Source organism: Rutidosis leptorrhynchoides, chromosome 7 (genome assembly GCF_046630445.1).
Source record: "Rutidosis leptorrhynchoides isolate AG116_Rl617_1_P2 chromosome 7, CSIRO_AGI_Rlap_v1, whole genome shotgun sequence".
Classification (NCBI taxonomy): domain Eukaryota; kingdom Viridiplantae; phylum Streptophyta; class Magnoliopsida; order Asterales; family Asteraceae; genus Rutidosis; species Rutidosis leptorrhynchoides.
Genome location: NC_092339.1, coordinates 55286225 through 55358313, shown reverse-complemented (window position 1 = coordinate 55358313; position 72089 = coordinate 55286225). Strand labels below are relative to the sequence as shown.

The window sequence follows — 72089 nt, the reverse complement described above, 5'->3', positions numbered from 1 at the left end:
ATCATATTATCTTTATAATATTAAATGAACCCTATAAATTTTATTACTTAATATATATAAAAGTATATTTTATTATATAAATATAATATAAAATTTTATTTATTAATAAATAAATTATATTATTTACTCTAATAAATCTTTTAAAAATATTTAAAAATATAAAACGACGATATTTAAACTATATATTAATCATGTATAGATTTTTGGAAATTATTTTGAGTCAAATTTACTTTTGTTGACTTTTGCATATTAGTCTCGAGCATTAGGATTGTGGTACACTATGACTTGAACTAATTTGTTAGACAAATATTGACCAACACATAAATATATATAATTAATTTAGGTTCGTGAATCCGAGGCCAACCTTGCACTTGTTCAATGACGTTATATGTATTTTTACTACGAAATACAGTATGGTGAGTTTCATTTACCTTTTTACCCTTAATATTTTTGGGACTGAGAATACATGCGCTTTTATAAATGTTTGACGAAATAGACACAAGTAATTGAAACTACATTCTATGGTTGAATTATCGAAATCGAATATGCCCCTTTTTATTAAAGTCTGGTAATCTAAGAATTAGGGAACAGACACCCTAATTGACGCGAATCCTAAAGATAGATCTATTGGGCCTAACAAACCCCATCCAAAGTACTGGATGCTTTAGTACTTCGAAATTTATATCATGTCCGAAGGAGGATCCCGGAATGATAGGGGATATTCTTATATGTATCTAGTTAATGTCGATTACCAGGTGTTCACCATATGAATGATTATTTTTGTCTCTATGCATGGGACGTATATTTATGAGAACTGGAAATGAAATTCTTGTGGTCTATTAAAATGATGGAAATAAATGATTATGATAAACTAATGAACTCACCAACCTTTTGGTTGACACTTTAAAGCATGTTTATTCTCAGGTGTTAAAGAAATCTTCCGCTGTGCATTGGCTCATTTTAAAGATATTACTTGGAGTCTTTCATAGCATATTTCGAAGAACGTTGCATTCGAGTCATTGAGTTCATCAAAGATTATTATTAAATCAATTTATAGTGGATAGTGGATATTATGAAATGGTATGCATGCCTGTCAATTTTTGATATAAAGAAAGATTGTCTTTTAAAAACGAATGCAATGTTTGTAAAATGTATCATATAGAGGTCAAATACCTCGCAATGTAATCAACTATTGTGAATCGTTTATAATGTATATGAACGGGTCCTTTCATTAACCCCTTCCCACACTTAAGATCTTGCAATGCCCTCATTTGCAAGAAATCAGTAACAATTTAAATTATTGAGGGTGATTAGCGTAGAAATGATTAAATTTTACCAAAGTTTCCAAATATATTGTTGTTTGTGTTGAATGATAAATGGTGCACATCATTTGTTCATTCCGTCTTGTTGTTATTTCACATATATTTTGCATCTTGTCGTCAAAATTAGTTGCTTTTGCTGAACTTAATGCCAGTCTTTGAAAATACGTTGTTTTACCCTGTTGTGTACATAAGATAAACTGCAAACATATATACATATTTTTGAAGTTTGGTATATTACCCCACATTCAAACATTATTAAAATCTAATAATAAAAGTTAGAAAATTATAAAAACTATTACAATATTAACATAAGTATTAAATGTATCAACATTACCAATTATAAAATAAATAAAACTAAGTAGACTAGGGATGACACTGATACCAGTAGGGGTTCCATGCATAACCGTATGTGTTATAGAATGCTTCGGCTGGGTTATACGTAGGATACGGTGGTTGCATCTCTATAGACCAGGGAGGAAATACGGGCGATGGAGTAGGAATATAGTTTCTACCTACATGTTGGCAATGAGCTATGATTTGGTTTTGATGAACTTGCCAATCTTCAAATGCTCTATGTCTAGCATTTTCATACTCTTGTGAAGCTATAAACCTTTGCATTTCTGTCATTTCATTTCCCCCTCCCACATTACCTGGCTGTTGGTTTCTCTCAACCTGTGGATGTCTACCATTATATCGTACTGCGGCGTTATTTCGCCTCTTCAAAACCTTCGCACCATGGTATACATTTAAACCTATTGTATCGCGGGGTTCTGGTTCTTCGACTAATAATCCCCCCCCCGACTTATATCCACATTGAGATACTCAGCAATTAATGTAATAAATATACCACCTCCTATTATGCTATGCGGTCTCATCCCCCTAACCATAGCTGATAAATAATAACCCACACAATAAGGTATACTTACAGCGCTTTGTGGGTCTCGAATACACATGTGGTAAAACAAATCCTGTTCATTTACCTTTTCCTTATTCTTACCTCGTTGTGTAATCGAATTGGCTAAAAACCTATGAATTACTCTTAACTCTGCTCTATCTATATCCAAATAAGAGTAATTTCCCCCTTTAAATCGGTGATGGCTAGTCATTTGACTCCATACACCATGCGTATCAAAATTTTCATCAATTTTCCTACCGTTCAATATCAACCCTCTACAATCGGCAGATGCTAACTCCTCAGGCGTATATATACGTAAGGCCTGAGCCATGTCTAGTAGAGACATGTGGCGCATCGAACCTCCTAACAAAAATCTAATAAAAGATCGATCGGTTAAACTAGCTACCCGATCATTTATTTCTATACTACACAATAATTCTTCACACCATACTTTATATATAGGTCTACGCATGTTGAATAAACGTACCCAATCGTTAAAAGTAGAATTACCATACCTCTGTGTAAGTAATTCTCTAATTGGCCCGGCTAATTCTACAGCTTCTAACGGTGCCCATTCTATTACCCTAGGTACTTCAACAGCTTTAGAATGAAGAGTATGCAAGCCCCTTTGGTATTTTGGATAATCTATCCAACGTCTGTCAAATCTCAAGTTCGGGTGCAAATATTCCAAGTGCATATCTGAAAATGTCATAACTGGATGAGGTATATCTTGTTTATAATAGCTATCAACATCCTGTTGTTCCGCATTCTCAGGAGGAGCATTGCGAGCTTGGGATGAAGATTCACCCCTTTCAGTCTGCAAAACACATCAAACACAATTTTTGTGCATCCAAATATGCATTAGTGTCAGCAAAATCATCAATCAAAATAATTACAATGACATGTCCAAACTCATTTTCATATTTTTATCAAATCTACACTTTTTCAAATAAGCATATACGAAAATGTTCGCCAAGTTCATAAGCATTCAACTCAAATAACATGTCAAAATAATCATTACTAGCAATTAAACAAGTTTCAAATGACATTATCTCTCAAAAATCAAATTCATGAATTTTAGACTTGAAAAAGTTCACTTTAATTCTCAAAAATCATGTTTAGGCTCAAAGTTTGGATCATTTAACTACCTAAACATGTTACACTACTTAATTTAGCAATAATTCATGACAAAAATCGGCCATAACCTGTTTATATCAAAAAGCCCCAAATTTGCTCAAGAACACAAACCCTAGATTACTCAAAATTTGAAGTTTAAGGCTTCTAATCATGTTAAATAGCATCAATCTGGGTTATACAAGCATAATACATAAACAATTCAAGCATAATTACACTAAAAAGCATCAAAATCGAATTGGGTATAAAATTGCTCAAGAACACTAATTTTCGGATTAAATGGTGTTTAGGTGTAGAAATTTACCATTTTTCTTGAGTAATTCCTTGATAGCATCCTTCTCAACATGATTTTAGTAAAAGATTTGATGAAAAACGGCTAAAAATTACGAAATTGAGAGTGTTTTTTCGTTTGTTTTCGCAGTAAAATGAGTTGTGGGTGTGTGCAACTGAGCTGTTCGGCCCTTTTTAATTTTTTTCAGTAATTTTGGTCCTCCGCGACTTGCGGTGTTTGACCCTTACAAACTCCGCGAGTCGCGGTGTTTTTTTTTTTTTTTTTTTTTTTTTTTTTTTTTTTTGTAAAAACCTTATCTTATAAAACAATTAATTAATTAATTTTAAAATTTTGTTTTCCTTGTTATTTAGGACGAGGTCGTTTCGGAACGATGTCCTAGTCCGTCCTTCGACAAAATTTTAAAATTTGTCTTTTTGTAGCGATTGTTTTAAAAGCTAAGATTTTTGGGGTTTTTAATGTTTTTGGCATACTTTAATTCAATAAGATTAAAAATAATGATAATAAAAGTTCTCGTCCCTCCCTCGGGTAAAGCAATTTCGGTTCAAAGACCTAGTCTTCAACTTACGACGAATTTTAAAAATCATATTTTTAACTTAGCAAAATAAAGTAAATTTTTGTTTTTAAATTCACACCAAACTTAAATTTAAAATGCATAAAATTAAAAATTCACACCAAACTTAATTAAAAATTCATATTATAAATTCACACCAAACTTATATTATATTTTTGTTTTTATACATACAAACTTATATTAAAAAGATTAATTTTTCAAATATTTACAATTTTAAATATATTGATTTAAAAAGTTTACAATAATTTTTTTTAATACTAATTTATTAATTTTAAAAACATGGTAAAAATAAAATTAAAAATCTTTTTGGTCTTTTATCCCACTTTAATCAATCAAATATTATCAAAAATATGCGCCCCTCTTTTCGGTAAAGTAATTTCGGTTCCATGACCTAATTTAACTCATGACGAATTTTTGAAATATTTTGGGTTGATTGATTAAAGATATTTATACCTTAAGAATAAACGTTAAATTTCGCAGTGATGTAATAAATTTTTGTATGATATCAATAATTTCGGTCGCCAAACCTAATTTTATTCAATACCAATTTAATAGTTTATAGCGAACAAATTAGCGTTTATTATCAAAAGGTTAAAAATAAAAATAAAAATAAAAATAAAAATAAAAATAAAAACTGTACAGACTTACCTGTGAGATAGTATTCTTAGTGATATGATATATCCCATTCATAAGATAGTCGGTTTAATTGATTTTCCATGGCTACATAGGCGTAACCTCGAGCATTCAGTATTTTTTCTTCTAAACATATGAACGGTCCGTCTCTACATAAAGTAACAAATTCAGTGTTTGAATAGGTTTGATTATTTGAACATTTACCTCCATGTGACCATTTTCCGCATTTGTGACATCTTTCTAGGTGTCGTGCTCTTCTTTTCGCTGCGGATTTTGATTTTCCTTTACCAAATTGTAACTTATTATCTACGCATCTGGATTCTTTTCTTACTCCGTCCAATCTTTCTTTGATTACTGATACTATTTTACTCGGAAGTGTGTCATTATTAGGTTTAGTGATCAAAGCGTGTAGCATTAGACCATGGTTTAGTTCACAGGAAGTCTTTATTTCGTAAAAACCTAAAAAAAATAAAAATTCAGAATGGGGGGAGAAGACTAGTTCTTTAGGGTCTGCTAGGGAAAGACCATTCGGGTTCCATTTTCGAGAACTACACGAAAACAGAAAATCTAACTCTAACAGAAATACATAAAATCCTTAAAAGACTTGATTCTCCCCACACTTAGTTAGCTGTGGTATCGAAATTGTGATTAACTTCGTTGTCGACTTCCATCGGACTATCTATGTAATGTTTAACTCTGTGACCATTAACTTTAAATTCAATTCCATTTGAATTTATTAATTCTATCATTCCGTATGGGAAAACTCTTTTGACTATGAATGGTCCAGACCATCTTGATTTTAATTTTCCAGGAAATAGCTTGAGTCGTGAATTGAAAAGAAGAACTCTGTCTCCTTCTTTCAGTTCTTTTAAACTTCTGATTCTTTTATCATACTATTTCTTCATTCTTTCTTTATAGATTAACGAATTTTCGTATGCTTCATGTCTTAATTCTTCTAATTCGTTTAGTTGACTTAACCGTAGACGTCCAGCTTCATGTAAATCAAGATTACATGTCTTCAAAGCCCAAAATGCTTTATGTTCAATTTTTACTGGAAGATGACATGCTTTTCCATAAATGAGTCTAAAAGGTGTGGTTCCAATTGGAGTTTTGTAGGCAGTTCTAAAAGCCCAGAGTGCATCCTCCAACTTAATGGACCATTCCTTCGGATTTGATCCTACGGTTTTTTCTAGAATACGTTTTAAAGCTCGGTTGGTATTTTCAACTTGTCCACTTGTTTGTGGATGATATACGGTGGAGATTTTATGAGTTACTCCATATCTTTTAAGAACTTTCTCAAGTTGATTATTAAAGAAATGAGTTCCCCGATCACTTATTAAAGCTTTCGGTGTTCCAAACCTTGCAAAAAGACGTTTTAAAAAAGTTGACTACAACTCGTGCATCGTTAGTTGGGAGAGCTTGTGCTTCCGCCCATTTAGATACATAATCAATGGCTACGAGAATATAGAGATTATTATGAGATTTTGGAAATGGACCCATAAAGTCAATACCCCAAATGTCAAATACTTCACATACTTGAATGACATTTTGTGGCATTTCATCACGTTGACTTATTTTTCCGGCCCTTTGACAAGCATCACAAGATTTGCAAAGAAGGTGTGCATCTTTGTAAATTGTAGGCCAATAGAATCCAGCATCATAAACTTTTCTTGCTGTTAGTTGAGGCCCATAGTGCCCTCCTGTTGGTCCTGTGTGACAATGATTTAAAATTTTACTGGCTTCATCTCCGAATACACATCGGCGTATTATTCCATCTGGACAACTTTTAAACAGATGTGGATCTTCCCAGAAATAGTGTTTTATATCACTGAAGAATTTCTTTCGTTTTTGGTACGATAATCCTTTTTCAAGGAATCCACATACTAAGTAGTTTGCATAGTCTGCAAACCATGGAATTTCATTATAATCTATCTTCAATAGATATTCATCAGGAAAGTTGTCGTGTATGGCCGATTCATTTAGAACTTCTAATTCGGGATTTTCAAGACGAGAAAGATGATCAGCGGCGAGATTTTCTGCTCCTCTTTTATCTCGGATTTCAATATCGAACAATTGTAAGAGTAAGATCCAACGGATTAATCTTGGTTTGGCATCTTGTTTCGAAAATAGGTATCTAAGAGCAGAATGGTCGGTATAGACCACCGTTTTTGCTAGAACGAGATATGAACGAAATTTGTCAAAAGCAAAGACAATAGCAAGGAGTTCTTTTTCAGTAGTTGTGTAATTCGTTTGTGCTCCTTGTAACGTTTTACTAGCATAATATATAGGTTGAAATCGTTTTTCAATCCTTTGTCCTAAAACGGCTCCCATTGCAAAATCACTTGCATCGCACATAAGTTCAAATGGTAGATTCCAATTTGGTGTTATCATGATCAGCGCATTAGTGAGTTTCTCTTTAAGAATATTAAAAGATTTGATGCATTCATCTGAAAAGATGAATGGAGCATCTTTTTCTAGGAGTTTATTCATAGGAGTGGCAATTTTAGAAAAATCTTTTATGAAACATCGGTAAAAACCGGCATGCCCTAGAAAACTACTAACTCCTCTAACATTGGTGGGATGTGGATGTTTAGCAATTACATCTACTTTAGCTCTATCCACTTCAATTCCTTCCTTTGAAATTTTATGACCAAGAACGATGCCTTCTTTAACCATGAAATGGCATTTCTCCCAATTCAGTACTAGATTTGATTGTTCGCATCTAATAAGCATTCGTTCTAGATTAACTAGACATAATTCAAAAGTATCACCGAAGACTGAAAAGTCATCCATGAAAATTTTCATGCATTCTTCTATCATGTCGTGAAAAATCACCATCATGCACCTTTGAAAGATTGCAGGGGCATTGCAAAGTCCAAATGGCATGCGTTTGTAAGCAAAAGTACCATAAGGGCACGTGAATGTGGTTTTCTCTTGATCTTCGGGTGCTATTGGAATTTGAAAATATCCTGAAAAACCATCAAGAAAACAATAGTAACTATTTCCGGCTAATCTTTCCAACATTTGATCAATAAAAGGTAAGGGAAAGTGATCTTTTCTGGTGGCGCCATTTAATTTTCTATAATAAATACATACACGCCATCATGTTACAGTCCTAGTAGGAATAAGCTCATTTTTCTCATTTGTAATGACAGTTATGCCACCGTTCTTAGGCACGCATTGAACTGGGCTTACCCATGGACTACCAGAAATTGGATAAATTAAACCTGCATCTAGCAGTTTAATTATTTCTTTTTTAACAACATCTTGCATATTAGGATTTAGTCTTCGTTGCCATTGCACATACGTTTTATGACCTTCTTCCATAAGGATTTTATGTGTGCAATACGAAGGACTTATTCCTTTAATATCATGAATCTTCCATGCAATAGCTGGTTTATGAGCTTTCAACACAGAAATGAGTTGTGATTTTTCATTTTCAGTAAGAGAAGACGATATTATTACAGGTAATTCAGATTCACCATGTAAATAAGCGTATTCCAAATGGTTTGGAAGTGGCTTTAACTCTAATGTCGGTGGTTCTTCTATCGATGATTTATATCGATATCTGTCTTCTTCTTTTAGCATTTGAATTTCTTCTGTTGTTGTTTCATATCCATTAGCTATTAGTGTAGCTAACATTTCAGCTTCATCAATTGGTTCAGTTCCTTCTCCTAAAGAACATTCTCCTGTTCCTTGTAATTCTGGAAATTCTTCTAACAATTCTGCAAGTGAATCTATAATTTGAATATAATAACATGTATCATCTGCAGATTGCGGTTGTTGCATTACTCTATCAACTGAAAAGGTAACACTCTCGTCCTCTATACTTAGGGTCAATTTTTTACCAAACACGTCTATCATTGCTTTAGCCGTGTTTAAGAATGGTTTTCCTAATATGAGAGGAACTTGAGAATCTTCTTCCATGTCCAGAACAACAAAATCTACTGGAAATACTAAAGTACTAACTTTAACTAGCATGTTCTCCATTATCCCTCTAGGATATTTTATTGATCGATCGGCTAGTTGTATACTTATTCTTGTTGGTTTCAATTCTCCAAGGTCTAGTTTAGTGTATAGTGAATACGGCATTAAATTTATACTAGCACCTAAGTCTGCCAATGCTTCTATTGAACTAAGACTATCCAGAAAACATGGAATTGTGAAACTTCCTGGATCAGATAATTTTTCTGGTATCTTATTCAACAGTACTGCAGAACAATTAGCATTCATAGTAACAGCCGAGAGTTCTTCCATTTTCTTTCTATTGAAATCACATCAATGAAAGGAAGATTTACATTTATTTGTTTAAACATATCCAAGAATTTGGATTGCTCGGCTTCAAGTTTTTCTTTTTTCATTTTACTTGGGTAAGGAAGTGGTGGTTGGTATGGTTTAACATAAGGTTTAGCCTTAACTATGTTATCTTCAATAACCTTTTCAACTACCGGTTCTGTTTCCTTATCTTGTTCAGGTTGTGGTTCTTGTGGAGTAGGAATAGCTTCATCAGAAGTTACAGGTATTTCAGGTGGTTTAAGTGTTGTACCACTTCTTGTGGTAATGGCTTTAGCTGTTTCATTCCGGGGGTTAGCATTTGTATCACTAGGTAAACTTCCCGGTTTTCTTTCACCTATTAACCTTGCTAGGTTACTTACTTCTTGTTCCAAATTTTGAATAGAAGCTTGTTGATTTCTAAATGCTTGAGCATTTTGTTCATTAGTTTGTTTCTGAGATGTGAAAAACTGCGTTTGAGTTTCAACTAGCTTTGTCATCATATCTTCTAAATTCGGCTTTTTATCATCGGGTTGTGGTGGTTTGTTTTGAAAATTAGGTCTTTGCTGGTTGTAAGTATTATTGGATACTTGTTGATTGCTAGGACCTTGTTGGTTGTTGTATGGAATATTTCGATTATAATTCTGGTTTTGATTGTAGATCGGTCTTGGCGGTTGATAATTATTCTGATAATTATTTCCAGGCCTTTGGTTTAGATATGAAACATTCTCTCTTTGTTCCATTGTTAGTTCAATACTGAGACAATCTTTTGTCAAATGTGGTCCTCTACACTGCTCACAACTAATTCGTATTGAGTGGATATCTTTAGTCATCTTTTCCATTCGTCTCTCGACAACATCTATCTTTGCAGAAATGGAATCTAAGTCATGGCTAGAATCGGCTCTAGCTGCTTTAGATGATCTAACGATATCTTTTTCTTGGTGCCACTCATGTGAGTGGGAAGCAGTGTTATCAATAATTTTGTAAGCATCAGTTTCGGTTTTCTTCATAATAGAACCACCAGCTGCTATATCGATGTCTTTCCTTGTAGTGATGTCGCATCCTTGGTAGAATATTTGTACTATTTGACAGGTGTCTAAACCATGTTGCGGACATCCTCTTAACAACTTTCCAAATCTTGTACATGCCTCATATAGAGTTTCATTCGGTTTCTGTGTGAACGTAACAATTTCTCCTTGAAGTCTTACGGCTTTAGATGCAGGAAAGAATTGTTTAAGAAATTTTTCAACTAAAACGTTCCATGTATCAATCGCCCCTTCAGGTAACGATTCCAACCAATCTTTGGCTTCTCCTTTTAAAGTCCAGGGAAATAACATGAGATATATCTGTTCATCCTCAACTTCTCTTATTTTAAATAGTGTGCAGATCCTATTAAAGGTACGAAGATGTTCGTTTGGATCTTCCTTCGGCGCACCACTAAATTGGCATTGATTAGTCACCATATGTAGAGTTTGTCCTTTGATTTCATAATCTGGCGCATTAATGTCTGGATGAGTAATTGCGTGACTTTGACCAGTACGTTTAGCTCTCATTCGGTCTTCCATACTTAAAGGTTCCAGATTCTCCATAATTGAATTTGTTGAATCGAAATCACTAGAGGATTCTGATTTAATGGTTCGTTCCTCAACAATCTCTGTTTGAATGATTGGTGGTTCCGGAGGAAAAATTAATGGTTCAGGATCTATGAATTGTCCCTGAATATTCTCCGGATTCTCAATTGTGAGGTCGGTTCAAAAATTGGATTATCGGAAATTTGAACTGGAGTACTTGGTCGACTGGATGATGATTCTAAAGAAAAATCAACGGCGGTAATATTTGCTAGATGTCTTGATCTAGTTACAGGTGGTGAACGTACAAAAGGTGGTGAACGTCTTGCTCGGTGCATTCACTGAATATCCTATTAGTTTTTAAAAGGAAAGAAAAATTATATGAGTTATCCAATTAATAGACTTTTCTGATTTTGTCCACGTTTCGAATAGCCAAAAGATGCAGCAAAGGGGCAGGATTCATTTGGTCTCAATATAATTGAGGACTGTTTGGCTCCAATAACCCGGTCCACGTACAAATTCAACTATTACTACGAACCAGAAAATTTTGATGTCTATCAATTTAACCACTTAAAATAAATTTTCGTAATTTTAAGAAATTTAGATAAGAAGTAGAGAAAATTCTAAGTCCTAAAAACTAGAATAGCGAGAAATAAGAAAGAAAAAGAGCGCGTCGAAAAAGAAAAGGGTTGAAAAATAAAAGGCGTCGAAAAATAAGAAATAATAAAAAAAATAACTTATAGAACTTAAAAACACTCGACTAACCCAACCTTATTACTATCACTAACTTAAAATTATAATCGCAAATTGAGATTACTGATTGGAGTGATAATTGATACATAGGTAAAAGGCGTCGAAAAATAAAAATAAGAAAGTAGCGCGTTGAAACTTAAAAAGGCACTAAAAACTAAAAATTAAAAGTTGCTTATAAAAATATTAAAGCTTACAAGTAAAACTATATCCCAAATGACAATATCTTAAAAAGGAACTAAAACTTAAAAAGGCGTCGCAAAATTCTAAAGCACCTAAATCTTAGTCTAAAGAAAAAGCACTTAAGGGGTTTTACGGCAAAGCCTAAAAATCTAGAAATAAAAATAACTATGGCAAAAACTATGTTTTAAAACTAAAAATGAGCGAAAAATACAAATATTATGCTAAAACAAATAAAAAGGGATAAAATATAAAAATATACTAAAAGTTGTAAAAAGTACAATTTTTATAAAAATATTATTTTTATATTATTTATTTTATAAAACTATTAATTTTATAAACTAATTACACTAATTTAACTAAAAATACAAAATAAAAATAAAAACTAAATTATATAATAAAAATACCCTAATTAGGGTTTAATTTAAATAATAATAATAAAAACCCGTAATAAATGCAGGATTAGGGTTCTGTGTAACCCGTGTCAGACAGCTCCAAGAGTCGCAGTGTTTCCAGTTAAAAACCCCCGCAAGTCGCGGGGTTTGTATTTTCAAACGTGTACCAGGCTAAAATCGTTCGGTTTCTGTTTTTTATTTATATTTTTATATATATATATATTTTTTTTTATTTTTCTATTTTTAATTTAATTAAAATATTTATATAATTTAAATAAAACTTATCTTTAAAAACTAAGATAGAAATAAAATACTTTATAACAATCTAAAAAAAATAGATTTATATATATTTATATTTTTTTCGGTTTTTTAATTTTTTTTATATTTTAAATAAACACAAAATATTTAAATAAAACTTATATTTTTTATATTAAATAAAAATAAAAAAACTTTATAAAACTTAAATATTTAACAAACTCTTAAAAATATTTATATTTATATTTTTCTTTTTATATTTTTGAATATTTAAAACGTATTTTTACAAAAGCGTATTTTTTTATATTAGTAAACTAAAAATAATTTTTTTTTTATATATTAGCGTTGCGCTTCTGGCTTTTAAGCTAGATGTTCCCCGGTAGCGGCGCCAAAAATACTTGATGTTATGCGAGGTGTATATAAAATAGCTTAAATTTTACTAGGAAATACTATTAAATACGATACAATTTTACACAAGATATTTATTTATTTATTGAATGGATATACTTAAACATTGCTACAACACTTATAGGCAGTATACCTAATCGTACAGTAGTGTAGTTTTTAGTAAGTACGGTTCGTTCCACAGGGAAAAAAAATCTTTAAACAAAGCTTAACGCTATATTAGTTTTATTTTATAAAAATACAAATATATATATAAGTAATATTATTATTATAAAGGGGGATTTTTACCGTTTAATGACCAATTTGTCGATTTTAAAAATTTTAGTCGCAGTTAAAACCTGATGTAAAATAATAAAAATAAATATAACTTAATTTAAAGCGTAAAGTAAATAACAATAATGAAATTGCGATAAATAAAAGTGAGATAAAATAAAATTGCGATAATTAAAAAGTACGATAATTAAAAGTGCAATTAAATACAATAACAATAAATAAAAGTGCGATAATTAGAAGTGCAATTAAATATAAAATAAAGGAAATTAAATATGAAATAAAATAATTATGCTTATTTAAACTTCCGTAATCATGATGTTTGATGTGTTGATTTTAGTTTTATGCCCATGGGTTAATTGTCCTTTGTCCTGGATTATTTAATATGTCCGTCTGGTTTTTGTCCATAACAGTCCATCAGTCATAAATATAAAGTGCGAGTATCCTCGTCAAATTATCCTTATACCCGAAGTTAAATATTCCAACTAATTGGGGACTTAAACTGTAACAAGATTTTAATACTTTGTTTAATAATTACACCAGGTTATCGACTGCGTGTAACCCAAGGTTTTAATACTTTGTTAACAATTATGCCAAGTGTCTTTGTACATAATTTCACCCCTGTTTTAATAATTCTAGTGGTTATTAATCCATTCCCTTGTCCGGTTAAATGAACGATTATTCGTACATATAAATATCCCACCCATCGTGTCCGATTGAGTGTATAAGGTTATTTATAGAGACGTCCAATTGTAAATCTTTATAAAAAAATTAACAAACTATCATTTAGTTAAACAAATATAAAGCCCATTAATAGCCCATAGTCTAATTTCCACAAGTGTCGTTCTTTTGTCCAAACCCCAATTATGGTACAAAGCCCAATTACCCAATTTTAGTAATTAGCCCAACATCATGATTACTTCGTTTTAAATAAGCATAATAATAACTTAGCTACGAGACATTAAATTAAAAAGGTTGAACATAACTTACAATGATTAAAAATAGCGTTGCGTTACACGGACAGAATTTCGACTTACACCCTTACAACATTCGCTAACATACCCTTATTATTAGGATTAAAATTAAAATTAAAATTAAAATTAAAATTAAAATTAAAATTAAAATTAAAATTAAAATATAAATATAAATATTTACGTATAGATATAGAGAGGGTGGATATATGATATTTTTTTACGTCGAACTGCGCTGGCTTTTATAGGAATTTTCGTCTAGGGGAACTCCGCGACTCGCGGCATTTTTTTCCTTCAAACTCCGCGAGTCGCGGAGTTTGTTTTTACAGCTCACCCAGCTTTGGCTCTTTGTTTGCCGACGATTTTTAAATATATTATAATATATATATTAATTTTAAGAATTAATTATATATTATATTATATTCATGTACATAGTTGACTTGTAATTTTTAGTCCGTTGCGTCGAGCGTTGAGAGTTGACTCTGGTCCCGGTCCCGGATTTTCGAACGTCCTTGCGTACAATTTAATATCTTGTACTTTGCGTTTTGAATCTTGTACTCTTGTAATTTCGAGACATTTCTTATCAATAATTGGAACCTCTTTGATTGTCTTTTGTTCTTTTGAGCTTTTTGGTCGTTTGCGTCTTCAATTCGTCGAATCTGCCTTTTGTCTTCACCTTTTATTATTTAAACGAATATCACTTGTAAATAGGACAATTGCAACTAAAAGCTTGTCTTTCTTGAGGAATAATGCTATGAAATATATGTTCGTTTTTAGCATTATCAATCGTATATGAAAAACAATCATCCATAATAAATCATGAATATTATCCCAAATTAACTTAAATAGCAAATTAAAAACAAATTCAAACAAACATGTTTTATTAACATAAACATGTAATTATTCAAACAAAAAAACTTGAAAAAAAAAATTATTGAGATAAGCCATGCTTGTTCCTCTCAACCATGAGCTTCATCCTTTATAGCATCAATCAATGAAAATAAATGCTGCATTGTTTCCATCATTTTGACCTTCCAAAATACCTCCTCCATGAATACCTTCAAAACTATACATTAATAAGTGTAATTAGTATTAGTTAAACTCTATCATCTAAGACTATGAAATTTAATGATTTAATTAGATAGAAACTTTCTTACGCTTGTGTGTAGTCCACAATAGAATCGATACCAGCATTTATGAATAGACGGGAACCCCAAGGGTGGTTGGAAACAAAAGGAGCACCTAAAAGTTTAAAGATTTAATATAATTTTTTTCGTGAAAAATAAAAAAAAAGGAAAAAAAAAGAATTCTGTACCAGAATGTTAAAATCAATTTATTACCTTGCCATTGTTTAATGAACACATTGTTTAGCAAACACACTAATGGAACACCATCGTTGACATGATTTGTAGCATACTCATGTAGTTGTAGTGCGAGCTTAGACCATATTGTTCCTCTTATCCTATTTCCCCTGTTTATATAGATATTTATAAACAATTTTTTTCATATTAGTTTTTTGGTTCGAGTATTCATTAATCATGAATCTAAAAAATCTAAAAGATATGAAAAATGGATAATGTAGTTGTATGAATTATAATAAAACAAACTCTAAATCTTCGAGCGTAAAGGTAATCGACTGCAAAACATGTCCATAAACATGATTGACGCGCATTCGCCATAGTTCAACCAGTCGTCCAACAACATCTACATATAAACAAATATGTTATCATTAAAATTTTTGATATATATCTAAATGATATAATGATGTTTCATGACATTTATGAGGTTAAATTAGAAAGACATACCAAAAGCAATTCTTGGATGTAGTACATTGTTGTTGATGTCAGTGTAACTAACTGGATGGTAACCGTCATTAGGTAGATGAAATCCAAGATATGGCAGTAGTTGGGTATGATGCAGGAAGCGGATCATCCACAATGTATTGATAAGCTTACAATGATCTTGGTAAGGAACCAAGCTAAAGCCATCAATTTGCAAAAAATGACCTTCAACTAACATATTTTCGAACAATGCTATTAAGCTCATTTCAACGAATGCAATCATTTTGTCTCCCTGCCAAAATGTAGATTATGATCATCAAACTAATTTTGTTTATAATGACTTAAAGTTAATTTAAGAAAAGAAAACAATTGGATGTCCAATTAATATAATTTTGTTACAAATTACGTGTTGATCAATCAGAATAACTTCCATAGGTCCTAAAGTGTTAGGATTCCTGTAGTTGAATTTTCGAGAGATTGCAAAAACCTGCACTCGAACACGAGGATTAGCCATGTCAGGATGTAGCTCATTCAAGTTATTGAAGACTACATCAGCGTCCATTATACAAAGATTTGTATTGTGTTTTTAATTGAAAGGGAGAGTGAATGAAAAACAATTAAGAAATTCGGGTATTTATAATCAAGGTTGGATCTATTTTTAATAAAAATTTGATTATATTTTTGATCACTGTAATCAATTTTCCTTATTTAATCAAGAGAAATAAATAAAGAATAATCTATTTTTATCTGAAATGCTAAGAGATTTTCAACCCATATCAATGCTTATTTTCAAATTAGCTGGCAATTTCATATTTTATGGAATAGTAACTAGTTACTATATTCCTAACTTGATTTTGGTTTGCTACATTTATTTACTTCGTAAAATTTATGGCATCATAAAAAATGGAAAATGATGTAAAGTACTGGGCATAACTCATCCGCCTACTTATATGTAAATTTAGTGAATGTTTGGATGCGCGTTAAAAAAGCACTTACTTTGACATAAGAAAAAATAATCAAATAATTTAGATGCTTAAAGCTATGTATTCTAACACACGTTTTACATGTTGCTCAATAGCTGCTTTTCTCTAAGAAATTTGAAGATACTTACTAATACATATGGCTTAATAAATAATTAAACACTATTTTGCTTAATAAATGCACTATACATATACAATAACCAAATAGAGGGGTTCAAATATATTACGAAGTATGTAGTATAATTTCGTGATTTTCACTACTACAAAAAACGGCTTTCCAAACCGGTTTTTAGGGGCTTTCAAACCGGTTTTATAACCTGTTTGTATTCATAGGGGTTTGCAAAGTCTAGACCGGTTTTAAAACAGGTTTGCAAACCCAACCTTCCAAACCCGTTTTCAACTAAAAACATGTTTGCAAACCTAACCTTCCAAACCTGTTTTTTTACATAAAACCGGTTTGATTTCTCTTTTTATTATTATTATTATTATTATTATTATTAATTTTTTTTTGATGCTTACAGTCCAGATCTCTTCATACTAATTTAGAAATTGGTTTGCAACTAATTATGTTGGATAATTATGTGACTACTTTCATGTAATCTAATTCAATTTGCAACTAATTATGTCACATAATGCTCCATATGCAAACAATTCTTCTCAAGAAAAAAAAAAAACTCTTTTTTTCACTTCAAACTTGCTGCTGATGATAGTCTTCAGTTAATGATATATTCCCATTACGATTATCGATTTCAAACTTGCATAATGGATATGTTGCATTAATCTTCAACCACCTGGTCAACGTATTTTGTATAGTCTTCCGTTGATGATATAAATCAATTGACCATTAATTTGCATTTCAATAAAAAATAAAAAACAAGAAGAGATTATATTATAAGGTGAATGAAAAGTTGAAGGTGAGGAGTGGAAGGAGAATAGGAGATGGTGAGGAGTGGAAGGAGATGGTGGAAGGAGGGAAAATATAAAGTTTTGAATTTTTGCTTGATTTTTCGGTACCCACTCAAAAAAAAAAAGAGGAAAAATAAGACCGGTTTTATAAAAAAAAACAGGTTTGGAAAGTCCAAACCTGTTTTCTTAAAAAACCGGTTTCAAAAATGTACTTTTTAAACCGGTTTTTCAGAAAAACCGGTCTCCAATTTCCTTTTTTTTTAAACCGGTTTGCAATTTTTTTTGGAACCGGTTTTTTGCTCTTTTTTTAAAAACAGGTTTGGAAAAAGGGTTTGTATTCTCATTTTTGTAGTAGTGTTTCTTTACAATTATCTATATCTAGATTACTCAAAGATGATCCGTACGAAACTATACTAAAGAGAAGTGCTAATTGTGACCCAATTTTGGGTCAGACTTGAATAAGGGTATAAAATGAATATTAATAAAGTTAAAAATAGTTTAGAGAATTAATCAACTCTTAATATGAAGAAAACAACTGATCGAACCAACCTTAAGTTTTACTATTTATCAATCTGTAAAACATGTAAATAAATGACATACCAAATGACAGAATACATACTTACGAACAAATTTGTTTAAATACGCCTCAAAACTTCCTTGTAAACAACATTCTTTGTTGTGTTTGAATCATTTCCATCCTCGTCCAAGATGACGACCTTCAAGCCCTTCTTTGTAGTTACACGAGATACAGCAACATACAACTGTCCATGTGTGAATACGGGCTTCCGTAAATATAACCCAACATTTGCAAGTGATTGACCCTGACTCTTATTAATAGTCATTGAAAAGCATACGGATACTGGAAATTGGCGTCGTCTAAACTTAACTGCAATTTTCTTATCGCTAGGTTCAACGATCATTCGTGGTATGTATGTAAGGTTACCAAATGAGTGGCCAGTAATTATCCTTGTTTCAATGGTATGTTCTGCCAACCTCTCCACCTGTAGTCGTGTACCATTACACAAACCTTTAGACTGGTCGATATTTCGAAGTAACATTATTGGTACACCGACTTTCAAAGCAAGTCTATGGTTAGGAACACCTGGAACCTTAAGACCATTCAAGGTCTCAGGAGAATATAATTGTTGAGTGAAAATGTCATCGTCCTCATCAGGTGACAAACTGTCAGAACTATAGTAAACCCTTTCTTCACCAGATAAAGTCGATAAGATACGATCGTTTATAGAGTCCACTTCTTCATTTGTTGTTGCAAGAATTGCCCTATCTTCAAAAAACTTGGGATTCACTAAATTTTCAAGAAGGGAAGGATATGTGGAATTAACCATCGTTTCAACCGGGTTTGAATCTGTTTTAAGTAAAACGTCATCAGGAAACTCTACGTCTGCTTCACCGTCATTTGGATCGTTAATCTTACCCTCACCAATTTTTAATATCCAATCTGCAAATTCAGCAATCTCTTTCCTATCAGAATTATTGGTATCACACCTAAGACGCATGTTTTTAGTCAATTTTAAGACTTCACATTTTGGCCATAAGTATGAAGAATGCAAGGATGCTTGAACGATTTCCGACCTTGTTCCTCTTTGTATCACAGGTAGAATTTGACGGAAATCACCACCAAACACAACTACCTTCCCACCAAATGGCTGTGAACTCTTATAAGATTTGATGATGTCCCTCATGGTACGATCAAAAGCTTCGAAACAATGCTTGTGCATCATTGGTGCTTCGTCCCAAATGATTAATTTAGCATGGTTCAATAGCGCTGCCAATTCACTCTCCGGTTTTATTGAACAATATGAATCCTCAAGCACGTTTATCGGAATTGCGAACCTTGAATGTGCCATTCTACCTCCACTTAAAAGTAACGCAGCAATTCCGCTTGATGCGACATTGATAACTATTTCTCCACGTGATCTTATTGCGGCTGCAAGAGTTTTCCAAACAAAAGTTTTACCGGTACCACCATAACCGTATAAAAAAAATAGTCGTGATTCATCGTTATCAATGGAAGCAATAATTGTGTCATATGCTAACTTTTGTTCAGATGTCATGGTCGAAAGATATGTTTGATGTTCTTCTCGAAGATTGTCAATGTTATAATCCAATTCATCTTGAATTAACATGTTGCAAGACCTTTGTATAAACTGATAATCGGGGAATGGCATGTTAGGGATGTTTTTTAAAGATGATCCTGATCTGTTTAACTGCTTCTCGATCCGTGCAAGAGCTATGTTGTGCAATACATGTTTCATGGTCTCTGGATCTGCAAAAAAAAAAAAAAAAAAAAAAAAAAACTAAAAATGTTAATAATTTTTTAAGGTACCATTTATATGATAATTTAAATTGTTTGTTCGTTTATAGTTGAATTACATAGACGTATAATTTATTTCAATCGGGTATAACAAATGTAAATTTCAGTGTTTTAGCATAGTTTTTTATATAAATTAATTATTAAGTAAAAGTACGTTAAAAATTCCAGTTAAAATTAAAAAGAGTTACCATTGGATCTAAGACGATCTGGGCATTCGTGTTTTAGGTCGTCTGATAGCAAGTCACAGGTTTCTTTCCACACACGTTCAGGGCATGAAATACTATCAGATGTTATCAATGACACAAATAGGTCTCTACATTGTTCACCACAAGCCCATTGATGAACTTCTTTAATCGACGCAATGTACTCTTTATCGTCAGTTAACAGGCCCATAGCATAGCATGCGTCCTTGTAACTATCGTATACAATTCCATTGACGGTGAGTATGTCTTCAAAACATGTTGGACCTCTAACTTTATTTAGAAATATACGAAGATAGTAAGTCTCACCAGATTTAGGAGGAACAAAATGAATCCGACCGACAGTTCTTTGACGTGTTCTGATAGTCCACTTCCTTTTTTTTACATTCCATACGTAATGACATGGGAATTCAACGTAAGTATACTGTCTTGCTTCAGAATGTTAACTATTATAGTTCATCCATTCTAAGAATTGTGAAGCTCCAACAGATGGCTTTGAAAGTACTGAATCCATGTCATCATGAGCATCGAATAAAATTGGTTCCTGGTTTGGCAAATTGTAATGACCCGCACTTTTTCGATCGTTCTATACTTATAAGATTAATATTTACATAAATTAAACCTTACCAACATGATAAGCAATCCAAATTGTTGAGATTTATGTTTTCAAAAAGAGTTTTACACAACGTTTGACCGTCTAGTTTGACCGATGATATCACGAACTATATAACATATGATAATTATACGTTTGTGTGTATATATGTATATATACATATTTAACATGACCTAAGGATGTTTTAATATCTCATTTTGTATTAATAACAATAAGTTATAAGTATATTTTGAAACTACTAACTTAAGTTTTCAAAACGATAACCATACGTAACGTTATTTGACATAAATACTTATAACATATAATGTTTATACATATATCGTATAAGTAATGTATTTAATCACTTTTAAGGACTTAAATACATAAAACCATATAAGTGTATTCACAAAAGATAGCTATATTTGAATTCTCATTCCATTTTTCACAAGATTTCTATACGTATATCTACGGTATATGTACCGTATCATACCTAGCTTCTATATGTATTTACTATTGGTATATACACATCAAATCACCACCTAACCAGCCCTTGTTCATGCCTTATGTATAAGGTAATTGGTATTTGGAAGTTTGTTGACTAATTACATAAAATAACAAACTTGAAAATCTTGTTTTGTCCTCCCCATTCACGTTTTTAAGTACCATGGGGATATCCTCATTTTGATTCATTTTAACTTCCATTTTCTTAGCTAAAACACACAAACTTTTAAGAGCATTAACCTCCATAATCATTCAGCAAGAAACCATGAAGATCTAGCCATAGAAACAAGCTTTAATCACCATAAGAAAACCCTTACAAAAAAACACTTCAAGAATCCTTCCAAGAACACAAACTTACTTCCAATCTTTCATCCAATTCCATCACCCTTTTGGTTCTAGGTCTTTACTCCTCTTTTACAGCAACCTTGTCCAAGGAACTTGAGGTAGTAACTATGTTCATAACCTTATTTGATTCATATATATATAGCTATCTTATTTTGTGGTATAAAATTTTAACAACAAGAATATAGTTTGAATGTTTTCAAACTTGTTTGCAAACTAAATAGATCCTTCTAACTTAACTTTTAAAATACTTCAAGACATGTAATATATCATAAATATATGCTAATTTAACAAGGTATAACTTGGTTTTTCAAAGAACACCTTAAAAACTGTTTTTACGACGTCGGAGTGCAACCGGGGGCGGTTTTGGGTTGGATAATTAAAAACTATTTTGAACCTTGAATTGGAGGTTTATTTTCTAGAAAAATGATATTTACTATGAATATGATAACACATAAAAATTTCATGATTTAACTCAAAGTATAAGTATTTTTAGAAAAATAATCATTTAATATTGTTTATATGATGGAAAATGATTAACTTCATAAGTTTCACCAAAGTTTGACCTATGACCTGTGATTTTGAATACAAACTAAGGTATTTAAAGTTTATATTCTTAAAGAGGGACTCGATCCAAGGAAGTGGCAAGTTGAACCAACGAAAATGGAGTTGTAACGAAGAAACTATGACCAAAACAAGATCGGATATCTAAAACTAGTTTAGCCACGAAAATAATTGGAGAAAAATTAAATGAATCACATCTTTCTAAAATAACATGATATTTTATATATATGTACTCATAATTTAATTTTATATATTTCAGGACCACCCGTAAACAATACGAGAAGATTAATCATAAGATCCCATGATTGTACGTAACACGTCATTTGACAACACCGGTACTTTATGTACGCAACACGTCATTTGACAACACCGGTACCGTGTGTCAAGATTAATCACGACCAATACAAATATGATGGGGTTTTATTTATTTCAATGGGGGTTTTATTTATTAAACACCTAAATATGAACCATTAAAATTGAATTACTAACATCGGACTGCTAACTACGGACTAAGAAATTATTAAAACTATTAAAAGTATAATAAGTATATATATGTGACGATTGTTTAAAATGGAAATATATTGATAAACTATATATGGATAGGTTCGTGATATCAACCGGAGACCAAGTCAAAATATATATATCTTCAAGGCAAAAGTGAGTATATAGTCCCACTTTTAAACTCTAAGTATTTCGGGATGAGAATACATGTATTTTATGTTTTACGATATGGATACAAGTAACTGAAAAATATATTCTACGTTGAGTTGTACCACTGGCATACTTCCCTGTAGCTTGGTAACTATTCTTTACAGCGGTATTGTAAACGCGAATCCTGTTGATAGATCTATCGGGCCTGACAACCCCAACCGGACTGGACGACCAGTATTCAACGGTTGCACAGTACTTCGTTTCGTGACTACACTTGGTACGGTGTAGTAAGATTTCATAATAAAGGGAATATGCGACGTGATTAAATGTTAAGTATGGTTACCAAGTGCTCAACCACTTAGAATATTTTTATTAAAATGTTTATATATGAAATCTTGTGGTCTATATATATATATATTGCTGCCGGCATTAAACCTATATCTCACCAACTTTATGTTGACGTTTTAAGCATGTTTATTCTCAGGTGATAACTAAAAGCTTCCGCTGCAACATGTTGAATTTAAGCAAGATCTTGAGTATGCATATTTGTGTCAAAAATAAAACTGCATATCCGAGGAATTGTAATGTAAAATATGCTAGAAATCATATTGTTATCATCACATGTAAAGTTTGTAAGTCTAAGATTATCACTAAACGATAATCATCTTTTTATTGTCTAAATCTTGCATTAAAATAAGAGTTATGGTTTGTAATGTAAAATAAATGCAGTTGTTCTTTTAAAAATGTCGCATATAGAGGTCAATACCTCGCGATGAAATCATACGTTATCTAACTCGTTCTTATGGTAAAGGACGGGTTATGACAAGTGGTATCAGAGCGGTGGTCTTAGCGAACCAGGTTTGCATTAGTGTGTCTAACCGATAAGTCGTTAGGATACATTAGTAAGTCTGGACTTTGACCGGGTCTGATTTAAAAACCATTGCTTATCATTGTTGGTTAAAATTTCTATGTAAATATTATGTAGTACTAATGGTTTAGTTGTTGTGTGATAGATGTCGGGCTCAAAACTTATTATCACATTCAGCGACTCCGAATCAGAATCTTCAGATGGTGTTTCAGTCATTAACCTATCCGATGACGAAAATAATATCTTTGGGGAAGACTCACAAATTCCGGATGAACCAACAATAAAGAACCCGGAAAGTGAACCCGAGGAGGAAAGTGAACCCGAGGAAGAAATACAAGAAATTACGAAAGACAAGTTCGAACTAGGAAAGAAACGAAAGGCTAATGAATTAGAAAATTCAAATCCTGAGTTTAGTAAGGATGATGTGGCACCAACTCCACTAGACACTACCACCCCTATTCCCGCTATTCCTATTCGTTCTATCCCGGCATCCAGTTCTTCAGTCCCATAGCCAAAATATAGGCAGACAGCTAGGATAAGCGTTAGGCGATTCATTGAACCTAAACGTCCTAGAAAATAGACCAAACGATGCGCTGCCGTATTAAACCATGGGATCATATAATGTTTTGTATAATATTATTAGTGTGGTTTGCTTAATGTTCGATGTAAGATAAGCATATGTAAAATAGTGAAGTATGAAATGCAATAATTTTCCATGGTTAAGTATTATTTAGATTGTAGTAATTGGTTCTGTACTAAGCTATTAAGTATGAACATTAACGGGTAGGTACTACCCTAGATATAATTATAAAATGCTAATAAGAAGAAAAGGCTTTTATAATAATACCTGGTTCATATTGTTAACAAGCTATAATGTACTATAAATACACACTACATCTATAATATTCCATGTGAATAATTATTTTCTTTCATTAGGAAATGGCGCGATTGAATCGAATGACGGAACAAGAAGTCGAGGAATTCATCAACCAGCGAGTGAACGACAGAATGTTATGGGTCGAAGCTGCAAGAGCTGCTACAGTTAACCCAAATCCTCGTGTAGGATGTACCTACAAGACTTTTCAAGCTTGCAAGCCCTCATCATTCAGTGGAACGGAAGGACCGATCGGTTTAACCCGGTGGATAGAAAAGATGGAGACTGTGTTTAAAATCAGTGGTTGTGTTGAAAAGGACATGACCAAGTATGCATCGTGCACTTTACAAGATAGTGCACTCACGTGGTGGAAAAATTACGTGAAGGCTGTAGGAGGAGATGTAGCTTATGATACCCCATGGGAAGAATTCAAAATAATGTTAATCAACGAGTATTGTCCAAGGAACGAGGTTAGGAAGTTGGAAGATGAATTATGAAGCCTGAAGGTTGTTGGTACTGAAATCACCAACTACAATCAGCGATTCATGGAATTAGTTTTGCTATGTCTTGAATTGGTTCCAACCGAAGAACGGAAGATTGAAATGTACAAAGATGGTTTGCCCAAAAAGGTCAAGGCAAATGTTACAGCATCGAAACCTAAGACAATTCATGAAGCTATAACCATGGCAAACGAGCTAATGGATCAGGTCATCATGGATAAGAAAGTATCCAATACTGATGTGAAGGTATCAGGTAACAAAAGAAAGTGGAATGGAAATTATGATCGAGGTAACCAACAACAATCTTTTAAGAAACAAGAAATCACGCAAGGTGTGGGTAGTGGTTTAAGCTTTGGTTATAAAGGACAAAATCCTTTATGCAACCGATGCCACAAACATCACTCTGGTTACTGTAATGTGGTATGCAACAAATGTAATCGAAAGGGTCATCTTGCTGAAGATTGTAGAGCTCTCGTTACAAATACAAATGGTACCAAGACTCCTGCCACTAATGCAAATAGAACTGCTTTGGCTACTGTTACTTGTTATGGATGTGGGAAATAGGGTCATTATAAGAGCCAGTGCCCGAATCCAGAGAAGAATATCGGACCTGCACGAGGGAGAGCATTTGTTATTAATGCTAGAGAGGCGTGTGAAGACCCGGAGCTTGTTACGGGTACGTTTACCATTAATAACTTATCCGCATCTATTATATTTGATACTGGTGCTGATAGAAGTTACGTGTGTAGAGACTTTCACGCTAAATTGAATTGTTCATCATTACCTCTAGATGCTAAGTACATGATTGAGTTAGCTAATGGTAAACTAATTAAAGCCGATAAAATTTGCCGTGATTGTAAAATAAATTTAGCCGGAGAAACATTTAAAATTGACTTAATACCCGTAGAATTAGGAAGTTTTGATGTAATAGTCGGCATGGACTGGATGTCCAAAGTAGGAGCTGAAGTTGTGTGTGCCAAGAAGGCAATTCGCATTCCTTGTAAGGATAAAATGCCGGTGATGATTTATGGAGAGAAGGGTAACTCAAAGCTAAAACTCATTAGTTGTTTGAAAGCCAAGAAGTGTTTAGAAAAGGGATGTTATGCTATTCTAGCACATGTTAATAAAGTTGAAAAGAAAGAAAAAGAGAAGTGCATCAACGACGTGCCTGTGGCAAGAGATTTTCCTGAAGTTTTTCCGGAAGAGTTGCCGGGATTACCTCCATTTAGATCTGTAGAATTTCAAATAGATTTAGTACCAGGAGCTGCACCAGTTGCCCGTGCTCCATATAGACTTGCACCGTCCGAGTTAAAAGAACTTCAGAGTCAGTTAAAAGAATTACTGGATCGTGGATTCATACGACCAAGTACTTCACCGTGGGGAGCTCCGATTCTATTTGTTAAAAAGAAAGATGGATCTTTTAGGATGTGTATAGATTATCGTGAATTAAATAAGTTAACTATCAAGAATCGGTATCCACTACCGAGAATTGACGACTTATTTGATCAACTCCAAGGATCATGTGTGTACTTGAAAATTGACCTAAGATCAGGCTATCATCAATTACGCGTCAAAGAAGAAGATATACCGAAAACTGCTTTTCGGACACGTTACGGTCATTACGAATTTTTGGTCATGCCGTTTGGATTGACGAATGCGCCAGCTGTATTCATGGACCTCATGAATCGAGTTTGTAGTCCATATTTAGATAAGTTTGTTATTGTTTTCATTGATGACATTCTTATCTATTCCAAGAGTGAGCAAGAGCATGAGCAGCATTTAAGGTTTATATTAAAGTTGTTGAGAAAAGAACAGCTATATGCTAAATTTTCTAAGTGTGCTTTTTGGTTGAAAGAAGTGCAATTTCTTGGCCACGTTGTTAGTAGCAAAGGAATTCAGGTTGATCCAGCAAAAATTGAAGCCATTGAAAAATGGGAGACTCCTAAGACACCAATGCAGATACGCCAATTTTTGGGTTTAGCCGGTTATTACAGAAGGTTTATTCAAGATTTTTCCCGAATAGCTAAGCCGTTGACAGCGTTAACGCAAAAAGGGAAGAAATATGAATGGACTTCTGAGCAGGAGAGTGCATTTCAATTACTGAAAAAGAAGTTGACTACGGCGCCTATTTTATCGTTACCAGAAGGGAACGATGATTTTGAAATATATTGTGACGCTTCGCGACAAGGTTTTGGTTGCGTTCTTATGCAACGGAAGAAAGTTATTGCATACGCATCCCGACAATTAAAGATTCACGAGCGGAATTATACGACGCATGATCTAGAACTGGGAGCAGTCGTGTTTGCATTGAAGATATGGAGACACTACTTGTATGGGGTTAAATGCACTGTGTTTACTGATCATAAAAGCCTTCAACATATTTTCGATCAAAAACAGCTGAACATGAGGCAACGTAGGTGGGTTGAGTTAATAAATGACTATGATTGTGAAATTCGTTATCATCCCGGGAAAGCGAACGTGGTGGCCGATGATCTAAGCAGAAAGGAACGAGAACCAATTCGAGTACGAGCAATGAACATAAAAATTCGCATGAATCTCAACTCACAAATCAAAGAAGTTCAACGAGAAGCACTTACTAAAGAAAACATAAGAAATGAAATAATGAAGAAGTATGAGAAGCAACTCGTTATACGGGAAGATGGAATTCGATATTTTGCAAATCGTATTTGGGTACCGAAGTTGGGTGGATTAAGGAAGTTGATATTGAACGAGGCACATAAGACAAGATACTCGATACATCCTGGAGTTGGAAAGATGTACCAAGATCTTAAGACACGTTATTGGTGGCCTAATTTAAAGACAGACGTTGCAACATATGCTGGGGAGTGTTTAACTTGTTCTAAGGTCAAAGCAGAACACCAGAAGCCGTCAGGGTTACTTCAACAACCAGAAATCCCAGAATGGAAATGGGATGGTATTACCATGGATTTCATCACGAAGTTACCAAAGACTGCCTGGGGATACGACACCATTTGGGTGATTGTTGATCGTCTTACCAAATTTGCACATTTCTTGCCTATAAAGGAAACGGATAGAATGGAGAAATTAATACGATTATATATAAAGGAAATTGTTTCAAGGCATGGAATACCTATTTCCATTATATCCGATCGTGATAGTAGATTTACCTCAAAGTTCTGGCAATCACTACAGGAGGCACTAGGAACTCGTTTGGATATGAGTACCGCATATCATCCGCAAACTGACGGGCAGAGTGAAAGAACAATTCAGACTCTTGAAGACATGCTCAGGGCATGTGTGATCGATTTTGGAAACGGATGGGATAAGTATTTACCGTTAGCAGAATTCTCGTATAATAATAGTTATCATGCGAGCATTAAAGCTGCACCATTCGAAGCACTGTATGGAAGGAAGTGTAGATCTCCTATTTGTTGGAATGAAGTAGGAGATCGACAATTAACTGGTCCCGAGATCATACATGAAACTAGTGAAAAGATAGTACAAATTAAGGAGAGATTTAAAACAGCCCGTAGTCGCCAAAAGAGCTACGCTGATGTTCGAAGGAAACCATTAGAGTTTCAGATCGGTGACATGGTTATGTTAAAGGTATCACCATGGAAAGGTGTAATACGTTTCTGCAAAAGGGGTAAACTGAACCCAAGGTACGTAGGCCCGTTCAAGATCATCGAACGCATTGGACCGGTAGCTTATCGACTTGAGTTACCGCAACAACTCGCCGGAGTACATAATACCTTTCACGTCTCAAACCTTAAGAAGTGTCTTGCAAAGGAAGATTTCACCATTCCTCTTGAAGAAATCCATGTCGACGAGAAACTACAATTCGTCGAAGAACCAATCGAAATCATGGACCGTGAAGTTAAACAGCTCAAGCAGAGCAACATACCGATCGTTAAGGTTCGTTGGAATGCTCTAAGGGGTCCCGAGTTTACTTGGGAACGAGAGGATCAGATGAAACAAAAGTATCCACACTTGTTTCTCGATGACGCAAAATAGGTACAATTTTAAAATTTCGGGACGAAATTTATTTAACGGGTAGGTACTGTAATGACCCGCACTTTTTCGATCGTTCTATACTTATAAGATTAATATTTACATAAATTAAACCTTACCAACATGATAAGCAATCCAAATTTTTGAGATTTATGTTTTCGAAAAGAGTTTTACACAACGTTTGACCGTCTAGTTTGACCGATGATATCACGAACTATATAACATATGATAATTATACGTTTGTGTGTATATATGTATATATACATATTTAACATGACCTAAGGATGTTTTAATATCTCATTTTGTATTAATAACAATAAGTTATAAGTATATTTTGAAACTACTAACTTAAGTTTTCAAAACGATAACCATACGTAACGTTATTTGACATAAATACTTATAACATATAATGTTTATACATATATCGTATAAGTAATGTATTTAATCACTTTTAAGGACTTAAATACATAAAACCATATAAGTGTATTCACAAAAGATAGCTATATTTGAATTCTCATTCCATTTTTCACAAGATTTCTATACGTATATCTACGGTATATGTACCGTATCATACCTAGCTTCTATAGGTATTTACTATTGGTATATACACATAAAATCACCACCTAACCAGCCCTTGTTCATGCCTTATGTATAAGGTAATTGGTATTTGGAAGTTTGTTGACTAATTACATAAAATAACAAACTTGAAAATCTTGTTTTGTCCTCCCCATTCACGTTTTTAAGTACCATGGGGATATCCTCATTTTGATTCATTTTAACTTCCATTTTCTTAGCTAAAACACACACACTTTTAAGAGCATTAACCTCCATAATCATTCAGCAAGAAACCATGAAGATCTAGCCATAGAAACAAGCTTTAATCACCATAAGAAAACCCTTACAAAAAAACACTTCAAGAATCCTTCCAAGAACACAAACTTACTTCCAATCTTTCATCCAATTCCATCACCCTTTTGATTCTAGGTCTTTACTCCTCTTTTACAGCAACCTTGTCCAAGGAACTTGAGGTAGTAACTATGTTCATAACCTTATTTGATTCATATATATATAGCTATCTTATTTTGTGGTATAAAATTTTAACAACAAGAATATAGTTTGAATGTTTTCAAACTTGTTTGCAAAATAAATAGATCCTTCTAACTTAACTTTTAAAATACTTCAAGACATGTAATATATCATAAATATATGCTAATTTAACAAGGTATAACTTGGTTTTTCAAAGAACACCTTAAAAACTGTTTTTACGACGTCGGAGTGCAACCGGGGGCGGTTTTGGGTTGGATAATTAAAAACTATTTTGAACCTTGAATTGAGGTTTATTTTCTGGAAAAATGATATTTACTATGAATATGATAACACATAAAAATTTCATGATTTAACTCAAAGTATAAGTATTTTTAGAAAAATAATCATTTAATATTGTTTATATGATGGAAAATGATTAACTTCATAAGTTTCACCAAAGTTTGACCTATGACCTGTGATTTCGAATACAAACTAAGGTATTTACAGTTCATATTTTTAAAGAGGGACTCGATCCAAGGAAGTGGCAAGTTGAACCAACGAAAACGGAGTTGTAACGAAGAAACTATGACCAAAACAAGATCGGATATCCAAAACTAGTTTAGCCACGAAAATAATTGGAGAAAAATTAAATGAATCACATCTTTCTAAAATAACATGATATTTTATATATATGTACTCATAATTTAATTTTATATATTTCAGGACCACCCGTAAACAATACGAGAAGATTAATCATAATATCCCATGATTGTACGCAACACGTCATTTGACAACACCGGTACTTTATGTACGCAACACGTCTTTTGACAACACCGGTACCGTGGGTCAAGATTAATCCCGACCAATACAAATAAGATGGGGTTTTATTTATTTCGATGGGGGTTTTATTTATTAAACACCTAAATATGAACCATTAAAATTGAATTACTAACATCGGACTGCTAACTACGGACTAAGAAATTATTAAAACTATTAAAAGTATAATAAGTATATATATGTGACGATTGTTTAAAATGGAAATATATTGATAAACTATATATGGATAGGTTCGTGATATCAACCGGAGACCAAGTCAAAATATATATATCTTCAAGGCAAAAGTGAGTATATAGTCCCACTTTTAAACTCTAAGTATTTCGGGATGAGAATACATGTATTTTATGTTTTACGATATGGACACAAGTAACTGAAAAATATATTCTACGTTGAGTTGTACCACTGGCATACTTCCCTGTAGCTTGGTAACTATTATTTACAGCGGTATTGTAAACGCGAATCCTGTTGATAGATCTATCGGGCCTGACAACCCCAACCGGACTGGACGACCAGTATTCAACGGTTGCACAGTACTTCGTTTCGTGACTACACTTGGTACGGTGTAGTAAGATTTCATAATAAAGGGAATATGCGACGTGATTAAATGTTAAGTATGGTTACCAAGTGCTCAACCACTTAGAATATTTTTATTAAAATGTTTATATATGAAATCTTGTGGTCTATATATATATATATATTGCTGCCGGCATTAAACCTATATCTCACCAACTTTATGTTGACGTTTTAAGCATGTTTATTCTCAGGTGATAACTAAAAGCTTCCGCTGCAACATGTTGAATTTAAGCAAGATCTTGAGTATGCATATTTGTGTCAAAAATAAAACTGCATATCCGAGGAATTGTAATGTAAAATATGCTAGAAATCGTATTGTTATCATCACATGTAAAGTTTGTAAGTCTAAGATTATCGCTAAACGATAATCATCTTTTTATTGTCTAAATCTTGTATTAAAATAAGAGTTATGGTTTGTAATGTAAAATAAATGCAGTTGTTCTTTTAAAAATGTCGCATATAGAGGTCAATACCTCGCGATGAAATCATACGTTATCTAACTCGTTCTTATGGTTAAGGACGGGTTATGACACAAATGGAAGGAAAGTCGATAGACAGCGGGTTGTCTGTATAAAATCGGGTAATCAAATAATCGCCACGTAGCCTCACAAGCTGAAATATAACGACAGCTAAAATATTCTGCAATCTCATCTTTAGCTTTTGATATTCTCTGTCTTGCTGAATTTTCAGTGTTTGGTTGAAAAGATACAGAAATTCTATCAGCTCCCTTGTTTATGTATTTAAACAAATATTTAATAGAACCAATTTGATTACACCACTCAACATTTATATGAGCCTGATACTGTTTGAGCAGTGTCTTGTTGTAACCAACAACATTTCTGCACAAGAATCATCATCTAATTTAAAATTGTATATATGAAAGAATAATAATAATTATTATTATTTTAAAAAAAGGAATAAAAACTACCTGTTGTCAAGTTTCGTTCCTTTTTTCATGATAAAATTTCCATCATCACGACGTCTATAAACTGGAAAACCTTCACTGTCAAAGCGAGTTTCATTTGTGAAATCTTTAGGGAAATGCTTTGAGCATATACCTTTTTTCATACAAGCACATGATAAGTGTTCAGGTCCGCAAGGTCCGTGCATCATAAACTCAGAGACAAGCTCATACAACTCAGGATCCTCATTTTTATCTGGTATTTCAGCACATATAACATTGTCTATGTCGGAGGGATTTGGCAGGCTATGTGATTTATCCATGAAAATGCAAATGTGAGCATGAGGAAGGCCTCGCTTTTGAAATTCAACAACGTACAACACTGTCAAAAAAATAATAATTCAAAAATATGATAACATTAATAAACATTAGGTTGTATATTATAGAACATACAATTGGACTTGTAATAATACAAACATTTAGATAATAAATTTTAGTTACCTCCAATTAGTCCACCGAATAGTTTTTCTTCTTTAAGCTCGGTAATCAAAGCATCTAACTTGATTTTAAATACACGGGTATTTATGTCAGGACTGTCTTCGGGTTTGAGATTCTGAGTTTCTAGAAAACAGAGAATTTCTGGCCAATTAGGATTGCAAGTGAATGTAATAAACAAATCTGGATATCCGTATGCTCTAACGATAGCCATTGCGTCCATATAGTTTTCTCGCATGTACCTTGCACCACCGGTAAATGACGATGGTAGTGTTATTCTGGTGCCCATAATAGATACATCATAATTACCGGATTCATGAGCTTCATATAGAGTTGATGCCTGAACAATCCTGAATGCTTTTTGATTATTCCTAATGTAATTCAACCTTGTGTTTTCAACCATTGTATATGCATCAACAATAAACTGCTGTAATAAGATTCGGGACATTAAGATCAAAGATGTTTCCCCAACTCTGACTTGTAATCGATACGCGAAAAACTCCCGTAATGTGAGTTTAATGTGTCCAGACCGATCTTCTTTTTCGACACCTTTATGCAAAATGTCTGTCCTAAAACCATCTTCCGCATAGGGAAATAATAACGGATGCTGAAGTGCTAGATAAGAAGGATGTAGTTCACATATCCGCTGCAATTTTTTTCTCGAGTTTCCAACAGAATATCCCTTTTATCAGTGGTACCATCTAGATCTCCTATTATTAGGGCTGCTACCTCGTCACACGTTGGTAAGTTATTACTGCGTCCATCAGTAGTTCTGCTCCCAATTAGCTTCAATCGTACGGGTTCAGCAGCGTTGATGTCAAACCTATCCCTAGCCATGCGGAACTGTTTAACCAATGGGTTTATTTCATCCAATAAACCTTTGATTTCATAAACGATTGAAGAATCAAGAGCTAAGGTAGTAGTAGTTTTCGTCCCCTTTTTCGAGTTTTTAGAATTGCTGTTATTAAAAGTGTTAAAAAAATATATAAAATTATAATAATGTAGTTATGAAAGATGTATCGATGAATATATTACCTGTAGGCATTGATTCGATTATCAACTTCATTTTGTGTTGAATAGATGTATAACTGACAAAATCGGGGTAGCTGACCATCTTTCGGTAATAAACTTCCAGTCAAATGATAATTTTGACCACACATTCTGTAGACATAAGGCACTCTACCAGAGTTGAATTCAAAAAGAAAAAGGTGATGCAAGTGGAAACAACTTGGAACTAATGGCCGACAATCTTTCCTTGCTTGTGAATATTTCTTTTTCGTGGTAGACCCAAGGAAAACCCACCCACTCTTTATCTAAACACCACAAAAAGGGTCGTAAACCTTGATTTGATCGTGGACTCCAAATAGAAGAGGTGACGAAGTAAGATGATGATGATCATGAAATGATTTTGATGATGTACAATCATGATGGTGTTACGGTATTGATAATGATGTTGGTATACGATGATTTTGTGATGAATATTAAAAATCATGATACAGGTAAATAACAAACATGATGATGATAATAAAGTTTATAATGTTAATGATGTAGAGATGATGACTAACAATCAGAAAATGGGTTAATAGGATTAGTTTGGGCATTAATAACAGAAATGATTTAGCAGATGGACGGTTTGGGCGTGAGGATATTAAGCGAGAGGTCTTGGGTTCGAAACCAGGCTAAGACATATTTTTTTCGTATTTTATCAACAATAAAAACTGGCATTTGGGTCGTGACCTTATTGGGTCGAGTAAATGGTTTTAGAATCATTGTTGGGCCATCAGGATTATGTATTTTCAATTGGGTCGTGAAATTTTTGGTTGGGCCGAAACCCAATTGGAGCTAGTATGATGTGTATTATGAGAACACAGAAAAGATAGATTAACAGAATTAATATACGTATTATGATAGAAAAGCAAAGATGGTTGGATGGTTTAGGGTGATGTGTGTTTAACGAAGGGTCGCGGGTTCGATTCCGAGTTGGGGCATTATTTTTTGTTAAAAGCTTTTCTTTTTGAGATAGTTTCATTATTAAATTTTTTTTTATTATTATTATTATTATCATTAATATTAGAAAGAATTATTATTATCATCAATATAAGTATCATTATTGGAATTATTATTATTATTGACATTAGTATTAGTATTATCATTAAGGATTATCATTATTATTATTAACTTATAACATTTTTACTAGTATTATCATTATTATCAGTATTATAAGTGCTTCATTTTTATTAACATTATTATTTTTAACTCTATTATCATTATTATTATTTTTTTAGCATTACTAATATTATCTTAGTATTATTATAAATTTTACAAACGAACGATATATATATATATATACATATATACACAAAAATATATTTAATACGCATAACATAGTAAAAGAAATATTTTTTTATTATATTAAAATGAATATATGAAACATATAGGTTATTAATACAAATATGATATCACTAATAAAATTATATATATATATATATATATATATATATATATATATATATATATATATATATATATATATATATATATATATAAATTTGTTCGATTACAATTATATGTGTTAATATATATATATATATATATATATATATAAACGATATATATATATATATATATATATATATATATATATATATATATATATATATATATATATATATATATATATATATATATATATATATATATATATATATATATATATATATATATATATATAAACGATATAGGTTCGTGAATCCGAGGCCAACAGTGCACTTGTTTAATGTCGTTATATGTATTTTTACTACAAAATACAGTATGGTGAGTTTCATTTGCTCCCTTTTAAATGCTTTTGCAATATATATTTTTGGGACTGAGAATACATGCGCTTTTATAAATGTTTTACGGAATAGACACAAGTAATCGAAACTACATTATATGGTTGAATTATCGAAATCGAATATGCCCCTTTTTATTAAGTCTGGTAATCTAAGAATTAGGGAACAGACACCCTAATTGACGCGAAACCTAAAGATAGATCTATCGGGCCCAACAAGCCCCATCCAAAGTACCGGATGCTTTAGTACTTCGAAATTTATATCATGTCCGAAGGAAGATCCCGGAATGATGGGGATATTCTTATATGCATATTGTGAATGTCGGTTACTAGGTGTTCAATCCATATGAATGATATTTTTGTCTCTATGCATGGGACGTATGTTTATGAAAAACGGAAATATGAAATCTTGTGGTCTATTAAAATTATGAAATGATTATTTATGTTAAACTAATGAACTCACCAACCTTTTGGTTGACACTTGAAAGCATGTTTATTCTCAGGTATGAAAGAAATCTTCCGCTGTGCCATTGCTCATTTTAAAGATATTACTTGGAGTCATTCATGACATATTTCAAAAGACGTTGCATTCGAGTCGTTGAATTCATCAAGATTATTATTAAGCCAATTATAGTTAGATATTATAAAATGGTATGCATGACGTCCACTTTCGATGTAATGAAATATTGTCTTTTTAAAAACGAATGCAATGTTTGTAAAATGTATCATATAGAGGTCAAGTACCTCGCGATGTAATCAACTATTGTGATTCATTTATAATCGATATGGACTTTGTCTGGATGGATTAGGACGGGTCCTTTCAGTTGGTATCAGAGCGGTGGTCTTAGTGAACCAGATATTGCATTAGTATGTCTAACTGATAGTCGTTAGGATGCATTAGTGAGTCTGGACTTCGACCGTGTCTGCATGTCAAAAGTTTTGCTTACCATTTTTGTCGGAAATCATCTGCTTATCATCCTTAGGATATTACCTGCTTATCATTCCTAGTCTAGACACATCTTACTGCAATGATTGCATGAATAGTGTATAGACAAAATTCGTATCTTAGCGTATCTGCTAATTCATATCTTAGCATATCTGTTACTGTAGACTTTGCCTGACAGCTTCCGTAGATTCCTCCATAACTTATGGGATTTTAGTATTATATATGCATATGTAAATTATGTATTGCAGGGTACTAATCTACATCCTATAATCTATTTCTTATCGAAAATTCTTCATCTGATCGTATGAGATGAATCCCACAACCAGTTCGAGTCCCACAGATTTCGATAGCTATTCTGATAAGTATTCCGACAGCTATTCCGACATGGATATTCACCTAAATTTCAAAAGCGGTGTCACCAGAATGAATCAATCAATCAGTCATCCCCAATTCATTTGATGAGTTCGTAGTCGACTTAAACAATGGAGATGCGAAGAAGGTGATCCCTTCTACCAACCGAATTCACCTCTTGACAATGAACCTAAAGCGTTTACCAGTGAACCTGTTCGAGACACCATTTTCAGTCTCATTTCCAGGGAAACTCGACAAGATTATATTCTATCCACAATTCTGAACCTTATTCATCCGCTCGTTCCGATCGACAATCATCCTGGAGTAATAAGTCAACGAACTTCGCGTTCGAATAATCAATTCGGAGAATATGGTGCAAAATGTACTAGCTTCAGCAACATCACCGGCACCAACAGTACCATCAATAACAGCACCAGTACCATCAACAATCCATGCTTCAATATCATCATCTGTACTTTGAGTATGATCTTCGTTCTACGTATCGTTCTACCTCAATTATCTTCGTTTGACATGGCGAATATGTAATCTCTAAAGTTTTAGAGATTATTTATTCTAGTTCCAACCGAAAAGCAAATGAGTTTAATATCATATTAACTCATTAAATCCATGAATACATCTGAAGAAAATATATATGTATATATGTTTTCATAAAGATTGTAATTAAAAATTCTCTTGTACAAACTGTTAATGGTGAAAATATTTTAACGGGTAGGTAATACCCGAGGAATATTTAAATTTCACATTAATAAGTTACACTGTACGTTCTTCGAATCTGTTTCAATAGTCATATACTATCCTACTTACATCCACCGATATACGTATCCGTTCACCAAAGAATAACTATTTTCATTCAAATTCAATTTCATATTAGGATTTTGACATATCAGAATCCAACAAGTGGCATAATGAAGAAAAAATGGACACAAAAAAAATTGATTAGAAACAGACTAATTAACAATATGAAATTTTGTTAAGAATCCACGCTAACAAAATCCTAGCTAACTGTTCCAAGCTAACTGTTATTTCCGTATTACCATTTAATTATCGCAATTTATTTATCGCAATTTATTTTATCGCAATTTAATTATCGCAATTTTAATTATCATCATTCAAATTCTGTTATTTACTTTACGCATTTTATTTATCGTCATTTAATTTCTGTATTTATTTTACGCACTTTAAATATCGGGACACGTATACAAGGTTTTAACATATCATATCGACGCATCTATATATATTATTTAGAATCACCATAGATACTCTATATGCAGTAATGATCGAGTTTTCTATACAGAGTTGAGGTTGATTCTCAAATAATATATATACTTTGAGTTGTGATCGAGTCTGAGACGTATACGGGTCACGATACGTATTATTTAATTTGAATATTATATAGTAACTTATATATGAATTATTATTTGTACACTGCTAACTGTGGGCTATCAACATTGGACAATTAAAATGAATTAAAATATTAATTATAACATATGAAACTAAATAATTCTTCAAGTTTGCCACTTGATTTCATCTTAAACCTCATTTGTATCTTGACAATTCTAATCTGCGTTCAAACCTTTCATGATTCTTGAAAACACCTCAATCGATAGGATGAATCAACCGCACTTCATCTACGGAAGGAAAGAGTGATGCATATAGTTATACACCTGAAAACACTCGGAACCTGAGTAAACGTTTAACTCGCAACTGTGCTAATTCCTTTAGCGTTATTATTACCGAAAATAACTTTGCATCTGCTGTTCGAGAGAGCCAGTTTTGTCACAGCTCCAGCAAGACAACTTCGACTTTTCGTACGAAACAACCTTATTATAACGATGATATATACGCGTGCTTTTTTATTGTTACCAGGGAACCTTTCATATTCCACCATATTACCATCAGCGTTTAATCATCTAAAAACACAATTTTCCTGAAACCACCTCGGATTAATAACCGATGATTCAGATATCATAGCATTAAATGCAGAGGAAACAGAAAAATGGTAGATGGTCTAAACGACCAAAAGTTTGATGATAAAGAAAGGAGTGTTGGGAACACTCGATAGAAAATTGGGTATTGAAAAACAGATTGAGCTACCATGAAGGAGACCAAGGACAAATACAAGGACCATATCCTATATTCAAAGAATCCAGGTAATTCTGGATCCGTTGAAATCTTTAGAGAATATCTTGCTCCGAAGTCACGTTAAAATCTTGCGGAAAATTTTTCTTCATCAACCTTCAAACTTAGAAATTCCAAAATATCATCATCAATATCTTCGATATTTCTGAGGATATTTTCAAAAAAATTCTCGTTCGAAATTATATACCTCTTCCTGCTTCCTGTGTATCATTATATTGGAAACATTCAATAGAAAATTTAGTACCGAAAAGCAGATTATGCGAAACTATAAAGAAAGCCGTTGACAAATCACAAAGAATAAGTTTGACTTCAAAGAATCCAAATGATTCAATGCCTGCTAAAGTCTTTAGCGAATATCTTACTCTTTACTCTAAACCCTTGCAGATAATAGTTTCTATCATCCTCTGATCTTAAATATTCCGAGATATTATCGTATCTTTCATTATAAATATCCTCCATATTCCTGGAGATATTTTTTTATAACTATTCTTATCTGAAATCATTAATCTCTTTGTGCTATCAGTGTTACATCATATAAAAACTGTTAGTTTCTATATTTTGTAAACTTTCGAGCTTAAAATATGAATGTTATTGAAGTAATGTTGGGAACTGATGCATGAGTTAGTATAATATAATGACACTTGATCAACGTGATTATATTACAGTAAGTCATGCTGAGTTTCTAATGGAACGTGATGATTCACAGATTATAACATCATCATGTGCCATGTTACATAACTCTTTCATTCTACTCAACTTCTGAACATATCAAGAAAATATATTCTTGATAGTTCTATTCTCAGTGATTCTGGAAATTTGACAAATCAAATCGTGCTAATACGTTCTTTCTTGTTTAGAACATGATGTTCATTCGAAACTCCATACTTATGAATTCTGGACCGTTACTCGCTTTACTAGAGGTTGAGAAGATAATAAAAAGGCAAAGAGCTCCAAAATATAAGAGAAAATATAAAGCCCAATAACAACACGGAGATTACAAATCGTGGATATTAATACGGATAGCAATATAAAGACACGATATAATTAAGAATAGTATCACCCCAAGGTAATAGTAGAAGTAAACAGATTCTTCTGATGGAAGATTGAAAAGAAGGATGACAGAAATGATAATTAGAAAAATATTAAGGATTAGAACTGGATTAAGCATTATCACAATCTTCTGGATGTATGAACTAAGAAAGAAAGTAAAGGAATGGTGAGAGTAATGGAACGGAAGAGCTTAATTTATAATGGAAATATCAGACGTAGTAATCGGGAGAGATCACCGTATTTAATTATAGAGATCTTAATTTCTTTATTCGCCGAAGAATCAAATCTTTTAGACTTCGAAGATTTTCTTTTAAATCCCTTGAATTTCGGAATTCAACCAAGATAACGTCAAAAGTTAAGACGCACCTTACTTCCTAAATTCAAACGTGACTACGTTAAAAATAAAGACAAATATCTATTACCATACCTCAATCTTCTGTGATAACTTCATTCATACGATTCGATTAATCGAATCATTTTATCTATATAACTCAATGAAGATAAAACTCTAATTATCAACTCATATTCGTCATGAAAACATATTTATTGTTAGCCATGACGACCTCACTCAAATTTCGGGACGAAATTTCTTTAACGGGTAGGTACTGTGATGACCCGGAAATTTTCGACCAAACTTAAACTTAATCTTTATATGATTTCGATACGATAAGCAAAGTCTGTAATGTTGAGTCTCGAAAGTTTTGGAAATTATGTTCATATATTCAAATTACCCTTTGACTAATCCCGACGATTCACGAACAATTATTTATAAATAAATATATATAAATGTAAGTATATGTATACTAATTTAATTTGAAATTATAAAATATAAATTAAGCATTTGAATTAAATATGTAAACTAAGATACCAAATAATTAAGTGTAATATTAATACAAGTATATATATAAAAAAAATGATTAATTATAATTACTAAAATACGAATATACCTATATATATATATATATATATATATATATATATATATATATATATATATATATATATATATATATATATATATATATATATATATATATATATGCAGATTAAGTTATATAAGGGAACAGATTGTAGCATAATATATATAAAAGAACGGATAGTTGTATATTTCATAAATTGAACAGTTACACTCTAGGATTCCGTTTCACATATCAATCAAATAAAAACAAATTCTGTTATGAAGGTACTCTTGCATTTATATTTTTTTCCTGTTCTTTGTTTTTGTCCGAGTATTAGGTAGACCCATCAAAATTTATAATCAAACACTATCATACCACCTTCCTTGTCTTCCCATTCCTCTTTCTTTCCTTCTTCGTTCCTAACCTCTCGGCCACTCACACAATCAACCTCACCTGCATACATGCAACTTCATATATCTATATTTATATACCAAACATAAATTTTTTTTGTCAATCTATTTAATTTATCTACCTTCTTCTGCCCGATTGCAACCAATTACTGCTACTATAGTTACGTTTAGGTCCCAGCTATAAATTACAACACAACACCACTTAAAAATCATCCCAACTGCTCAACTACTGCAGTCGTGATATTTTCTGTTCCAACCGTAGCAAAACACCATGACCACCTTTCCTCTCTTTCTCCATCTCTCATTGTAATCTAACACCACACAAGCCATCATGAATTGATGCTAACCGAACCATTACCAACCATTTTTTTCTGTTTAAACCTCGCAAACCACCACCATCTCAACCTGCTAAAACCTGTTGTGCTACTGCATATTTCTGTTTTGATCAAGAAAAACCATCATCGTTGTCTTCCTCATGTAACCTTCGACAAACACCCAACCGTCTCCAAACAAACTGCTGCTATACTCGTCACGTTTCTGTTTCCACAATCACCACGATCACCATTAAAGCTTGTATTACTGCTGCAACCAATTCGGTTTAACTTGTAACTATGAACCACATAAAGAAACTTTGTTGCCATTCGGTATAACCATTTTTCAATTGGATCGAGTATTTAAAGTGGCAAGATGAAAGTGATATCACACCATAAAGTGGCTGCTACTTTCCTACTTTTGTAGACTAATACCAAACAATAATCCCACTTGAATTCAAAAAGAAAAAGGTGATGCAAGTGGAAACAACTTGGAACTCATGGCCGACAATCTTTCCTTACTTGTGAATATTTCTTTTTCGTGGTAGACCCAAGGAAAACCCACCCACTCTTTATCTAAACACCACAAAAAGGGTCGTAAACCTTGATTTGATCGTGGACTCCAAATAGAAGAGGTGACAAAGTAAGATGATGATGATCATGAAATGATTTTGATGATGTACAATCATGATGGTGTTACGGTATTGATAATGATGTTGGTATACGATGATTTTGTGATGAATATTAAAAATCATGATACAGGTAAATAACAAACATGATGATGATAATAAAGTTTATAATGTTAATGATGTAGAGATGATGACTAACAATCAGAAAATGGGTTAATAGGATTAGTTTGGGCATTAATAACAGAAATGATTTAGCAGATGGACGGTTTGGGCGTGAGGATATTAAGCGAGAGGTCTTGGGTTCAAAACCAGGCTAAGACATATTTTTTTCGTATTTTATCAACAATAAAAACTGGCATTTGGGCCGTGACCTTATTGGGTCGAGTAAATGGTTTTAGAATCATTGTTGGGCCATCAGGATTATGTATTTTCAATTGGGTCGTAAAATTTTTGGTTGGGCCAAAACCCAATTGGAGCTAGTATGATGTGTATTATGAGAACACAGAAAAGATAGATTAACTGAATTAATATACGGATTAGGATAGAAAAGCAAAGATGGTTGGATGGTTTAGGGTGCTGTATGTTTAACGAAGGGTCGCGGGTTCGATTCCGAGTTGGGGCATTATTTTTTGTTAAAAGCCTTTCTTTTTGAGGTAGTTTCATTATTAAATTTTATTATTATTATTATTATTATTATTATTATTATTATTATTATTATTATTATTATTATTATTATTATTATTATTATTATTATTATCATTATCATTATTATTATTATTATTAGAAAGAATTATTATTATCATCAATATAAGTATCATTATTGGAATTATTATTATTATTGACATTAGTATTAGTATTATCATTAAGGATTATCATTATTATTATTAACTTATAACATTTTTACTAGTATTATCATTATTATCAGTATTATAAGTGCTTCATTTTTATTAACATTATTATTTTTAACTCTATTATCATTATTATTATTTTTTTAGCATTACTAATATTATCTTAGTATTATTATAAATTTTACAAATGAAAGATATATATATATATATATATATATATATACATATATACACAAAAATATATTTAATACACATAACATAATAAAAGAAATATTTTTTTATTATATTAAAATGAATATATGAAACATATAGGTTATTAATACAAAAATGATATCACTAATTAAATTATATATATATATATATATATATATATATATATATATATATGTATATATATATATATATATATATATATATATATATGTATATATATATATATGTATATATATATATATGTATATATATATATATATATGTATATATATATATATATATGTATATATATATGTATATATATATATGTATATATATATATATATATATATATATATATATATATATATATATATATATATATATATATATATATATATATATATATAAACGATATAGGTTCGTGAATCCGAGGCCAACCGTGCACTTGTTTAATGTCGTTATATGTATTTTTACTACAAAATACAGTATGGTGAGTTTCATTTGCTCCCTTTTTAAATGCTTTTGCAATATATATTTTTGGGACTGAGAATACATGCGCTTTTATAAATGTTTTACGGAATAGACACAAGTAATCGAAACTACATTATATGGTTTAATTATCGAAATCGAATATTCCCCTTTTTATTAAGTCTGGTAATCTAAGAATTAGGGAACAGACACCCTAATTGACGCGAAACCTAAAGATAGATCTATCGGGCCCAATAAGCCCCATCCAAAGTACCGGATGCTTTAGTACTTCGAAATTTATATCATGTCCGAAGGAGGATCCCGGAATGATGGGGATATTCTTATATGCATATTGTGAATGTCGGTTACCAGGTGTTCAATCCATATGAATGATATTTTTGTCTCTATGCATGGGACGTATGTTTATGAAAAACAGAAATATGAAATCTTGTGGTCTATTAGAATTATGAAAGGATTATTTATGTTAAACTAATGAACTCACCAACCTTTTGGTTGACGCTTGAAAGCATGTTTATTCTCAGGTATGAAAGAAATCTTCCGCTGTGCCATTGCTCATTTTAAAGATATTACTTGGAGTCATTCATGACATATTTCAAAAGACGTTGAATTCGAGTCGTTGAATTCATCAAGATTATTATTAAGCCAATTATAGTTAGATATTATAAAATGGTATGCATGATGTCCACTTTCGATGTAATGAAATATTGTCTTTTCAAAAACGAATGCAATGTTTGTAAAATGTATCATATAGAGGTCAAGTACCTCGTGATGTAATCAACTGTTGTGATTCGTTTATAATCGATATGGACTTCGTCCGGATGGATTAGGACGGGTCCTTTCAAACGATACGTAGAACGATGATTATGCTCGTGGTACAGAATGTGATATTGAGGCAAGGATTGTTGATGATGCAGGTGCTGTTACTGATGGTACTGTTAGTGTCGGTGATGTTGCTGAAGCTGGTAAATTTTGCACCATGTTCTCCAAATTGATTACTCGAGCGCGAAGCTTGTTGACTTCTTCGATTACTCCGGGATGATTGTCGGTCAGAACGAGCGGATGAATAAGGTTTAGAATCTGAGTTATGATATAGTCGTGGCGAGATATTCGGGAAATGAGGGTGAAAACGGTGTTACGAACAAGTTCGCCTGTAAGTGCTTCAGGTTCTTTGCCAAAAGGTGAATTCGGTTAGTGGGAGGGATCGCCTTCTGTGCATCTCCATTGATTAAGTCAACTACAAACACATCCTCAATTCATCCAGAACAGATGATGGCTAATTGGTTGATCCATTCCTGTCATACTGCTTTCGGAGCTTGAGTGAGATTCCCTTTCGGAATCCGAGGGACTTGAACTAATGAAGAATTCCATTTCGTACGATTTGAATAAGGGATTGATTTTTGAATATTGGATGGTACTCTAACTATATAGAATATCTATATATGTAGAGCAAAAGGTTTTGTAGATTACAGCGGAATTTACGAGATATGTCAGGCAAAGTTTACAGTAATAGATACGATAAGATATGATTTAGCAGATACGCTAAGATATGAATTTTGTCTATATACTATTCATGCAATCAATGCAGCAAGACGTGTCTAGACTAAGAATGATAAGCAGATAATTTTCGACACCAAATGATAAGCAAAACTTTTTAACATGCAGACCAGGTTCAAGTCCAGACTTATTAATATAACCTAACAACTACTAAGTCGAAGTCCAGACTCACTAATGCATCATAACAACTCCTAGTTAGACACACTAATGCAAGATCTGGTTCGCTACGACCACCGCTCTGATACCAACTGAAAGGACCCGTCCTAATCCATCTGGACGAAGTCTTCAACAGTTGGTCCCATTGCGAGGTTCTGACCTCTATATGCCATGAACGACTCCATGTAATATGAGCAAATGCGCAGCGGAAGATTTCTTTCATACCTGAGAATAAACATGCTTTAAAGTGTCAACCAAAAGGTTGGTGAGTTCATAAGTTTATCATAAAACAATAAAATTCATCAATTTAATAGACCACAAGATTTAAATCCTGCATGGTACAAATGGGCCCGAATCCTATACCCACCTGTAATGTACATGCGATATCTTTTAAATACAGTACACATTTCTCGTGTACGAAATCATCTTTCATAAATCTTAGTAACCGTACACATATCTTGTGCACAAAAATAACATACAGATAACCTGTGTATAAAATCATTCTCTCGATACATAACATTCACATCAACTGGTGGTAATTATCATGTCCACATAATTCACTGGTGGCAATTATCATATCCACATAATTCAATGGTGGCAATTATCATGTCCACATAATTCAATAATAATCCGCAGAACTTCTGTCTGCATAATAATTCATTCGAGGAATGTTTTGCTTGTGTCTATCTCATCAAACATTTTGTAAAAGCAATGCATTTATTCGCAGTTCAAAATATATTTCAAAAGCATTTAATAAAGCAGTTGTAAAAATAGCACATGTATTCTCAGTCCCAAAAAATATAAAGAGTAAAAAGTGCAAATGAAACTCACGCATATAAATATTGTAAAACAGTTAATAAAGCATTTGCATGTATTCTCAGCCCAAAAATGTAATGAGTAAAAAGGGAGCAAATGAAACTCACCATACTGTATTTTATAGTAAAAATACATAGAACGACATTGAACAAGTATAGGGTTGATCTCGGATTCACGAACCTATATCATTTGTGTATATATATTAATACACATAATCGAAATCGAATAACTATATATAGCTTTCTTAGTTATATCGTTTTTATGTTAATAACTTATATGTTCTGTGTATTTATTATATATATTTTAACTAAATAAGATATTAAGTTTGTTATGTTTTATATATTAAATATATTTATATATTTATATATATATGTAAATCATTTGTTTGTTAAAACATTATTTTATTAATACTAAGATAATACTTGAAGTAATATAATGATAATACTAATATTAAATATAATGATAACATTAGTAGTTTTAATAAGATTGATAATTTAATAATAATGGTAATAAAATTAATAATTTTGATATCATTTCATAATACTTAATAATAATAATAATTATAACAATCTTATTACTAGTGGTAATCCTAATAATAATACTTTTATTCATGATAATAATAATAAGTCTAAAATGATACTAATAATAATATTTACGAAAATACTAATAATTTGTATTATTTTCATAATACTATTAATAAACCTTTTCATCATAGTGACAATAATATTGAAGTTTTGAAATTACCAATAATATCGGGAGTAATACTCATAGTAATAACAATAATAGATCTAATACTTTTAATTATGGTAATAATAAGAGTAATTATGATACTTATAATAATATTTTTAATGTTAAATTATATTATGTTTATAATAACGTTACTAATAATAATAATGATCATAATTATAATAGTAATACTATATACGTTAATATTAGTAATAATAACAATAATACTAAGTAATGATAATACTAATAATTTTAGAATGATAATGCTAATAATAATAATAATAATAATAATAATAATAATAATAATAATAATAATAATAATAATAATAATCATAGTGATAACAATAATAATCATAATTCATAATAATCATAATAATAAAAATAATAATAATAATATCAAATTATACCTTTGTAACATTAAAAAGAATGAAACTGCCCAAGACGGGACTCGAACCCACGACCTCTCGAATACCCACAACACTCCAAACCACTCCTCTGCTCGACCCATTCTTACAGTAATTCGCTCTTTTAATTATTTACCATATACAAACCTGTTATTATTTTCCTCAAACATTCCTCATTTTCGATTATCATAATCATCATATTTATTTATGATTTCATGTATCATTATCTTTTACCATCATCATCCACGACTTCTATTCATCATTAAATACCACGTTATCATTATCAATAATCATAACATCATCATGATCATGACACCATGATCGTTCATCACCTATATCGTTCGCGTTTTTAAATTTAGGCAGCAAATAAGCAGCTAAATACCCACTGAATACATCAGGCCAACAAAATTAATCGGCCCAACATGTTTATATTCTTACTTGGCCTGAACTAAAACTGATGGCCCAAACCAGAATTTGTATCATCTACGATTTCCTTTTTTTTTTATTTTGTTTTTCTACCTTACAAATAACAACTAGTGTGCATATTTAATCAAGTGGGTTTATCTACACTAGCATTTGTCGGCCACTGTCTTTGTATTTGTGAAACCACCAAGTTTTGTTTGCTATTATGAAACAGATAGCCAAAAGTATGTAGTGGCTGGGTCAGCTGCAATCGAGCAGCAAGAATAAAGGAGCAAAAATAAATAACTTCGTCATTTATTATTATTCTTCATCATCATCATGTATGTGTGCGTGTTTTGCTGTAAAACAGGAACTAAGATAGCAACAGATTATAACATGTATAGTGGTTTTTCTTGGGTGAGTTTCGATTGAAGAATAGAAAGAAAGAAGGTGTTGGTTATTTCGGCTCGATGAATAATAGTTCAACAAGGTGGTGGGTTTGGTTTCACTTTGAACACAATAAGCAAGCTGTGGTGATGGCGATTTTCTTTATGGGGTTTTTCTTTGGACAAAATTAAAAATAGAAGTATGTAACAGCGTAGCAGCAGCGATTAAATGATGGTTGTAGGTGCAGTGGTTATGATTATATTCGAAGGTGGTGAAGATGATTAAATGGGTTTGAGGTTTTAGTTGTTGAGATTCGAGATTGGAGGAAGTAGATAGAGTAACGAGAGGTAGAGATGGATAGAGAGGTAGTGATATGAGGGTTCCATAATCGTATAGAAACATTAACCGTGGGTTGTGATTGAGACAAGAAATAGGAGTGCAACAAATGTAGTAGCGATAGAATAGCAATAGGAAAATGGGTTGTTTGTTCTTGGGCTGTAAACAGAAACGATAGGCAGCAACAAATAATAAATAGCGAAAGGTTTTTTGGTTTCTATGGAAGTAGGAACAAAGATAGTAGCAGGTTACCTGGGTTTATACCGAAGTGAAAATAGAAAGAATTGAGCTGGGTATCGAACAAGTTTGGAGGCAGGAATTGATCCCTGGATCATTGGGTTTATAGTTTAGGAAGGTGGTCGAATATAATAGCAATTAGTAGGAGTGGTGACAAGGTGAATGATGATGGTTGTTTCAATGGGTTTTTCGATGGTGACCATAAAGGTGGTGAAGTGGTGATAGTTCACAATGGTTGGTGTTGATTGTAAGTTCGAATTAGAAACAGAAATAAGAAGGTAATGATGGTGATATAGATGATGACAATGGTTTGATCGATTATAGGGGTTGTGTGTGTTGTATTTGCAGTAATATATTTAGAAGGTGATAGTTGATCATGGATGTTAAGCATATATATACTTAGGATCCTCACTTGGTAATAAATAAAACAAGTTGCACCAATTGTCTTGTAGGGCATAGAAGAATTGGAGATAGTACTGCATATGTGATTATGTGTGTAGGTTGTGGTTGGTCGAGCATAAAGTAAACATAATAAAGTTAATCAATATCCTTTAATAATTCACTTGTTAAATATCGATAGGTGGTTGACAAAACTTTCAATCAGAGGAAAATTAAGAAAAGAAGAAAGGGACATCAAACAAATTTTTGTTTGTGTTCATAACAATTGGATCGGTATGTTAGATCAAACAGACAAATTAAATAGTTTAGATAACGATGTTAAATAGAATTTAGATTTGTCTGTGTTTTACAACTATTAATACTAAATCTATTAATATAATAATACTAATAATAATTATATTTATAAAATCTATAAAATTAATAAATAACAATAATGATATTAATTATAAAAATGATAATAATAATATTCATGATAATAATACTAATTTTTATTATTTATGTTTATGTATTTACAAGCAATTGTTCGTGAATCGTCGGGAATAGTCAAAGGTCAAATGTATATATGAAACAGTTCAAAATTTTCTAGACTCAACATTACAGACTTTGCTTATCGTCTCGAAATCATATAAAGATTAAGTTTAAATTTAGTCGGAAATTCCCGGGTTGTCACAGCTTCTTCATGATCTTTTACGCTTTCATGCAACTAATGAGGTTCAGCTTCGAGGTACATCTCTCTCTGTAAATGATCAGTGGCTCACCATCTCCTTGTGGTATACGAAGAGCTTTATCTCCACAGATAATGTCGGCTCTTACTTTGGCCAACCAATCCATACCGACGATCACGTCAAAACTTCCCAATTTAATAGGTATCAAGTCAATTTCGAAATCCGCACCAGCTATGTTAATAATAGCTCCTCGGCCAATTTGGTCATCCTTTTCAAGTTTACCGTTGGCTACCTCGACAAGCATACTCTCCTTTAAAGGAACTAACGACCAATTTATCTTATTGCAAAAGTGTCTACATACATAACTTCTATCGGCACCAGTATCAAATAGGACAGAAGCTAATAGATTGTTGATAGTTAATATACCTGTCACCAAGTCGGGGTTCTCACGAGCATCTCTTGCATTAACATTGAAAGCTCGTCCACGCGGTGGTCCGCCGTCCTTTCGCTTGTTGGGACACTCATTTCTGAAGTGGCCCGTCTGTCCGAATTCATTACACTTTCTAGGTCCATTGGGGTTCAGCTTCCCAGTCATGGTGGTGATCTTGCAGTCTCTGCCAATATGCCCGGTCTTTTTTGCATTTTTCACAAACAACGTTACAATACCCGGTGTGGTTCTTGTAGCACCTCTTGCATTGCGGTAGGGTACCCTTGTAGTTGGGGTTTGAGTTGGTGTTCGGAGTGGGGTTCCTTCCATCATTGTGCCTCTTGGCGGGGGATTGATCATAGGTTCTCCCCTTGCTGTTATCCCACTTACGCTTGTCACTACTACCTGCTTCAGACTTAGCCTTTTCCAGTTCATCGATGATAATTTGGTTCATTAAAGTATGCGCCATGCGCATTGCCTCTGGGACATTAGGTGGCTTAGACGAGGTGACATTTCCCTTAATGGACTTAGGAAGTCCCCACAAGTATCTCTCCATACGCTTGAATTCTGGGGTGACCATGGTAGGACACATCAGGGCAAGTTCCAAATACCTACGATTGTACCCATCAAGATCGTTCCCTACAACCTTCAACTGCATAAACTCAATCTCCATCTTCTGTATCTCAGTTCTCAGACAATACTCTTCAATCATGGCCGTTTGAATTCTTCCCATGGCGTGGCATACGCCTCATCAATACCCTTGGCTTGACCCATTGTGTTCCACCAAGTGAGGGCGCCATCCGCCAGTGTACAAGAGGCATATTTTGTCTTGTTTGCCTCTGAGTAGTTGCTAACTCAGAATACAGATTCTAGTTTTTCAAAAGTGAGACCAACTGATCCCTCCGTTCCACTAAAGTTACGGGGCTTGCAGCTTTGGAACTCTTTGTATGTGCACCCATTACGAATAGGCGGAATAACCGGTGGTGGTGGGGCTTGGGGTTGCATTTCCGCAATGGCTGCGGCTACCCTTTCGGCAATCATTTCCTCGATTTTGGCTTTGGTCGTGTTGATCTTCCGTCGGCCATGATGTTCTAAACAAAATTTTTGACTCAAGTCAAAATCCAGTATTCAAATAGTAATAATACAGTATATAACAACCAAAATGGAAACAGCACAACACATGTTAATTAAGTAGAGCAACTTGATACTGATATCACAAAATCACCATACAGTAACGTAAATAGAATACTTGTGCAAAAAGTAAACAACACAAAGTTCCCTTCATTAATAATAAGTTGCATACATCCGCATAAGTTCGTACAATATATAAGTGAAACATAAAACTACAACTAGATTACATAATGAAATCTACTACAAAGGTCCTATGGTGAAGGTGGGTGTAGGATGTCCAATACATGAGACATCTGGTCCTCGAGCTCGGCTACCCGAGCACGGAGGATCTCTACCTCCCTTGTCAGTTCCTCGACAGTGGGAGATGGTGGGGCAGGCGGTGCTGGTGGTGCAGGTGGTGATGGTGGAGCTGGTGGAGCTGGTGGTGCAGACGGTCCGGCTCCAGAAGTAGAGGCTGCGAAGCGGTAAGGCTTACGCACAAAAGGATCAGCAGGGTACGGCACAAGCCGCTTACGGGTGGTAACCCTACGACGTCGACCATATGCTTCAGTGAATGCTCGACCTCCATTAATCCCTGGAATGACGGTACCATCGAAACAGTACCGCTTCTTCGGCGGGCTGGAGGGTGGCTGTACAGGTGCATCATCAGGGTCCTCATCAGAATCATCGTCACTAGAGTCGTCTGAGGAGGTGTCGTCAGATGACGGGTCATCTGAATCATGTGGAGGTGGCTGCACGGGTGGCTGTACTGGCTCTCCTCGGGCGGCCATCATCTGTCGGTATCTGGCGAGTCCGATCGGCATGAGACGTCCATCAGGAGCACGTCGGCACCAATGGTTATGCTCATTACGGACTGGACCTTCCCCAAGATCCGCGGGAATCACAGTACCACCGGGATGGTGCTGTGGCTCCGAGGGTCCGGGGGCAAGTGGAGCTGGAATCTCCTGAAGGTCCTCGGCTCTGTCAGAGGTAACCACTGGGGCAGGTGCATGACTACTGGCACCAGAGGATGAAGCGCCAGGGTCACTGGTGGGTGTCGACGACGGCATCTGGGAATCGACAACAACGGTCGGTGAAGTGGCTGATGAGTCTGTGTCGCTGTCCAAAATGATGACAGGTGGAATATCCGACATCTGAACAAGGAAAAATAACTTTTTCCACGTCAGTAAGTCATAAAGCAAGCACGTATTAGGCAAAGTAACTACAACAGTCTAAATCATGTATAGCAGTAAATAGCATGGCAATAATAACGAATCGTACAGAAGTATCATGCAATCGAAAGCAAATAGTAGCATGCAGTAGTGAAAACAAGTAGCATACGCCATATAGCAGTAAAAGTAAGCAGCAGCATGCAGTAAGTTTAGCGGAAACAAGTAAACTAGCAAGTTGTAGATTAGTCCTATTAGTGAGTCCTACTCGGGTCGGTCCAGACTCACTAATGCAACCTAATTCCCTACACCCAATGCTCTGATACCAAATGTGACACCCCGTACTAAATCAACATGTACGGACCATCAACAACAGGATCATTACAAGGTCAAACACTATATGCGTTTTCAAAACAAGTTTGCATTCATGATAAAAGGTGACGTCATAACTAACGTCGAATGTTTTACTTCAAAAGTATGCTTCTATGAATAGAAGCAAAGATAATAGTGCATGACCCTTAGGTCGTTACAAATCATTGTTTCAAAAGTAATAATGTTTATGAATGCAAGATAAACGTTCATGCGGTGACATCTCTAAAGCAGCGGGTGTCTACAGCAAGACTACAACAGTGGAAGCGGCTAACCGTAAGCACCTGAGAAACACAAGCTTAAAAATGTCAACACAAAGGTTGGTGAGCTATAGTTTAAGTATAACAGTAATGTAAGTAGGCCACGAGATTTCAGTGCTTCAACAAGCGTTTCAAAATAGTATGTAAAGTATATGTTTAACCGTGGGCACTTGGTAACTAACTTAACATTTATAACCCCCTGAAAGTACACTTGGTGAGTGCGTATGTTTATGAAGTATTAAACACCCGTTAAATGCTAGCGCTACTAGCCCGAGTGGGGATGTCAAACCCTATGGATCCATATCTAAGATTCGCGTTCACCGGTTCAAAGACCAATGACTAAACGTTACCGAGCTAAGGGAAAAGTTTATGCCGTTGTATAACCCACACATATATAAAGTTTAAGTACTCATGCCTAGTATGTAAAACGTAAAATGCGCATGTATTCTCAGTTCCCAAAATAGTTAAAGTAAAAAGAGATGCTATAACTCACAGTGTAAAGTAGTAGTAAAGTTGAGTCGGGAAGTAAGCAAATATGTAGGTCCGGAAAGTCCTCAACCTAAGTCAAATATTACTAAGTCAGTAAATCATCCCAATAGGTTTAAATGTATGTAAATTATGTCTTAAGTATCATCATCATTCATCATTAAGTCAAAAGGGTAAAGTAAGTTTTCAATCAAGTAAAGAGTTTAAAACAAAGGCTGACTTCGATCAGTCACCACGGCCTCTATACCTACTGAAATAAGGTGAGACCAGTGGTCATGGCTCCGTATATGAGTCCTTTAGTTGTGGTAAAAATTCCAGAAGCAAACTCATCTTTGTTTGACCGTGGCGACGGTTTAAGTGCGAGTAGGTCAGAATTTTCAGCACAACGTTAAAAGGACATAGTGACGTTCGGAGGGCCATAGATCCTAAACCGTAACTCGGATTAAGATGAGTCTTAAACGAAAATTTATCTACTCGAACAGAGATAACTGAAAATAAACTTTACAGTAACCCAGGTATTATGATCAGTTCCATAAAACAGTAAACAGTGTGTTCTGGTGGGTTCTTGGTGCTTGATGTTCATCACGGTTCTTATCCTTGATGCGTATAGCTTCAAGTGTACAACTCGTTGATGTGTTTACATCATCTTTACCAAGTTTTGACCATCATAACATAAGTGTAAGTCTAAGATAAGTAGCACAACTCAATTAAGTGTTGCAAGTAGTTTGATGAACCAAAGTTACATCAAGATCTTAGATCAAACACATACAAGAGTTATAAAAGTAATATTAAGCTACAAACTTGAAAATAAACTTAAGCAAACAAGATCTTAAGTTGTAGAATATAGTTCTTAGTTAGATCTTGAAGATCCTAGACCCAAAAGTCTAGATCTAAAGTTCTTAAGTTAAATTCAACACAAGTATATGAAGTTATAACTAAGAAGTTATACTTCTATGTTCTTGAACTTACAAAGTTAACTTTTAGTTTCAAGAAATATGAGATCAAGATTAACTAGTAATACTTGACCAAATCACAACTTTAAAGTACATAAAATGAAGAAATAAGTTAAATCTACAAGTAACAAGTTTATGGTTGTTCATACTTTAAAGATTCAAGCCAAGGCTTTGATCTTTAAGAATGTAAACTTTAAGTTTACAAACATGAATCACAAGTATGATTTTAACACTCATGAACTTTAAATCTTTAAACATTATTTGTAGAACCATAAACTAGAAAGTTTAGGTCCTTGTTTGTTCTTGAAATAACAAGATGATATGAAGAATTAAACTAGAAAGTTTGATTCTTATAACTAGTAAATAAACAACAACAACAACATCAAGTAAGTAATCAATAAACAAGAACAAGTGATAAAACAACCAAATGATGATGATATACATGCATATATATTTTGGTTTTCATGAAGGAAAAAGGAAGAAGAAATAAGTTTGTTACTTACAAATATTTGAAAGAAAAAGAGAGAAAGAAAAGTAGCAAATGAAGTGTGTGTAAAAGTGAGGTGAATGCAAGTAATATGTAATCAAAATTTGAAAACAAAACCACTCCCCCACACCACAAAAACCTACGGCCAAGAGGGTGCAAAAGAGGAAGGGATCAAAGTAACTTTCAAACATGGGGAGGTGGTGATAGCTTGAAATGGAAATAAAGCAAAATGGTATGGGAAATATGCAAGTAACTAGATTCTTTGCTAAGCTAATTTATCTAGTTGTAACCTAATGTAATACTTAAATAAATATTGTGACAACCAGGAAATTTCCAACCAAATTTAAACTTTATCTTTATATTATTCTGACACGATAAGAAAAGTTTGTTAAGTTAAATCTCAAGAATTTTAAATTGTGTTCATACATTCATTATAACCTCGACCAAATTCCGACGATTCACGAACCGTTATATATAAATAAATATGTATATATATATATATATTATAACTTGAGAATATTAATAAAGTATTAAACGTATAATACTTTACATGAACGTATTTGTTTCAATATGTTTATCGATGAAATTAGAAGATAATATTAAATGATTGATTTATCAGATACATTGTGATATGATTACGGGTCTATGTTATGAGGTCCACTGTGATTTAAGAAATCTATTCTTTTTGACAACATTCGGAAAATGGTAAAGTGATTTATAAGTAAGAACGTGGAGTGTAAATAACTTAGATGTTGGATATCGACAAGTTATGTAACTCGACATTTTTCATTAAGATGATTTCATACGTTTATTTAACCTTTGAACTTTATCGCATGCTTCACCAACATACTGTAATTTAAAAACTTGAAACCTATTATGAATATATATGATTTTACTTTTCTAACACGTTTTATGATATAACGATTTCCATTATTTTAACCTTTAAACAAAATGATTCTTAAATATATTTAGTTTTGGAAAACAAAATTATCATATTTATTTGATTTAGTTTCAAACGTACAAAAACGTTTTCAGTTTAAAAAGAACTTTATTATTAAAACGTATATAACTTTTATAAATATCTGGAACCACTTTTGACAACTCATTACTTAACCAGTATGATAAAGATAACGATATTTATATTTTATTAAATATATATAATGATTTAAATTAATATTATATATATTTATACGCGTATTATACGTACATAGTTTTATACTTTTACTATACTTAAACTTTACCTTTACTTTATTTTTACTTTACTTTAACTTTAATAATTGACTTTAATAATTCATACTTTAATAATTCACTTTAATAATTCATACTTTAATAATTCACTTTAATAATTCATACTTTAATAATTTACTTTAATAATTCATACTTTAATAATTCACTTTAATAATTCAAAAATTTATTATAAATAGAATTCAATAGGTTTCATTATTTTATAGAAACTTGAAAATATTTTTTTCTAAACTCTCTCAATCGATTTACATATATATATTTACTCCGTATTATTTCAAGATATTATTAGTATACATAAAATATTACGACGGAGTGCTGTCCGAGTGATTTCGAAATTGTTTTTCGAGCGTGATAGAGCTAAGGAAATTATGGGTTATAGCTATGGAGGTGATGGGTAATGTTCGAGGGTATGCTCGTAAGGTCAATCTAGTGTTTATCGTCTCCGTTGCGTTTACGTACCTTTCCTGCAATATTGAATCTCAATATTGATAAGTGAGTACTCATAATTTAACTTTTACATAATAATAGTATATCCCTGACTAGTGCTCGAGTATATAAGATTATGCATGTTTGTACTTTTGATATTGCCTTTAGTTAGGTTATGTTGAATCCTGAATTAGTTATATATACGGTTGAGATATGGTATAAGATATGCATGTCATTGAAAAGCTAGCGAAAAATTAAGAACTTTTCCTTTAGATATCGAATGGTTTCGATGAACGGATTTAAAGTTATAGTCAATCGAATTTTTGTATTATTATTAAAAATGATTATTATTATCGTCTTTATTATCGTCGTTCAAGTTTTATCTTATTATTATTATTTTATTATCTTTGTCAATAAAAGGATTTATCATTAAAAATTGTTATTTTTATTATTATTACTATTGTTATTATCGTTAAATTTATAATTAGTATTTTTATTATTATTATCTAATTATTATTATTATTATTATTATTATTATTATTATTATTATTATTATTATTTTTATTATTATTATTATCATTATTATTATTATCATTATTAATATATATATATATATATATATATATATATATATATATATATATATATATATATATATATATATATATATATATATATATATATATATATATATATATATATATATATATATATATATATATATATATATATATATATATATATATCATTATTTAAAAATGGTTATTGTTATTGTTATTATTATTATTATATTATCATTAAAATAATTATTAGTATTATCGTTAATAATGTCATAGTAATTATCATTATTAGTATTATTGTAATTAAAACTAATATTAATAACACCTAATTATTTTGATTACTATTATTATCATATTATGAACACGATATAAAAGTCGATTAAAAGCTATTAAACGAAATGATTAGGAAATAATGAGTATGTGTATCATGATGAAATTAAAATATTATAAGATATTGATTTAGATAAAATTATCGTTCTTATTATTTTTATCATTACTATTATTATTAAAAGTATCGTTAGTATTAAAACTATCATTTTAACAAAAATTTTCATTTTAATAGAAATGTCATTGTTCTTATAAAATATCATTATTAATAGAATTATTATTTTAAAGATAATATTAAAAAGTATCGTAAATATTAAAGTTATCATAATTAGAATTATCATTTTATCATAATGTCATTTTAGTAACTATAAATATTGATATTTTAGTAATTGAATAATAATAATTATTATTACAAAATAATACAACTTTTACTTACTATTATTATAGATATTATTTTATCAAATAAATATGTGATACAAACATATTTTACTACGTGTAATAAAATTACTTTAATAATACCTATCATATTATCTTTATGATATTAGATGAACTCTATAAATTTTATTACTTAATATATATAAGAGTATATTTTATTATATAAATTTTAATATAAAATTTTTATTTATTAATAAATGAATTTTATTATTTACTCTAATAAATCTTTTAAAAATATTTAAAAATATAAATATGACGATATTTAAACTCTATAATAATCATGTATAAATTTTGGAAATTATTTTTAGTCAAATTGACTTTTGTTGACTTTTGCATATTAGTCTCGAGCATTAGGATTGTGATACACTATGACCTGACCTAAATTGTTAGACAAATATTGACCAACATATAAATATATATACTTAATTTAGGTTCGTGAATCCGAGGCCAACCTTGCACTTGTTCAATGACGTTATATGTATTTTTACTACGAAATACAGTATGGTGAGTTTCATTTGCCTTTTTACTGATTACATTTTTGGGCTGAGAATACATGCGCAAAATTTTATAAATGTTTTACGAAATAGACACAAGTAATCGAAACTACATTATATGGTTGAATTATCGAAATTGAATATGCCCCTTTTTATAGTCTGGTAATCTAAGAATTAGGGAACAGACACCCTAATTGACGCGAACTCTAAAGATAGATCTATCGGGCCCAACAAACCCCATCCAAAGTACCGGATGCTTTAGTACTTCGAAATTTATATCATGTCCGAAGGAGGATCCCGGAATGATGGGGATATTCTTATATGCATTTTGTGAATGTCGGTTACCAGGTGTTCAATCCATATGAATGATATTTTGTCTCTATGCATGGGACGTATATTTATGAGAACTGAAAATGAAATTCTTGTGGTCTATTAAAATGATGGAAATGAATGATTATGATAAACTAATGAACTCACCAACCTTTTGGTTGACACTTTAAAGCATGTTTATTCTCAGGTATGAAAGAAATCTTTCGCTGTGCATTTGCTTATTTTAGAGATATTACTTGGAGTCATTCATGACATATTTCGAAAGATGTTGCATTCGAGTCATTGAGTTCATCAAGATTATTATTAAGTCAATTATAGTTGGATGTATTATGAAATGGTATGCATGCCGTCAACTTTCGTTGTAAAGAAAGTTTGTCTTTTAAAAACGAATGCAATGTTTGTAAAATGTATCATATAGAGGTCAAATACCTCGCGATGTAATCAACTATTGTGAATCGTTTATAATGTATATGAACGGGTCCTTTCAGTTGGTATCAGAGCGGTGGTCTTAGCGAACCAGGTCTGCATTAGTGTGTCTAACTGATAAGTCGTTAGGATGCATTAGTGAGTCTGAATTTCGCCCGTGTCTGCATGACAAAAGTTTTGCTTATCACTTCTAGTCAGAAATCATCTGCTTATCATCCTTAGAAAATTACCTGCTTATCATTATTAGTCTAGACACGTCTTGCTACATTAATTGCAAGAGTAGTGTAAAGACAAAATTCATATCTTAGCGTATCTGCTAAATCATATCTTATCGTATCTGTTACTTTAAACTTTGACTGATATATTCCGTAAATTCCTCCGTAATTTACGAAATCTTTTGCTCTATATATATAGATATTCTATGTAATTAGAATACCATCCGATAGCCAGAAGATCATTTCATATCGAAAAATTCTTTATTAAATCGTACGAAATGGAATTCGTCATTAGTTCAAGTCACTCGGATTCCGAAATGGAATCTCACTCAAGCTCCGAAAGCAGTGTGACCGGAATGGATCAACCAATCAGTCATCACCTATTCTGGATGAATTAGGGATGGGTTCGTAGCCTCCTAAATCATTAGAGACAAGAAGAAGGCGATCCTTTCCATCCATCACATTGCCCTCTTGACGAAGAACCTAAAGCACTTACCGGCGAACCTGTCCAAAACACCATTTTCTCTCTCATTTCCAGAGTATCTCGTCACGATTATATATTACATCAAATTCTAGATTTTATTTATCCGCTCGTCCGAACCGAAAACCACCCCGGTGTAATAGAAGAAGTCAACGAGCTTCGCGCTCGGGTAGTGGCTTTGGAGAATATGGTGCAGAGATTACAAACACCAGCAGCAGCACCAGCAGCATAACCAGTACCACCATCATCAACGCCAACAGTAAAATTACCAGCTCCAACCACAACCATGTCGTAAACCTCAACTTCACAATCTGTCCCACGAGCATCAACATCATACGCACCATGGATACCAAGGAGTACCAACAACAATAACTGGCGAAGTATTAATTCATAACTTCATTGGAGAAACATTCCGCGACGATTATGTAATCTCTAAAGTTTTAGAGATTATCTAATCTAGCCCTAACCATAAATCAGTTAAGCAAACCAAAATGATAGAAGGAAGAGTAGAAACCCTGACAAAAATGGTGTGTGATTAATAAGCTAAACTTGTTTTACCAACAGCATCAACAGTATCATCAGCGTCATCAGCATCGTCAGTACAGTCAACATCAGAATCAACAACACCTATAACATCACAAACTCCGTCAGTTCAAGAATCATTGTAGACATCACTACGAATCAATAACGCGTATATTGCATCAACGAGTTAAGAAGAATTAACTCATTCCCTCTGAAGAAATTATATGTATATTTTATATATATATATTTTGAAATAAAAATAAATCTTTCAATGCTAAGCTATTGTGTGTGTGAATCTTAACTACTCGGTTAATTCATATTACAAATATGTAATAATGTACGTCCTTCACCCGCAACTTAACCATCGTTAACTACAATCTCTGTTTTAATTCAAAAAAAATTCCATCTCATAATAAATCAAGTATATTATTCAAATATATGTTTGATTTTACACTTTCATCATCGATGTACTCGAAACTTTTCAAATAACATCATTTGTACTTTGCGAAATTCACAAGAATTCCACGAACCGAACATCATACATCAACAAATAACGAAGTATTGATTCATAATTTCAATGTCATTAAAGAAATACTCCGTAAAAGTTATGTAATTTTTAAAGCCTTTAGGGATTATTCAATTCTAGTTTCAACTGTAAATCAAATGAGTTTAATTTAACATTAACTCATTAAATCTATGTTACATCTGAAAAAAATATACATATATATATTTTCATAAAGACTGTAATAAAATTCTTTTGTACAAAATATTAATTGTGAATTTTTTTTAATGGGTAGGTAATACCCGAGAGATATATAAATTCACAATTAATATGTTACATTCTTCGAATCTGATTCAGTAAATCATCCATTATACTCCCTACTTTCACAACAATATACATTCTTTTATAGAAATCAAAACAACCATACTCATTCAAAATTTAATTACATATTTTGATTTTGAAATCTCAGAATTCAACTCGAGATATGACCAAAATCATCACTCTTAGATCCTTACATCTTTCACAAGCTATACTTTGACTTCAAACCGTGTTAGAACATCATATGTATATTAACGATTACAATATGTGTTCAAAACCCTTCGAAATTCCTGAAGACACTTCAAATAATGAAAAATCGAGATGATGATCCAACCACATATTAACCACAGTCTTGCATCTGAAAAGCTCTCGAAACCAGAGTCATAATTTAACACGTATCCATGTCAGACCCTTTGGCATTTATTAGCAAAAATAACTTTGCGATTCCTTTTCAAATTAGTCAGTTTTGTCACAGCTCTAGCAAGTCAACTTCGACTTTTTAGTTGAAACAGTCTTATTATGATCTTGATATAGACGTTGCCCTTTCATCATCGTGACCGGAGAACCTTTTATGTCTCACCACATTAGCAATAAACTTACCAACAGCTTCACTGATCTTTGACTTTCTGAAAAATCATTATATTTATCGGAACCCCATCGTTTACTCATTCGCATCTTGTAACAAGAATTGTCATGTCAATTACTGGGAATCAGCAATCAGTATTTTGAAATCTTGCAGCATGTCTCCACCAACGGCTATAGGTGTATATATATCATCTACCTCCTAGACTTATATACTTCAAATGTGAAGTTTCTGAAAAACAGCCTAAACTGCGAACTAGTTTTCCGAAGTTTGGAAAATGCTGATGAAGCAGCAAAAACTGTAAACGACCTTAACAGTCAAAAGTTTGATAATAAAGGATAGTGTGTTGGAAAAGCTCAGAAAAAGAGAAGGTTTGGAACTGGAAAACGGATTAAGCAAACCATGAAGGAGGCTGTGGACAAATCACAAAGACTAAACCTGCCTTCAAAGAATCCAAATGATTCAGTGTCTGCTGAAATTATTATCAAATACCTTACTCTTGACTCTAAACCCTTATGAATAATATTCTTTATCATCCTCTGATCTTAGATATTCTAAGATATCATCATATCTTTCATTATAAATATCTTCAATGTTTCTGAAGATATCTTCATAACTATTGTTATTCGAAATCATTTATCTCTTTGCGCTATCTGTGTTACATCATAAAAGAAACTATTTTAGTTTCTAAATTCTGAAAAATTCGAATTTAAAATATGTATACTATTGAAGTAGTTTTGGGAACTGAAGCATGAGTTAGTATAATATAATGACACTTGATCAACGTGATTATATTACAGTAAGTCATGCTGAGTTTTTAAATGGAACGTGATGATTCACAGATCATAACATCATCATGTGCCAGGTTACACGACTCTTGTATTCTATTTAACCTATAAAATATTAAGAAAATATTTCTTGATGATTCGGTCTTTTCCAGGGTATTCTGGTAATTTAACAAATCAAGACCGTGCCATTACCATTTCCTTCTTATAACATTAACAATGTTCATTCCAAAATTTATATCTGCGAATTATGGACCATTACTAGCGATGCTTAATCGCAAGAAGAAGAAACGAAAGGACAAAGCTCCAAAATAGAAATTGGAGTATAAATCGCAGCAAATAGGAGAGAGTATTAACTGTGGATGCCAATGATTATAGAAGACAGAAGCAGGGACTTTGAAGTATAATGGAAGATATAAAACCCAACAACAACCAAGAAATTACAAACCATATATATCGATGCATATAGCAATATAAAGACACAGGAGAACTAAAAACACTATAAAACCAAGAGTATAGTAGAAGTAAATAGATTCTTCTGGCGGCAGATAAAAAAGAATAATGACAGATATGAAAGTTAGGAGTCTATCAAGAATCAGAACTGGATGGAGCATATTAGTGAATGCTATAAAGTATGAATTGAGGGAGAAAGAATAAAAGGTGTGAGTTGTGAAAATAAGGAAACGAAGGGGGTGGATATATAGTAAAATATCCGACAGAGAAATCAAAACAGATTATCGCATTTAATCAAAGCGAATCCTAACTTCCTTAATTACCGAAGAACCAAATCTTATTACGAAGATTTTCTCTAAATTCCTTGAATTCCGGAAATCAACCGTGACTATGTCATTGGTTAAAAAGAACGTGCATTTACTCATTTCATTCTTTTGTGATAACTTCACTCGTACTCTTCACAAAAATCAAATTGCTTTATCTATATTACTTGATGATAATAAAATCTAAATTTCAACTCGTATACGTCATGAAAACATACTTACTGTCAGCCATGACCATCCCATTCAAATTTCGGGACGAAATTTTTTTAACGGGTAGGTACTGTGACAACCCGGAAATTTCCAACCAAATTTAAACTTTATCTTTATATTATTCCGACACGATAAGCAAAGTTTGTTAAGTTAAATCTCAAGAATTTTAAATTGTGTTCATACATTCATTATAACCTCGACCAAATTCCGACGATTCACGAACCGTTATATATAAATAAATATGTATATATATATATATATATATATTATAACTTGAGAATATTAATAAAGTATTAAACGTATAATACTTTACATGAACGTATTTGTTTCAATATGTTTATCGATGAAATTAGAAGATAATATCAAATGATTGATTTATCAGATACATTGTGATATGATTACGGGTCTATGTTATGAGGTCTACTGTGATTTAAGAAATCTATTCTTTTTGACAACATTCGGAAAATGGTAAAGTGATTTATAAGTAAGAACGTGGAGTGTAAATAACTTAGATGTTGGATATCGACAAGTTATGTAACTCGATATTTTTCATTAAGATGATTTCATACGTTTATTTAACCTTTGAACTTTATCGCATGCTTCACCAACAGACTGTAATTTAAAAACTTGAAACCTATTATGAATATATATGATTTTACTTTTCTAAAACGTTTTATGATATAACGATTTTCATTATTTTAACCTTTAAACAAAATGATTCTTAAATATATTTAGTTTTGGAAAACAAAATTATCATATTTATTTGATTTAGTTTCAAACGTACAAAAACGTTTTCAGTTTAAAAAGAACTTTATTATTAAAATGTATATAACTTTTATAAATATCTAGAACCACTTTTGACAACTCATTACTTAACCAGTATGATAAAGATAACGATATTTATATTTTATTAAATATATATAAAGATTTAAATTAATATTATATATATTTATACGTGTATTATACGTACATAGTTTTATACTTTTACTATACTTAAACTTTACCTTTACTTTATTTTTACTTTACTTTAACTTTAATAATTGACTTTAATAATTCATACTTTAATAATTCACTTTAATAATTCATACATTAATAATTCATACTTTAATAATTCACTTTAATAATTCATACTTTAATAATTTACTTTAATAATTCATACTTTAATAATTCACTTTAATAATTCAAAAATTTATTATAAATAGAATTCAATAGGTTTTATTATTTTATAGAAACTTGAAAATATTTTTCTCTAAACTCTCTCAATCGATTTACATATATATATTTTTACTCCATATTATTTCAAGATATTATTAGTATACATAAAATATTACTACGGAGTGCTGTCCGAGTGATTTTGAAATTGTTTTTCGAGCGTGATAGAGCTAAGGAAATTATGGGTTATAGCTATGGAGGTGATGGGTAATGTTCGAGGGTATGCTCGTAAGGTCAATCTAGTGTTTATCGTCTCCGTTGCGTTTACGTACCTTTCCTGCAATATTAAATCTCAATATTGATACGTGAGTACTCATAATTTAACTTTTACATACTAATAGTATATCCCTGACTAGTGCTCGAGTATATAGGATTATGCATGTTTGTACTTTTGATATTGCCTTTAGTTAGGTTATGTTGAATCCTGAATTAGTTATATATGCGGTTGAGATAAGGTATAAGATATGCATGTAATTGAAAAGCTAGCGAAAAATTAAGAACTTTTCCTTTAGATATCGAATGGTTTCGATGAACGGATTTAAAGTTATAGTCAATCGAATTTTTGTATTATTATTAAAAATGATTATTATTATCGTCTTTATTATCGTCATTCAAGTTTTATCTTATTATTATTATTTTATTATCTATATCAATAAAAGGATTTATCATTAAAAATTGTTATTTTTATTATTATTACTATTGTTATTATCGTTAAATTTATAATTAGTATTATTATTATTATTATCTAATTATTATTATTATTATTATTATTATTATTATTATTATTATTATTATTATTATTATTATTATTATTATTATTATTATTATTATTATTATCATTATTATTATTATCATTATTAATATATATATATATATATATATATATATATATATATGTATATATATCATTATTTAAAAATGGTTATTGTTATTGTTATTATTATTATTATTATTATATTATCATTAAAATAATTATTAGTATTATCTTTAATAATGTCATAGTAATTATCATTATTAGTATTATTGTAATTAAAACTAATATTAGTAACACCTAATTATTTTGATCACTATTATTATCATATTATGAACACGATATAAAAGTCGATTAAAAGCTATTAAACGAAATGATTAGGAAATAATGAGTATGTGTATCATGATGAAATTAAAATATTATAAGATATTGATTTAGATAAAATTATCGTTCTTATTATTTTTATCATTACTATTATTATTAAAAGTATCGTTAGTATTAAAACTATCATTTTAACAAAAATTTTCATTTTAATAGAAATGTCATTGTTATTATAAAATATCATTATTAATAGAATTATTATTTTAAAGATAATATTAAAAAGTATCGTAAATATTAAAGTTATTATAATTAGAATTATCATTTTATCATAATGTCATTTTAGTAACTATAAATATTGATATTTTAGTAATAGAATAATAATAATTATTATTACAAAATAATACAACTTTTACTTACTATTATTATAGATATTATTTTATCAAATAAATATGTGATACAAACATATTTTACTACGTGTAATAAAATTACTTTAATAATACCTATCATATTATATTTATGATATTAGATGAACTCTATAAATTTTATTACTTAATATATATAAGAGTATATTTTATTATATAAATTTTAATATAAAAATTTTATTTATTAATAAATGAATTTTATTATTTACTCTAATAAATCTTTTAAAAATATTTAAAAATATAAAAATGACGATATTTAAACTCTATAATAATCATGTATAAATTTTGGAAATTATTTTTTAGTCAAATTGACTTTTGTTGACTTTTGCATATTAGTCTCGAGCATTAGGATTGGGATACACTATGACCTGACCTAAATTGTTAGATAAATATTGACCAACATATAAATATATATACTTAATTTAGGTTCGTGAATCCGAGGCCAACCTTGCACTTGTTCAATGACGTTATATGTATTTTTACTACGAAATACAGTATGGTGAGTTTCATTTGCCTTTTTACTCATTGCATTTTTGGGCTGAGAATACATGCGCAAAATTTTATAAATGTTTTACGAAATAGACACAAGTAATCGAAACTACATTATATGGTTGAATTATCGAAATTGAATATGCCCCTTTTTATAGTCTGGTAATCTAAGAATTAGGGAACAGACACCCTAATTGACGCGAACTCTAAAGATAGATCTATCGAGCCCAACAAGCCCCATCCAAAGTACCGGACGCTTTAGTACTTCAAAATTTATATCATGTCCGAAGGAGGATCCCGGAATGATGGGGATATTCTTATATGCATTTTGTGAATGTCGGTTACCAGGTGTTCAATCCATATGAATGATATTTTGTCTCTATGCATGGGACGTATATTTATGAGAACTGAAAATGAAATTCTTGTGGTCTATTAAAATGATGGAAATGAATGATTATGATAAACTAATGAACTCACCAACCTTTTGGTTGACACTTTAAAGCATGTTTATTCTCAGGTATGAAAGAAATCTTTCGCTGTGCATTTGCTCATTTTAGAGATATTACTTGGAGTCATTCATGACATATTTCGAAAGACGTTGCATTCGAGTCGTTGAGTTCATCAAGATTATTATTAAGTCAATTATAGTTGGATGTATTATGAAATGGTATGCATGCCGTCAACTTTTGTTGTAAAGAAAGTTTGTCTTTTAAAAACGAATGCAATGTTTCTAAAATGTATCATATAGAGGTCAAATACCTCGCGATGTAATCAACTATTGTGAATCGTTTATAATGTATATGAACGGTTCCTTTCAAATATGGGCTAACTAGTCCATTAAGGATGTAGGGTGGGCTTTCAAGTCCACTAATCATGAGTCCATTAAAGAAAGACCAAGTATGTAACAAATTAAATAAATAAGCCCAAGTAATTAACTAGCAACCTTAGTTAATTAAAAATGATCAATATTAATTAATCATGAATGCAAATAATATTCTAAATATTATTCGTGAAAAGTTCGTGTGTCACAAAGACGAATCGGGGCACGTAAAGTCAATCGAGGTAACAAGTAAATGTAATATAAATACATTTATTAAATCACAAGTATTAATGATAAATATTATTAATAAAAGTTGGAATTTTCAGGGTCGTTACAAATTTGTCCCTTTTTGTTTTGTTTTGGGATCTTTTGCTGGGTTATCTATATCTTATAAATTGATATGATTTTGAAGATAAACTCTTTTCATTTTCGTTACAATAGAGTATATACAATAATTACAAGACATTATAATGAAATATGAAATAATCAAAAGATACAAATTTTAAGCACTAGAAGGCTATCTGTCTTTATCCTTGTCTTTATCTTGTTCAACATCAGATAGCTCTTCTTTTTTCACTTTTAAGGCTGCCAAGGCTTTAGGGAACAATGTAGGTAGCTCAGCAGGATCAAACACTGGAATTTGAAGGGGTAGAATGATGGGATCTCTTCTTTATGGGCCAGCACCAATGGATTTCTTTCTTTTAGACTTCTGCGAAAGTATTTCTTCTACATTCACTTCTGGTGCATTCCCAAACTTGATTGCTTTGTTGAAAAGTTCTTGAAGATCACGTTTTAGTGTGTCTTTTAGAGCACTTTTACCTTTATCAATGAAGTACTGCAGTATCTCCATCCATTCACTGAACCCAAAAGACCTTAGTTCAGATTAGTCTACCCTCTCATAAATATTGTTTTCCCTGCTGACACTGAAGGCCCTTTTTGTGCCTTTGTGCACTTTGATGATCTTACCAGGATTGGATCTTATGGTCATCACATCACCATACTTGCTCCTATAGTAACGATCAGATAGATCTATTGTTCGTTCAGTTTCTATAGGAGCTACAGTAGGTACCTTCTCAGCAGATTCCATCTCATTCAATGCTTTATCCTGAGCTTTGACTATGGCTTTTGCTAACTTTAGAGATTCAGCTTCTTGTTGTCGGTCAGCAGCCAATTTGTCTTCTTCTTCCTTAAGCCTCGGCCTTTCAGCATATTCAGCATCATCCCTTCTTTGCTGTTCAAGTTGAACATTTGTAAGATAATCATTAACCGTGATGTTCAGGGATTTTTCTGTAGCAATCAACTGTCTGTCATCAGTAGTCATGGCATTACAGTATTGCTTTAAGTCCATATCCAGCTGCAGAGCCTCATAAAAGAGAGCTTTCTCTTCATCATTATGTAGCCTTTGACCACTGTTGTATAGGTACACACCAACCTCAATGCTGAATTCCAATGCATTGATGTAGAATTGCTGATCAAGTGGATGATACAGCAGTCTAATTTGGCATATCCTTTCAGGAATAGCTGCTGCTCTTTGTTCAAGCAGTTCAGGAACAGTGATCTCAAGCCTGTAAGCCTCTCTTTCTTCTGGATTCATCTTTCTCAAATCAGGCTCTCCTTGTGCAGCTGAATCATCTTCCCAAGTTGTGTGTTTATCATTTCATTTTAGGGAAGATGGAGGATATTTGAAGAATGATTCTACTGTGCCAGAAGGACCCACGGGTTCAAAATGAGGTTCATCCCGTGTCCTATCGAAATAAGCAAGAGTCTGTGCAGGAATTGGTGATAGTATAAATGTCGAGCTTCCCCTACCCCAGACTGTAAAATTAGCAGCATCTGCAGAACCGTTGCCATGTTTAGCACCCAGCTCATCCTCCTTTGCTGGGTCTTCAATACTTGTATCACCCAGCAGCAAACTTCTGGCTGAGTCTTCAATCACAGCACTCCTTGCTGTGTCTTCAGTACCAGCTGGCTAATTAGTATCAGCTGGTACAACTGTCACAGTACCTTCACCAGCTACCTCAAACAAGGGCTCTTTCCTTAGAGGCTGGTTGTCCCTAGGGGCGAATTTTACCCTTTGTTTATCGATTGGCTTGGGTTCAGCTGGTGGTTCTTGTGTTGATACTCGTTCTTGTGGAGGCAGGTATGGAGTGATTGCTAGATACTTGTGATGGCCCCGTCAAAACACTTAACGGCTCCGTCACTTGGTCCCACATCTTGATCGAACTTAAATGAATTTAACAAACGACATTGCACTCTTTTATTTCAAAAGTTTCCCAAAAAGGAAAGCATACCAAAATATGTAGTTTAAAATAACTCAACATATTAATTAACCAAAGTTGACACAAAACATTGCCAACAAACCCACAAATTTAAATTATCCAAAAACAGAATGCAAGCTTAAGTTTCATAATTGTTTCATAAAATCTGCCCAAATGCATGCAGACTCTTCTAAACACAGCGGAAGCATCACATAATTCAAGTACCTATGAAAACATGCGAGTAAACTGTCAACACAAAGATTGAGTGAATTATAGGTTTAAGTAATTGAATAAACTTTAGACTACAAGATTTAAAAATATTAGAAAACATTAAACATTATTCCATTATCAATGAGCCACCTGGTAACCACTTAACCCTTTATTTACCCTTGCCAAACATAATAAATGATATACACCAGACAGTGTATCTACAATAAAATACGAAGTACTAAACATTCCGATTATAAATTGCTAGCGAGACTAGCTCGAAATGGGGTTATCAAACCCGATAGATCTATCCGTAGGATTCGCAATCACCAGTAGAAACCAGTGATTACAATTACCAGACTAGGGAATATTTTTGTCCAACTCACAATGAATAATTTAAATTTAATTGTCACTTGTGTCTAAAAGTGAAATAAAATGCATGTAATCACATCCCAAAAATATACTTTAAAAAGTATGTAAAAACGGGACTATAACTCACCTTAATAGTAACGAAGTAACCAACACAAATAAACGAACAACAAATGAGTACAGTGATCAGGAATGATCACAACGCCGACCTATAAATAAAGCAGGTCGATATAAATAACTAACTTAGGTCAAGTCTTAGTATGATAGCTATTGTACATGTTGCAGGTAGACATAGAACAATACTCAGCATGCATCGGTTTGATCGGAACAGCGTATGGACACACACTTTCTATTTTTAAAAAGTTTCTATTTTTAGCAGGTTTCCATTTTTGAAAAGTTTCTATTTTAGGAAAGTTTCTATTTTAGGAAGGTTTCTATTTTTAGAAAGTTTCCAAATTTAGAAAGTTGCTATTTTTGGAAATTTTATAAGTTAGGAAAGTTTCCTTAATTAGAAAGTCAACAAAAGTCAACTGAAAGTCAAAGTCAACCGAAAGTCAACTCAAAAGTCAACCTTGGTCAAACATAGTCAACGTTAATTTTAAAAGTATAGGTTATAATAATATAGGTTATAATGTTTATTAAAGTTATAAATGTATAATTATGTCATAACATAAGTTTAATTAAATTAAATTAAATTATTAAAGTTAACATAAGTTTAAATGATATAATTAATATAACATAAGTATTTAATTAATTAATTAAATATTAGTCATACTATAAGTATTATTAATTAATAATAAATTTTAATCATATCATAAGTATTATTAATTAATAATGAATTATTAATCATATCATAAGTTTCTAATTATGATTATTAAATCATAAGTATTTAATAATTAAATTGTAACTAAATAATAACTAAGCCTTATAATAATTAAATAATTAATTAATCCTTATTATAAGTATTATAATAATAATCTTATAATATAAGTTTAATACTTATCATAAGTATTTTTCATTAATAATAAAAGTATTATTAATCATAAGTTTAGTTGAAATGTTAATTAAATCATAAATAATGATTAAATGATATAGTAAATATATATCATAAGTCTTAAATTTTGATAATTACTTTTTATATCATAAGTAATTTAATAATAATAAAAATCATTATTTATAACATAAGTTTTAATTATTAACCATAAGTTTTAAATCAAAAGTTCTTCGGGTCATATCTTGAGCCCCGGGTGTCGGTTTTCGGCGAGCCTTATATATATCTCCGCCTAATCAAACCACCCGACACATTGGTGCA

General features: G+C 31.9%; 2 protein-coding genes across 2 annotated transcripts; both read right to left on the bottom strand.

The window, feature by feature from the left end:
• Window positions 1–14900: 14900 nt before the first annotated feature.
• LOC139859251 (uncharacterized) lies at window positions 14901–16256 on the bottom strand. Its single transcript, XM_071848044.1, has 6 exons — window positions 16101–16256; window positions 15719–15986; window positions 15521–15617; window positions 15254–15384; window positions 15071–15155; window positions 14901–14979 (listed from the first exon to the last, which is right to left on the bottom strand). The coding sequence occupies exons 1-6, from the start codon at window positions 16254–16256 to the stop codon at window positions 14901–14903; spliced, it is 816 nt and encodes a 271-aa protein (XP_071704145.1).
• A 1959-nt stretch (window positions 16257–18215) lies between these two features.
• On the bottom strand, window positions 18216–42119 carry LOC139859250 (uncharacterized). The gene is made up of 10 exons (XM_071848043.1): window positions 41974–42119; window positions 41601–41656; window positions 41434–41521; window positions 33868–33993; window positions 33531–33790; window positions 32839–33447; window positions 32365–32719; window positions 32046–32275; window positions 20104–20547; window positions 18216–19867 (listed from the first exon to the last, which is right to left on the bottom strand). The coding sequence occupies exons 1-10, from the start codon at window positions 42117–42119 to the stop codon at window positions 18216–18218; spliced, it is 3966 nt and encodes a 1321-aa protein (XP_071704144.1).
• Between the last annotated feature and the right edge of the window lie 29970 nt (window positions 42120–72089).

Excerpts from the sequence above, each read along its gene's own strand:
- LOC139859251 (XM_071848044.1), bottom strand. The coding sequence starts at position 16,256 with ATGGACGCTGATGTAGTCTTCAATAACTTGAATGAGCTACATCCTGAC. Across the intron at positions 15,618-15,718 it reads ACATCCAAGAATTGCTTTTG|ATGTTGTTGGACGACTGGTT; the intron begins GTATGTCTTTCT and ends GTTTATATGTAG. Across the intron at positions 15,385-15,520 it reads TTTACGCTCGAAGATTTAGA|GGGAAATAGGATAAGAGGAA; the intron begins GTTTGTTTTATT and ends CTATATAAACAG.
- LOC139859250 (XM_071848043.1), bottom strand. The coding sequence starts at position 42,119 with ATGGCAACAAAGTTTCTTTATGTGGTTCATAGTTACAAGTTAAACCGA. Across the intron at positions 33,791-33,867 it reads AATCGAATCAATGCCTACAG|CAATTCTAAAAACTCGAAAA; the intron begins GTAATATATTCA and ends TTTTAATAACAG. Across the intron at positions 32,720-32,838 it reads ATTCGGTGGACTAATTGGAG|TGTTGTACGTTGTTGAATTT; the intron begins GTAACTAAAATT and ends TTTTTTTGACAG.